The 70,772-nt window shown below is 51.2% G+C and overlaps 1 protein-coding gene across 5 annotated transcripts; it reads left to right on the top strand.

The window, feature by feature from the left end:
• Window positions 1–26,371: 26,371 nt before the first annotated feature.
• Window positions 26,372–69,586, top strand: CMKLR1 (chemerin chemokine-like receptor 1). Of its 5 annotated transcripts, XM_061141677.1 has the most exons (3): window positions 26,372–26,674; window positions 26,963–27,018; window positions 64,932–69,586. In XM_061141677.1, the coding sequence occupies exon 3, from the start codon at window positions 64,935–64,937 to the stop codon at window positions 66,021–66,023; it is 1,089 nt and encodes a 362-aa protein (XP_060997660.1). In that variant the 5' UTR covers window positions 26,372–26,674; window positions 26,963–27,018; window positions 64,932–64,934; the 3' UTR covers window positions 66,024–69,586. The 5 variants fall into 5 exon arrangements, with proteins under 5 accessions (XP_060997660.1, XP_060997657.1, XP_060997661.1 ...); XM_061141674.1 differs by lacking the exon at window positions 26,963–27,018 and having other exon boundaries at window positions 26,375–26,674; XM_061141678.1 differs by lacking the exons at window positions 26,372–26,674; window positions 26,963–27,018 and adding an exon at window positions 33,521–33,669.
• Window positions 69,587–70,772: the final 1,186 nt, after the last annotated feature.

Genomic DNA, 70,772 nt, shown 5'->3' with positions numbered 1-70,772 from the left:
CAGGCTCCTCTGTCCGTGGGATTTCCCAGGCAAGAATACCGGAGTGGGTTGCCATTTCCTCCTCCAGGGGATCTTCCTGACCCAGGGATTGAACCCATGTCTCCTGCGTCTCCCGCTTGGCAGGTAGATTCTTTACCACAAGTGCCGCCCGGGAAGCCCTCACAGCTCAGCAGACATTAGTTATCATCAAGGTCTCCAGACTTGCACTGTCCAAGATGGCAGCCCCCAGCCACAGGCAGCTAATTTAAATGAATTAAAATCCAATAAAACGCAGAAGTTACATCCTCATCACATTAACCACAGTTCAAGTGCTCAATAGCCCGGGTTTTGGAGAGCACGGGTGTAGGAGGTCTCCATCACTGCAAAGTTCTCTTAGGTGGAGCTGCTTCAGAGGATGCATGAGAAACTCACAAGAGTGGTTACAGCTGGGCGGGTGGGTAGGGGGTGAACCCGGAGATGGTGGGGAGACAGGTGGGAGGCTTTCCTCTTTTGCACAGTTGGGGCTCCTGTTTTATCATGAGTACTTATTACTGAGCCAAACACAAAAGCAAAACACAATGCATTAAGCGAACATTTAAAAGAGGAGAAACTGAGGCTCAGAGAAGACCCAGGAGAAGCGCTGGAAAGAGGAAGGTCAGAGGCTGGAAGCTCCCGTCTGTCCACGAACTTGAGTCTTCGACCACCAGGCAGTTGGAATGCGGATTCTAAGGGAAGTGGGGAAGTCCCAGAGGCAGGCGATGTTTCCAAGGGTCCAGCCCTGGAGACTCCCAGGACCTGCTTCCTTCATTTAGTCCTGACCAGGGACCACCCTGCAACGTCCCTCAGAAAGATGTTAGGATTGTGGAGCCCACATTACAGGGACTGTGGAAGATCTCTGGTGTCAGGGTGCGCTGGTTCAAGTCTAGGCTCCTCCACTAAATTGCTGAGACCTTGCGCCTTGGTTTTCTCAGCTGTGAAATGGGGCACAGTCACTGTTCCATGCTCATAGGGCTGTTGCCAAGATGAAGGGCTTGGCTCACAGAAAGTCCACAATATGGGCTGAGTTAATTATTATTGGGCTTCCCTGGTGGCTCAGTGGTGAAGAATCCACCTGCCAATTCAGGAGCCACAGGAGACGCAGGTTCAATCCTTGGGTTGGGAAGATCCCCTGGAGAAGGAATTGGCAACCCACTCCAGTATTCTTGATGGACAGAGGTGCCTGGCTGGGCTACAGTTTGTGGGGTCACAGAGAGTCGGACATGACTTAGCAACTGAACAATTACTATTTTATTAAGCTTTTCAAGCTGGCCTCTGAAGAAGGAAGACAGGAAGGGGGAGCCATTGGTGGGCCCCCTGAAGCACCTCCTCTTCCCATGTCCCTGGGAAGGGCAAACGGAGGAGGGAGGAGGCAGCCTGAAATCCTCTCAGTTACCAAGCGTGCCCATTCCCTGGCGTGTTCCCCACAGCCTTGCAAAGTGTGGACAGAGAAATACTAACTTCTGACAACACAGGGTATGGCGGAAGACATGCATGGCCTTGAGGAGTATTTACGGGCTGTCCCACGGGTGTTTCCAGGTTTCCCCAACAGTCCCAAGGTGAAGCAGCTATTTCCAATCTGCCATTAATCTTGCAAATAAACACCTGAAGTGGCCACAGCTGGGAGTTTCCTATTAATTAATTGTGGCTTCAGAACTGAGTTCAGAGCCCATTAGGCAGGGCCCCTGCAGGTGGCGGGTGCTATGTGCCGCCTGCCATGGTCCTGGCTTACCGGTGGGTGATGCTCAGGGCTCCCTGCCAGCTTCATACAGGACTTGTATGAAGCCCAAGGGGAGGAAGAAGGGGCTGCAAGGCTGCAGAACAGTGCAGCTTCATGGAGTGATCTTGGGGTATGAGAGAACATGACGTTTGGGAGAGAGGGTTAGAGTCCAGGCCCCCTCCTCCTCTCTTGTCAGAACTTGATCACTGCCCTCTCTGCATCTGATTCTTCATCTTTAAAATGGAGAGGATACCAGTGCTTAGTAGGGCTTCACTGGTGGCCCAGATGGTAAAGAATCTGCCTGCAATGCAGGAGACCCACGTTTGACCCCTGGGTTGGGAAGATCCCCTGGAGAAGGAAATGACAACCCACTCCAGTAATCTCGCCTGGAGAATCCCCATGGACAGAGCAGCCTGGCGGGCTACAGTCCATGGGTCACAAAAGAGTTGAACATGACTTAGCGACTGAACTACCACAACCAGTGCTTAGTACTGAAGGTTACTCTGAGCATCACATGAGTGCTTCCATTATTGTGAGCGGCATTTACTCTGACCTAGGATGTGACTACTGGGTTCTAGAAGAATCTTTTCTTCAAATCCCAATCCCATCTGCTATAGGATGGCTCCATGCTCTCTCAAAAATATATATTCCAACACTGGCGAGAGAGGATGAGATGGTTGGATGGCATCATTGACTCAGTGGACATGAGTTTGAGCAAATCTGGGGAGAGAGTGGAGGACAGAGGAGCCTAGCACGTTACAGTCCATGGGGTTGCAAAGAGTCAGACACAACTGAGCTATTGAACAACAAGCATGCTGAGCTGTGATCCATCGCTGACAGCCCAGGGTAAGTACAGCACTGAAGAGCAGGGTTGTTTGGGGGTAGGGATGGCAGAAACTAGGAGGCACTGGGAACTTGGGGTGGGGTGTCGGGGGAGAGGACCCTCTGACATGTGTAACAGGTTTTACAGCTTCTATAGGACGCACACTGGTTGGCTAATCTGCTCACGTCCCAACTCAAGAAGGCCAACGGGCATCTGTTGATGTCTCGTTGCTACCGTTCCAGCCGTCACTCTGGGTACATCATCACTTCTCCCTCCACATCTCAGGATATTTGCTCAGTGTCTCTTCTTGCAAATGTCCTCTTCATGTCTCAGAGCCTTCTCCAAAGCACTATGATGTGACACCCTCATTTGTTCAACCAACTGACGAACCAACCAACCATCTCATCAATCATCTTATCAATGAACTGACCATCTAACTGTGAAACCAACCACACAACCCAGATAATAGAACCACCAACCATCATCCAATTAGCCAACTGATCAGTGAGCAAGTCAACCAGCCAACCAACTACTCAACCATTCAATGAGCAATGAATGAATCATCCAATCCCACAAACCAACCAACCGAATGACTACTAACCAACAAATCAAGCAAAATTTACTAGTTTTGGGCAAATCCTCAAAACAAGACTGGCCCAGGGCAAGAGCTATCTGCCTCCTGTTTGGGCTTTCAGCAACCCTCCTGTTAAGGAACCTCAAATTTGCATTACCTCCCTGGGTAACCCAGGACCAGACATTATCCCTTCTGAGGCTGACTACAGTTTGGCCATCTGGGTTCCTGGGGGCACAGGCTTCCATGCAAGGGCCCTGGGGCTCCCTTGGGAGGCAAGAGGTAGCCATGTAGGCAGGGACTAGGATTGTCATCTCTGCTTTCACCTTTAATCTGTTTTGTGCATTGGGACTTTGTGTAAGACTTTATATGAAAAAGTCTTTTGTGTTTTAAAAACCATTTTTAAATGTTTAAAAACCATTGCATTGGTTTTCAGCTCTAAGGGGGCTGTTCTGTTGTGGTTGTAGGGAAGGCTCGAAGGAGACCCTAGGCTCCAGACCTAGGTTTCCAGGAAGAACTTGTGGGTTACCAGTGATTTCCTTAGTTGGTTGGAAAGCACAGAGGCAGCCCTCTGTATCTCTCCAGGACGTGGGACTGCCAAGTTTGGGGACACGGCAGCTGGGAACCTGATGTACTTAGAAGCATTCAGTGACCACATAGCAGTGAATTGCTGAGTATAAACAACCACTAAATGCATCTCCTCACTTGTTCCCAAGCACAGCTGCTTACCATGATCCAACAGGCTGTTGCAGTTTCCAAACAGCCGAGGCAGGGTGTGTGGGACGGAGGTCCTCGGACTCGGCACCCATAGGAGCAGACTCCAAAGCATCTGATCCCAGTCAGCAGCTGCCCTTCTGCCTGGTCTCGAGTTGCCCCTGCGGGAGGGACGCAGAGCCAGGGCGTGCAGAAGACAGTGTGCATCACAACGGCCCGTGGACCAGTCTCCAGAGGCCCCGAGTGGGCTGTGCAGTTGGGACTCCCCAGGAGCTCCAACTAACCCCCCATAAAGTGAAAAAGCAGCCAAAGACTTCCCAGGGCTCCCACTGGGGCAGAGAAAGCCTGGCATCAAGGGCTCAGGCGTTGGGTTGAATCCCAACTTGCTGCGAAAGCCCGGACAGGTCACTTTGTCTTTCTGAGCCTCTGTTTTTCCTCTTCTGTGTAAAATGGGGCCGGTCAGAGGTTACCACTGAGAGGCCACAACGAAGATTGAAGTTCCCGAGTGTTGCACCTAAGACCCAGCACAGTCAAATAAAAAGTAGGATGCCTCTTCGTTTCCCAGGATCCTCACTTTCCAGACGAACCAGCTGGCTGAGCAGGGGGACTCTGACAGGGGCCGGGCTTGTAATTCAGGTTTCTAAGTCCATGTCTCTTTCCATAACCCCACGTTGGGCTGCATGCTGCAGGCCCACGAGCCTTGTAGTTGTCTAGCCTCGAGACCGAAGAAAGAGCCCGGAGACAATGACAGGGACATCCATGGTCCATTGGACAGGAGACCTTACACGTCTGAAGCCAGGTCTTGGAGCAACACACCACTGTACGCAGCAGGCGGTGATCGCTACAGCGTGACCATCTTCATCACTGGGGGGTGGGGGGAAGGACGCCACCGCTTATGGGGGGGAGCTGACGTCAGCTCGGTTACCAGGGCAACCAGCCGCTCTGACACATGCTCCTCACAGTCCCTCAGGTTAATGACCATCTAGAGGGCAGGTGTTTCCTATTAGTAAACTAGTAGGTGGAGCCTTTCAGGGCTGAGGATTAGAACCAGCACTAGCAGGAGCAGGGGGCAGGCACAGGTTGGGGGACCAGAGATGGTACAGGTGAAGCAGGGGCTGGTTGAGTAGGGGAGGCACAGAGAACAGGAGAACAACCACTTTGAATGGCCTGACCATACACCCTGGGTTGTTTTTTTTCTCCCTCTGGATGTTTATTTTCCAGGTAAAATAGGGTCAGTTGTGACTGGGAAAGCTTGGGTCTGTTATTCATTCGCTTAAATGCACCCAACTCTTTGTGACTCCATGGACTGCAGCAAGCCAGGCTTCCCTGTCCTTTACTATCTCCCAGAGCTTGCTCAAATTCACGTCCATTGAGTCGGTGATGCCATCCCACCATCTCATCCTCTGTCGTCCCCTTCTCCTCCTGCTTTCGATCTTTCCCAGCATCAGGGTCTTTTTGAGTGAGTCCGATCTTTGCATCAGATGGCCAAAGTACTGGAGCTTCAACATCAGCATCAGTCCTTCCAATGAATATTTAGGGTTGATTTTCTTGTAGTCCAAGGGACTCATAAGAGTCTTCTCTAGTACCACAGTTTGAAAGCATCAGTCTGGTTCTGTCCAAACACCCAGGGATGACTCCGGGGGCCTCTTGATCCACTCAGCACACTCCCTGACTTCATAGCAATGCCTCCCACCCCAGCAGGGTGCAGGTTGAGATCTTTCCTGGGTTCATCAAACATCCCCAGCTCATCTGCCCACTGATCCGAGGGGCTATCATTTATCCCAGAGCATCACCGGGAGTTTCTGATTTATTGGTGATGGGTCAGCTGTGTTCTTTAGGCAGTTTATGGTCGTGCTATTAAATTTTCAGAGATTAAGAGTATGATGGGGAAGATAAATGTAGTGATTCTGGGGATCCTGGGAGACCAGTTCCTAGGAGAGGCCCGCACACCCCTTCATGCTCACGTCACGAGTCTCTTTCTGCTGCTTTCATGATGAAAGGCATCCTGTGAGGAGGAGATTTGCTCCCAGAACAGAAGGAGGTCCATTCCTGGAGTTACAGGGTAGTCTTATGCTAGAATCATGAATATTTGAATCGGAGAATCACAGACGGTTAGAGCAAGATGAGCTCTTAAAACCATGTAGTCCAGCCCTCTCATTTTACTGATGAAGAAGCTGAGGTCCCGGGTGGGGAAGTGACCTAGCCAGGAGCATTCAACCAGAAGGCTGTATCCTGACTCTATTTTTCCAGTCCTCCTTTTGTGGTGCCAGGATGCTCTTCCTCTAGAGATGGGGATTAGTTGCACAGTGGAGGAAAAGGGGATCTCACATCTTCATCAGCACCCCCACCACCTTACAGAAAAAGAAGCTGAGGTTCAGAGAAGATAATCTGACCTCCTGAGCATTAATTTCACTGAGACCCTTCGGTTTTGCATGACTTCCCTAGCACCTACCTCCATGCTTAGAATAAAACAGGTGCCGTAAATACTTGTTGAATGAGTGTGTGAGTGAATGAATAAATGAGTGAATGTTTATCAGCAGATCTGGAACTAGAACTAAAAAAAAAAAAAAAAAAGCCTGCATTTGGTGCTGGGGAGGGTGTGGAGAAAAAGAAACCCTCCTACACTGTTGGTGGAACACATGTTGGTGTAGTCACTGTGGAAAACCGTATGGAGCTTCCTGAGAAAACTAAAACTAGAATTACCATGTGATCCAGCAATCCCACTCCTGGGCATATATGCAGACAACATTCCAATTCAAAAAGATACATGCACCCCTATGTCCATAGCTGCACTATGCACAATAGCTGAGACATGAAAACAGCCTAAATGCCCATCGACAAATGAATGGATAGAGAAGATGTGTTACATGTGTGAAATGGAATACTACTCGGCCATAAAAAGAGGGAAATTATACCGTTTGCAGCAACATGGATGCCATGAGAGATCATCACACTAAGTGAAGCAAATCAGAAAGAGAAAGACAAATAACAAATGGTACAACTCACACGTGGAATCTAAAACATGATGCAGGGAATTCCCTGGTGGTCCAGCGCTTAGGACTCGGCACTTTCACTGCTGAGGCCCGGATTCACTCCCTGGTTGGGAAACTAAGATCCCAAAGGCCAAACAGGGTGGTCAGAAATAATAATAAAATAAAACATGATACAAATGAACCTGTCTGTGAAACAGAATCATGGACACAGAGAACAGACTGATGGTTGCCAAGAGGAGGGGAGCTGGCTGAGGGCTGGAGTGGGAGGTTGGGGTTAGCAGATACACGCTTTTATATAGAGAATGGATAAACAACAAGGTCCTACTGTATAGTGCAGAGAACTGTAGTCAGTACCCTATGATAAACCATAATGGAAGAGAATATATAAAAAGGAACGTGTGTATGTGTAACTGAATCACTTTGCTATACAGCAGTAATTAAGACAACGCTGTAAATCAAGTATACTTCAATTAAATCAAAAAAAGAAAAGCCCGTATTTGGGCTCAGTGGCCAATTTCAGCAACGGCAGCTGCATGGCTTGGGAGCCTGTCCTGATTTGTGCATCTCCCATATGGTAATGAGCAGCAGGTGGGAGACTGGAATTCCCACAGGTGGAAACTGCCTCCCAGACAGTGGAAATTTCCATCTAAGGGCTTCACATGTCCCAAGAGAAATTCAAACGGGGTTCAAACCCCCACAATGCTTAGCTTTGTGCAGATAACCCCTTCTCTCCCCTTTTAGGTAAACGCCCCTGCCAGAGAAGTACTCTGAAGGCTCCAAATGCTGACACAGACTCCTAGAGATAGACCTGGAAGTTGAAGATGTAGCCCAGGAGGGAGGCAGAGCCTTATTGCTGGCATAGGGTGGAAAGGCTGGAGACAGATTAGAAGCAAGAACCTGTGGAGTCAGGGGAGGATGGGGCTCCTTCTCTCTCTTTTTTTTTCGATTGTGCCCTGCAGCATGCAGGAGCTGAGTTCCCCAACCAGTAATCGAACCCACGCCCTCTGTATTGGGAGTCTTAACCACTGGACCTCCAGGGAAGTCCCTGGAGGCTCCTTCTCATTATAGACCATGCCTGGGTGATTTCAACCCATTACCTGGGGGAGGACCCTGCCCCAGCAGAAGCTACAAACCAGTTCTCGAAATAGGAACACAAAATCTGTTGAAATGACAGCATTGGATTCTAATAGATCCAATTCCCTGAGACTTTGTTCAATGAAACAGACATTTTCTGAGCACCCACTATGTGCTGCGCTCTGCCCAAGGGTCTTCGGGATTTAGGCTGGGGAGGGGGGTTGCCTACAGTAAAGAGAAAAGATTCTAGAGCCAGACTGTCCACGTCTGAGTCCCGGCTCTGCCTCTCACTAGCTGAGTGACTTGAGTGAGTCACTTAATGGAACCTTGGTTTCCTTATCTGTAAAGTAGAGGCTTCTCTGGTTGCTCAGTGGTAAAGAGTCCGCCTGCAACGAAGGGGACTTGGTTTCAACCCGTGGGTTGGAAAGACCTCCTGGAGGAGGAAATGGCAACCCACTCCAGTCTTCTTGCTTGTTGAATCCCTTGGAGAGAAGAGCCTGGCTACAGTCCATGGTTTCTCAGAGAGTCGGACATGACTGAGCGACTAAACAACCACAACAGAAGTGGGAGTAATAGCCATTCCCACCTCACAGGGCAGTGGTGAGGACTAAATGCAGTGATACACGTAAAGCACTTGGCATGGGGTCAGCACATAGTATGTGCTCAGTTAGTACTGGTGCTAAGACATTCATGGAGCGATACCGACGGGGCTGGGGGGGCCAGAACTCTTTATTTACAAGGGCATTCAGTCCCTGCTCACAGGACCTTACTTCCCCTCAAAGTCTCTCCCAGCGATTTCTAGGGGGCTTCAGGAGTACTTCCCTTGGCATTCTAGAAACTGTCCACTCGCATTCTCCTGCTCTGAGCCCTGTATGGACGTCCCCAGCGACAGGCCATTTAATTTCCCAGGTCCTTCCTCCAGTCCACTCTCTCAGAGGTTACACGCACATCCTTACACGTTACAGTATGCACATCCTTTGTGGTTCCCAAGGCATATTTGGATGGACGGCACAATGTTTCAAAACAATTTGAGCCGACTTCTATAAGCCAGGAGATTTCCCCTTGAAACAAAATGTATTTTCAGATATTTGATATTTTCAAAAACAAAATGAAACCCTAGCACATCGTCTGGAAATCGGTCTGCATTTCTGGTTGGCAGTGAAACTGAGTAGCTGCCCACCTATTTGGGGGGGGCGGGGGGGGAGCAGAGACAGAGTGTCCATTTGTCTCTAGTCCCCAAGGCTGCCTCTGCTAACACCACCCCCAAGTCCACCAGTTCTTGCGGCCAGGCTGGCCTCAGCAAGCATTCCTGTCCCCTGATCCATTCCTTTCTGGCCCTGCTGAATGGATCAGGGCTGAGCCCACCACCCTCTCTCCATGAATTCACTGCCCTGGGGGTCAGCTCCGAAGACCTCTTGCTCAGGCTTTCCTGGCAGTCCAGTGGCTAAAACTCTGAGCTTCCAATGCAGGGGGCACCAGTTGGATCTCTGGTCAGGGATCTAAGATCCTGAGTGCCGTGAGGCAAGACCAAAAAAAAAAAAAAAAAAACAAACACGTGACTCCTGCTTTGGAGCCATAGCAATGCAGGGAAAGAAAACAAAAAAGACCCCTCGTTCCAACTTCTACCCCATACCTTGCCCTTGGAGTACTGACTGCAAAACAGGCACAATTGATTTGCCAAGGATGGGATTAATTAGAAATGAAGGCATGCAACAGGAGAGCCTCCGAGGCTGTTTTGATCTCTGAAGCCCCTTGAATTTCTCTGCCTTTGTTCTGGCCCCAGATGGGGGACTCCACAGACAGGGAGGCGCTGCTGCCATGCAGATGGTTTAGTCTTTATGACAACTGTCCACTCATCACCCCGTGTCCATCAGCTTCCCTTCTCTTTCTTCCTGAGATCTCCCCCACACTCCCGGGGTGTGTGTGGGGTGGTGCTTGGAGGCCGTCATGGAGTTTTGGGGTCTGGGGGACATAGATCCACACCTGGCAGGTGGTGAAGGGGCATTTTGTTCCTTCCCTGCAGTTTGTTCTCACCTCCAGATGATGCCCAGGACTGTCCATGGTGGAGAAACGGTGGGGAGAAGCTGAGGGCTGAGAGGTTTCCTTCAGAACCTTGCCACCCACCTCTGGTTCTCAGTCCTGCAGTGACACAAGGGAGCGCTTTGGAAAGGCAGGCTCTTGGGCCCCAGCCCAGATGTGCTGCATAAGAATGAGTTTTAATCAAATCCCCCAGGCAGCTCATGTGACGAGAGCACCTTTCATCTTTACCTAGGCTCTGGGCTTCCCTAGTGTTTCTTTATATATTTATGTATACATATTCAATCTTCCCAACCCAGGGATCAAACCTGCATCTCCTGTATTGCAGGCATATTCTTTACCGCTGAGCCACCAGGGCAGCACCCCACCAGGGGGTGGGGGGGTCAGCTCCAAAGACCTCTTGCTCAGGCTTTCCACTTGCTTAGGCTTGTCCACTCACATTCTCCTGCTCTGAGTCCCACGTGGACATCCCCAGGCCGTTTAATTTCCCAGGTGATTCCTCCAGCGGTAAAGAATATGTCTGCAATACAGGACCTGCAGGAGATGCAGGTTTGATCCCTGGGTCGGGAACATCCCCTGGAGAAGGCAATGGCAACCAACTCCAGTATTCTTGCCTGGAGAATCCCATGCACAGAGGCGCCTGGAGGGTTGCAGTTCATCGGGTTGCAGAGTTGGACATGACTGAAGCAACTTGGCACACACGCACGCATATATATACTTTATGTATTTGCTTTTGGCTGAGCTGGGTCTTTGTTTTCTCCAGTTGCAGGGAGCAGGGGCTACTCTTCCTTGCAGGGCATGAGCTTCTCACTGCAGTGACCTCTCTTGGTGCAGAGCACGGGCTCTAGGGCACCCAGGCTTTGGTAGTCATGACATGTGGACTCAATAGCTGCTGTCCCTGGGCTCCAGAGCACAGGCTCGGTAGTCGTGGAGCACAGGTTTAGTTGCTCCATGGCATGTGGGATCTTCCTGGACCGAGGATCGAACCTGTGTCTCCTGCATTGGCAGGTAAAGATTCTTTACCACTGAGCCATAAGGGAAGCCCGTTATTGATTCTTAAATGATCCGATTCCAATCACCTTCCACCCTGCCCATCGCCTGGCCTGTAGTAGGTGCTCAGTAAATTTCTCTAGGTTTGAATCCTCCATAGGACTGGGTTCCCTCAGTGGTTCTCAGCCTTCGCCACATATTGGACTCCTCTGGGGAGCTTCCCAGGTAGCATAGTGGTGAAGAACCCATCTGCCAATGCAGGAGAAGTAAGAGATGCAGGTTCAATCCCTGGGTCAGAAGATCCCCTGAAGGTGGAAATGGCAACTCGCTCCAGTATTCTTGCCTGGAAAATCCCATGGACAGAGGAGCCTGGTGGGCTACAGTCCAGAGGGTCACAAAGAGTCGGACAGGATTAAGCATGCATGCATGTACACGCAGGGGAGATTTAAACTTTACTGGTCACGAGACAGCCCCCCCCCCCCACCCCCCCCCCCCCCACCCGCCCAGGGAGTCTAATTTAACCGACTGGGCATAACTTGATTGTGCCTGGGTGTCTCCTGGGCTTGCACACTTGAAAACTTCCCAGAGTTCCAAGTGCAGCCCTGACTGAGATCCACTATGTTGGTGCCTACGATAAGTTCTCCGTGGTCAAAATCACTCTTTCAAATCCCACAGGGAGGCTGGCATCGGAGACCCTCTCAGCATCTCTCAGTTTTTCCTCAGTGTTGGGGTTGGATAGCCGTTTCCCCACTGAAGAACAGATACCCTTGCTGGCTTGCATTTAGGCTCGAGACACGAAACACGTTATCTTTGAATCCAAGGATCACACTTTGGTGGCGGCACTGGGGTGAGATACTCACTTTGGGAGGGGTGTGTGGGCATGAAAGCTCATTCGTGTACATGGACATACCTGCCCTTTCACCCCTCTCTCCTCCCACCTCTTTTAATTTCTGTTCCTGCTTTAGATTGCAACTTGATGGTCACTTCCTCCAGGAAACCTTCCCTGACCACCTATAGGATAGGCAAGTTCCTTCTGTTACTTGCTTTCGAAGGATAGAGCTCTCTTCTGAGCCCATTTGGCAATTAGGCACTCCGGCAGGTGAGGCTGTGCTTCACGTCTGTCGCCCCCTCCTGGACGGGAGGCTTGCTGCAGTCCTTGGTATTTCCATGGCACATCGCAGAGGCTGGGTAACCACTGCAATGGATGGTTGAATGAATGAGTGAGTGAATGAATAAATGCAATTCCACATACACAGACGGTTGAGGAGCCACAGCCAGGGGAAGGGTTCTTCCTTTCTATACAGCTTCTATGAAGACAGGGTTTATCCAATTACCATGAGGTATTCGGTCAAACCTGTGGTGTGCAGTGATGCATAGCTGTGTTTCTTAGGTCTATAATTTTCCAATAATTAGACTTTCAGGCACATAGGTCTAGTGGTTTGAATATGATTCACTTATATCTCTGTTGCTACAGAAACTGCATACGTAAGCCCTCAAAAAACCTGCTTTAATCGTGTTGGGCTACTGTGAATGTGTGCTATTTAGGTAACTTGCAATATACTTTCAGGACAATATAATTACATGGCTGGGTTATTTTTAATTTCATGGGGCAGTGTTTCTCAAGCCTCAATCGTTTCAATGCCACATTTTTTTATTTTTGCCCTGGTTGTATACCACCTCTATGGTGTCGTGAATTTAATATTTTTCTTTAAATTTACTCATTTAAAAGTGTGATTAAAGGTACCCATTTAAGAAAATCAGTAAATGTAGCTCAAAAGGAAAATTTATATGAGCACAGTAAACAGAAAACCAGTTATCACGTTCCTCAAATGGAAGGTAAGCATAAAATATATCCAACCCTCTGATAAACAATAAAACAGTTATTACATGTTAACTGGATACTGTTGCCTGCAGGCTCTGAGCCTGAAGTCTGCTCTTTCTTTGTTATGGAAGGAAATTAGCAAGTTTGGGAGAAGATGTTAAAGACAGGTGGACAGCATCAGATGGACATTTTCTCCTGGGTGTAATTAGAAGGGTTGAAAGAGAAATGGAAAGAATAATTTTCTCATGTTGTGATTCCACACATATTTAGCATCTCATTCAAATTATAGGGTATTGTCTTATCATGTAGATTCATTTGTACAAATTCATAGCTTGCTCTTATGAAGTCAATAGCTTCAGCATCAAGTTTGTCATAACTGATTTTTGTTTTGCTCCAGGTCTTTCTTATAACCTTACCAAGGTTGAGATTGGGTGGATCTCAAGGTGTTTTTGTTCTGCCTGAACAGTAAAGTTAAGAACCACTGACAGATACAGAGACCAGACTTGTGGTTGCTAAGTCTGGGGGGGGGGCAGGGTGGAGAAGTGATGATGATGAGCTGGGATTAGCAGATGCAAACTATTATGTATAGAATGGATAAACAACAAGGTCCTACCATATAGCAGAGGGAACTACATTCAACATCCTGCGATAAACCATAATGGAAAGGAATATTAAAAGTGTATACATGTGCATAACGAAATCACTTCGCTGTACAGCAGAATTTAACATGACATTGTAAATCAAATATACTTCAATTTTAAAAAAAGAACCACTGGTAAATCACAAGTACCTTGGAGGTGTAACTGACCACGGTTGGAACCTTACCACTTGTTTGCTCTGTGACCGTCAGCAAAGCACTTCACTACTCTGGGCCTCAGTTTTCTTAGCTGTGAAATGTGAATGATGGTATCAGCCTCTAAGTGTTGGTGTGAAAGCTTATAACACAGTACTGTGTGTGAACCCCCCTCTGGAGCAGGAGAGGGGTCTGTCACTGGTAGTTATGGTTGATCCCGTGTGCCCCGAGAGAGCAGGATAGTACCTATTTTATTCACAGGCACAGCACCAACGCCTGGCACCTGGCTGATGATCAGGAAATAGCCTCACACTTGACCAGATTCAGAGGTGCAGAGGATGGAGATGCAATGCTCTGGAAAGCCTTCTTCCATTAGACAAGTGTCACTCAACGTGGAGATTGCCTTGGCAGGGCAGAATGGCCCTTGAGATTCCTGGGGCAGGGGCTGTGCTAGGCAGTCAATAGGAAGAACTTCCACCTGTTTGTTACAAGGACAGTGCAAAGAAAATAAATACTTCAGATGTGTGACCACAGAATCACAAATCATGGGGACTAGGACCCAGGGGCCTCATTTTACAGAGGGGGAAACTGAGGCCTGGAGAAAGATGATGACTTGTTTGACTGAGGTCATCCAGCCTGTTGGAAGCAGGGCACATCTGCCTCCTGAGGTCCACCCAGCCCAGAGCTCTGTCCCTGACTCCTGTCTTGTCCTTAAGCTGTTGCCACGTAGCGATGAGCTTGCTTGTCTGCATTCCCGGAACTTTGCAAAGCCTCTGGTCTCTTTGCTCCTCTGGGAGGAAACCCACATTCTCCACTGGCACCTGCAGAAAGCAAGGCATGCTGGGAGTCTCCACAAGTGCACGTGTCATTCTGCTTGGCCCAGCTGTGGTCCAGGGGTGTCAGTGAGCTCCCATCAGAGAAATGGCTGGGCCAAGTTGTCTCCAGAAAAACACTGCCTGTTGTCTTCCTGCCAGGGTCTTATTGTTGGACTTAAAAAATGTTTATTCTTTAATATTATGCAACATCTACTGTGAATATGGAAAAGGAAAAAAGATGTCAGGAAGCTAAAGAAGGTTGCAATTCCACGACCCAGAGATAACCACTGCTAATATGTTGGCTTTGCTGACAAAGATCCACATAGTCAAAGCTATGGTTTTTCCAGGAGTCATGTATGGATGTGAGAGTTGGACCAGAAAGAAGGCTGAGCACCGAAGAACTGACGCTTTTGAATTGTGCTGGAGAAGACTCTGAAGAGTCCCTTGGACAGCAAGGAGATCAAACCAGTCCATCCTAAAGGAAATCAACCCTGAATATTCATTGGAAGGGCTGATGCTGAAGCTGAAGCTCCAATATTTGGCCATCAGATGTGAAGAACTGACTCATTGGAAAAGACCCTGATACTGGGAAAGATTGAAGGCAGGAGGAGAAGGGGATGACAGAGGATGAGATGGAGGGATGGCATCACCGACTTAATGGACATGAGTTTGAGCAAACTCTGGGAGTTGGTGATGGACCTGGGAAGCTGGGAATGCTGCAGTCCATGGGATCGCAAAGAGTTCGACACGACTTAGTGACTGATCAACAATGCACAGAGCTTTATATCTGCTTTATTCCACTTATCATTATGTTATGACCATTTTCATATGTTACTACATATTTTTTCTTCCTTCCTAGAGCATCAATTTTATTCATGAATGTGGAGAAAATAAGTTTTATATTAAAATTAACATGGCCATATTTTGAAGTGGAAGGCAAAATGTGCTGGAATTTGGTAACTAAGCCATGAGGCTTTGTGGCTTAACCTCTACTCTAGACCCTCAGAGCTATGCATTCACTCTTCTTTGCCATTTGGTGGGTAGGTCTGAGAAGTATCAGTCTACTATTTCGAGAGTGTTTTTATATAATATTCACCAAGCATCATTTACCTAATAAATATTTACATATTATATAAAAATATATACTTAATCTATACTTACATGTATTTATATTATGTATTTATATGCAATATACTCAATATGCCCTGGTGGCTCAGACAGGAAAGAATCTGCCTGCAGTGTAGAAGACCAAAGTTTGATCCCTGTGTTGGGAAGATCCCCTGGAAGGGATTGGCTACCCACTCCAGTATTCTTGCCTGGAGAATTCCAATGGACAGAGGAGCCTGGCAGGCTATAGTCCACGGGGGTCACAAAGAGTCAGACATGACTGAACAACTAACCCTTTCACTACTTTTTCAATACATATAAAATAGTTTTGTTGAGATATAATTCATATACCACACAATTCACCCGAAGTGTTTATTTCCATGATTTTTTCAGTGTGTTCACAAAATTTTGCAGCTATTATTAGAGTCAATTCTAGAACATATTTGTTGCCTCAAAAGGAGGTATACTATGCATTTGCTTTCATTTTCCATTTTACTCCAGTTCCTGACAACCAGTAGTCTACTTTCTGTCTCTAGGTTTGCCTTTTCTTGATATTTCATATCAATGGAATCATTCACTGTGTGGCCCTTCATGTCTGGCTTTCACTCAGCATAATGCTCAATGTTCATGCTCATTGTAGCAGGTACCAGTACTTCATTTTCTTTTTATGGCTGAGTGATTGCTCATTGTATGGAGAGACCACATTTTGTTTATTCTACTTTTTGGATGACAAGTGCTGCTGTGAACATTTGTGTCTAAATTTTTGTGTGGACATAACATTTTCATTTCTCTTGGATGCATACCTAGCAGTGGAATTGCCGGCTCCTATGGCAACCCTGGAAAATCCTATGGACAGAGGAGCCTGGTAGGCTGCGGTCCATGGGGTCACTAAGTGTTGGACATGACTGAGCAACTTCACTTTCACTTTTCACTTTCACGAATTGGAGAAGGAAATGGCAACCCACTCCAGTGTTCTTGCCTGGAGAATCCCAGGGATGGGGGAGCCTGGCGGGCTGCCATCTATGGGGCCGCACAGAGTCGGACACGACTGAAGTGACTTAGCAGCAGCAGCGGCTCGGTGACCCTGTTTCTCCTTTTTAGGACCTGAAGAATATTTTCCCAAAGCAGTTGCATCATTTTATGTTCCCATCAGCAGGGTGTGAAGGTTCCTTTTTCTCCACACCCTCTGCAACACTTATTAACAGTCACCTTAGTGGGTGTGAAGTGGTATTTCACTGTGGTTTTGGTTTGTATTTCCCTGATGACTAATGATGTTGATCATCTTCATCTGTGCTTGCTGGCCATTTCTATGCCTTCTTTGGAGACATGTCTATTTAAATCACTTGGCCATCTTTAAATTAGGTGATTTTTCCTTTTATACTGAGTTATAAAAGTTCTTTTAATATTCTATATACAAGTCTCTTATCAGATACATGATTTGCAAATATTTTCTTCCATTCTGTAGGCTGTCTTCACTTTCTTGATGCTATCCTTTGAAGAACAAAAAATTTTTATGAAGCTTTGAGAATATTTTCAAGACATGATTTTATTTGATTTAATGTTTCATATGAGTATGCTACAATTTGTTTAACTAACACTGACTTTTAAAGTCTTGCATTGCTGGTGTCCATGTCCATCAGGTTGGTGATGCCATCCAACCATCTCATCCTCTCTTGTCTATTCTCTTTGAAGGCAGGAGGAGAAGGGCGCAACAGAGGATGAGATGGTTGGATGGCATCACCAACTCAATGGACATGAGTTTGAGCAAGCTCTGGGAGTTGGTGATGGACTGACAGGGAAGCCTGGCATGCTGTAGTTCATGGGGTCACAAAGAGTCAGACACGACTGAGCGACTGAACTGAACTGAACACTGACTGCTGAAGTCTTGCATTGTTTTCTGTTTCTTCGCCATTCTTAATCACGTTTAGCTGTATGTGTCTGGAAAATGAGTCTCCGAGGACAATGATGATGCCCTTCTTAGGACAAAGCCCTGGAAGGGCAACTACTCTGCCTAAGATTAAGAATGCTTATACGCCACTTACCAGATTGCTTTCCAAAAATGTCCTGGACCCATGTACCTGTCTCTGCTCACCACTCATCCTTGTGGTACATATAAGTGCCCAATCAATGCATCCTCTGGTAATATTATTTACAAAGTAAACTTCTTTAGTGAATTAAATGAATTTTAAGATGTGTGTTTTTTTAGCTGGTCTGAGGGAAAAAAATGTTGAGGTTGATCAGAGGCAAGTAAGAAATGGCTAATTAGATTCCCAGACTGTCTTTCAAGAGATGCAGTTCCATTACTTTCATAGTGCAGACCACACCTGTCTGGGAAGAGAAAGCATCTTCTTTGTGAAGTTCTTTGGGAAGCCCGCTTCAGTGCTGGGAGCAAGGAATGGCGGCTCTGAGAACACTTTGCTGGCCAGCAGTGGGCACCCTTCATTGTCACTCATTGCACATTCTTCTTTGCATCATTATTAATGTACTTCTCCCTTCCTAGAGACAGAAAAAGAATCCATTCAAGTTATTCCCAAGTTCCAGTTTGGTGGGGTTTGACCATCCAGGAAATCGGATTATCAGGCAGTTTGGCAGCCTGTGGTTTTAAACAGTCTTTCAATGATTGATTCATCCAGCAAACATTTCCAGAGCACCTGTTGTGCAAAGCTATCATACTAGACATTAGGGACAGAGCTATGCATCAGACTTGTGATCTCATGTTTATAACCATTCGAAGTTCTGGAACTCTCTCAAAAATCTGATGAAAATGTTGGACCCCGCCCCCCTAAAAAAACCCAGGCACCCACACATAGGATGTTATGTGTTAATGGCCTCCTCAGAGACCATCAGTGGATTTCCTGGCAGGGGTGGGGGGGCGCCGGGCATGGAGCCCAAATTCAGAGTCATAGTCATATTCCAGTAAATGAGAGAAAAAATGATGCCTTGTCATGTCTGTGTCATTATCATTACGTGACACCTTGAAGCCTGAGTCCCGATCCAGGCTCTCCCCCCTCACGCAGCAGGATTTGGTAGACTTTGCCGTCTGAACACGGGTTCCTGGGTGCTACGCTGGGGCTGTCTGAGGTGCTGCAGTTAAGCAGAAAGTTAGACAGACATGGTCCTGGGTTTCACGGAGCCTGCAAGCTGGGGAGCAACTTCTGTCCTCACCTGACCTGGGCGACCCTGGGGATGTTTGCGGAGCCCCAGCAGGGCATTTGTCCTCCGGCTGTCACCGATAGCGCGTCAGGAAGAAACAAGAGAGACAGAGCTGAGGACAGGACGTGCCTGTGGCGGTCGTGTCAGGATGTTTGGACGTCATGACGTCTGATGGCCTCCAGTCAAGGCAGGGACTGCCGACTGCTGAGTCCAGCCTGGTCCTTTTAGGTGATATCAGAGCCCGTTTAGGGTTTTGGAACCACCTTGCCTCAAACAGTGGAAATCGAAGCCTTTTATCTGTGGGCATGAAATGAAGTCAAGAAGCATGGCCAGCAAGATCCTCCAGATCGGGAAGGTCTGCCAACCCCTTTGTGTGCGGTCTTCTGTACCACACCACCACACCACCTGGGTCCTGTTAAACCGATGAGGAATGGCAGGTCTTCCTGCCTGCCTCCCAAAGGAGTGAAGGCAATCGGATGTGGGAAGTCATCTTTCGGGGGTGAACAAGTCACAGGTTTCCTTTGCTGAATTCCAGATGAGCTCTTGGGCCCTGTTTCTTTCACCCCAACCTCACACAAAAGGAACACAGAACAATTCTGAAGCAGGAGGCAGGCAACCGCTTCAGAACAGGCAATAGAGCAACACAGAGAGAAACCTCAGTCACGAAGCCTTGGTGTCCCGCTGTCCTAGGCTGGGACTATCTGAGACAGGCGGACCCGGGAAAATAAAGGAGGGTGTTGACTTAGACCTGGGCCAGTTCCTCAAATGCTCATGGTCCTGTGATTGTGTTCTTCTCACGGGTCGCAGGCTTTGAGCAACCAATGAAAGTTACGGACCCTCTCTCCGTACGTTATTACCGTGAATAACTTGATGAGGTTTTTGGACCACGGAAACCCAGCCATGGGTTGCTAGGTGATTCCTGGAAAGCAAATCTTACGTACAGTCCACTGAGGGAGATGAAATGTACACATATGGTAATTATTGCTATTAAAGAAGGGAAGAATGATACGAATCAGGCAAACTTTTTCTGAAAGGGTGGGATAGTAAATATTGTAGGCTTTGTGAGCCATTCAGTATCTTGCTGCAACTGCTCAGCTCTGTGGTTGTAGCATTAAAGCGGCCAGAGATGATTTGTAAATAAATGGGCAGGGGTGTGTTCTAATAAAACTTTATTTACAAAAATAGGCAGTGGCCATATTTGGCTATGGGTTATAGTTTTCTGACTTCCGATAATAATGACAGCCAGTGTTTAGGAACACTCACCATAAGCCAAAATCTGAGTATGCTTTATTATATTATTGTTGTTGTTCAGTTGCTCACGCGTGTCCGACCCAGCGACCCCACGGACTGCAGCACATCAAGCTTTCCTGTCCTTCACCATCTCCTGCAGTTTGCTCAAAGTCATGCCCATTGAATCAGTGATGCCATCCAACCATCTCTTCCTCTGCCACCCCCTTCTCCTCCTGCCCTCAATCTCTCCCAGCATCAATAATAGAATAAATTATGGGGCTATTATTATCCCTATTTTACAGATGAGAAATCAGTGTTGTAAGTTGCCCAAGGTCTTGGCTGATAATTGATGGAGCTAGATTCTGATTTTATTGCTTTGTTCCTAAGATATGGTCACAAATTTTTTTTATGAAGGATAAGAAGAAGGAGATGATGTTAATAGTAGTAATAATAATAATAAAAATTTACTGAGAGTCTGCTATGTGTCTGCTATGCTAACTTTATTTGGGTTAAGGTAAGTTATCTCTACCACAACTCTCTGTTACTATTATTACCTCTGAGAGGGAACTGAGCCACAGAGAGGTCAAACCACTTGCTTTAGGTCGCACAGCTCGTAAGTGGTAGGGCAGGATCCAAATTCAGGCTATGTTCTCAATCTTCTGTTGCTGTCTCAAAGCCCTCAGCCTGCAGGAATACCCTCTTTCTCACCTGCAAGGATGTGGGCTCTGACCAATTAGGAGGCAGCCCTGAGTCAAGGCTCTGGGTCCCACCGCTCCCCCCCCACCTCCCCCCACTAGCCTGTTGCTACCACTTTAGTTCTTGGATCAGAGGTGTTCCTTGGAGAGGGTCCAGGGTAGCTGGGTTTTCCCAACTGGCCAGGAAATATTTTGATATTTACAGAACCAGCTCAGTCATCCAGCTGTGTTCCTACAAGGTGAGCTGTCTGAAGATGCCTGCCTCAGTGTGGCTATGTGGATGCTCACAGAGCAGGAAGCCCGAGTGGTGAGCAGCAACGTTAGGGGCATCTGGGTGCCCGGAGGTCGTGCCAGCTGAAGGGGACCTGCGGCCTGGGGCTCTGAGCATCCCCAGGACCCTCACCCCTCCTTTAGAGGCAGCGGACTGAGTTCTGGGCTTGTCTCTGAGTCAGAGGCCTCTGCAGGAAAATAAACTTTCTGTCCTAAGAGGAGGAGGGAACAACTCACTTTTTAAAAATAGGAGAGGCAGCCCCGTTGCTATGACGAATTTCTCATGTTTCTCCATGTTTTTAAAAAATTTTTATTTTTTTTTATGACCCACATAAAAAGGTACATACAGCCTTCCTGTCAAATTACATGAAAAAATCTTCATCTTATGCCCAGTTCGGGTAAGACTCAAGGGGCTATGGGCCAAGAGAGCTTGTGTTAAGGCCTTTGAAGGTTCTTGGATCTCTGACATTTTGGGGACCCACCCCACATCACTGCAAACCTCAACATGTCCCTACAGATGCCATTATACATATGTGTTTTTAATAAAAAAAAATACCTGAAAAGGTATTTAAAAAGTAATTCATATATATGGGGCTTAGGAAGAATAAATTATTTTTTGTGTTCTTGTGATCTGTGCTTTTCTATTTCTAAACACAAGTGTGGTTGAATAGCAGTTGACTCACCAATGTATTATAGACATTGAATCAGACACATTAATTTTGAATTTGCAGTTGTTTTTTGATGTTCTGGGGTCGATCTACTTGTGAGTTCAGGTTTCAGATATCTCTGTAGGCCCTTGCCAAGTTTGTAGATCTCAGGTTCTGGGCTTCTAGTGTGGGACCACGGAGGTAGGCACCAGAAGTAACTCCGAGGCCTCAGTTTCCCCATATGCAAAATGGGCATGTTTCAGGAAAAGAAGTGCAGAGAGATAGAGGGAGAGAATAAGAAAGCAAATTGGGCAAAATATAAATAATTGGAGACCCTGGGTGAAGGTATTAGGGAGTTCTAACTTTCCCGCATTTTAAAATGATATCTTGAGCATATATTCAGAACACACAAAAACTGTAGCCCCAAAACAACATGCACCCCAATGTTCACTACAGTGCTGTATACAATAACTAAGACAAGGGCGCAACCTGTCCATCGACAGATGAGTGGATGAAGAAGCTGTGGTATGTTTAGACAATGGGATATTACTCAGCAAGAAAAAGAAGGGAACAATGCCATCTGCAGCCACAGGGATGGACCGAGAGAGTGTCATGGTGAGTGAAGGCAGTCAGGAAGAGATAGACAGACACTCTATGATAGCACTTATATACTGAATCTAAAATGTGACACAAATGAACTTCTCTACGAAACAGAAACAGATCCACAAACAGAGAGAACAGACCTGTGGTTACCAAGGGTGAGAGGGCTGGGGGAGAGATGGGTTGGGAGTTTGTGATTAGCACGTGCAAACTATTGTGCAGAGAATGAATAAGCAGGTCCCACTGTATAACACAGGGAACCATGTTTAATATCCTGCACTAAGCCGTAGTGAAAAGGAATATATATATATCTTACTGAATCACTGTCGTATGGCAGAAATTAACACAACTTACTTCAATAGAATAAAGGGGACTTCCCTAGTGGTCCAGTGGCTAGACTCTGTTTTCCTAATGCAGAGGGCCTGGGTTTGATCCCTGGTCAGGGAACTAAATCCCACCTGCCTCAACTAAAGAGTTCACATACGGCAACAAAGACTATAGATCCTGCGTGCTGCAATTAAGACTTGGCGCAGCCAAATAAATAAATACACAAATTTTTAAAATGAAATAAAAAGAGAGAGAGAGGAAGCCTAATCTGCCATCTTGTAACAACAGTTTCTGTGGGAATAAACAATGTGTCTTTGCAGGCCGTGAAGGGTATCACGTCTCTCAGGTACTGGTATTCCTATATCAGGCCTTGGATTTCAGAATCCTGTTTAAAAAAAAAAAAAAGCAAAAGTTAAAAAACTCACCAAAAGCCTTTTCACTCCAAGGAAGGAAAACTTTTCTGCCATGTTCAGAATGGTGGCCCAAGACTATAGCTTCTGACGGGGGCGGGGGCAGCTCGACTCTGCCTGCTTCTCATCAGAGGGGTGGGCTGTGAGCCCCGACCTCACCTCGAGCCTGAGGCCTGGCCGGTTGGGAGCCGGTCCTCTCCCAGCCTCCCCGATGCGGCTCCCTGCTGATAACGCCTGAAGCTCATTAAAGCTTGGCCGGGAGGCCTGGGGCCTGGGGCTGTGCCTGTAGTAGCAGCGCCCGAGGGAGGAGGAAGAGGCACTGTCCCTAAACCCGTCCAGAGGCCAGGTTCTCCCAGCTCCTCTTCCAGGCTCCCCCCAGCCCCGCCCCAGTGGGCTCCGCCGTCCTGGAAGGCTGCTTCCTCCCCCCTCCTCCTCCCACCCTCCTCCACTCGCTCCCCTTTCTTCCTCTCCCCTCACCCCCTCCTCCCTCCTCCAGCCTCCGCCGGTGAGCAAACGGGCTCAGAGGTGAAGGGACTTGCCCACACAGCTCCCAGTGGTGGAGACAGGGATTTCGTCATATCGGGCTAAGTCGCTTCAGTCATGTCCGACTCTGCGCGACCCCGTGGACTGTAGCCCGCCAGGCTCCTCTGTCTCTGGGATTCTCCAGGCAAGAGTACTGGAGTGGGTGGCCATGCCCTCCTCGAGGGGAATTTTTCCCCACCCAGGGATCGAACCTGCGTCTCTTACCTCTCCTGCATTGGCAGGCGGGTTCTTTACCACTAGCGCCACGTGGGAAGCCCATCATCAAATTGGGTCTGTCTAATCCCAAGGCCTCTGTTCTTAACCACAATTCTGTGAACGGAGAAGGTGACAAGTCCTGGGAGCCAGATTGTATTCTTATTGGAAATGTTTGAGTCAGTGGTTTTTAAACTGGAGCCAGCCTCAGTATCCCCCAGTGGCTTGTTAAGAGCCTGCATTTCGAACAAGTTCCCAGATAAGGCTGCTGCTGCTGGTCCGAAATCCACGCTTTGAGAACCATTGGTCTCAGTGACAAAGCTTTAGGTGGTGGTGTACAGGGTCCCCCTCATGTGGTGGAAACGTCCTCTCCTTTGGACCAGGGGCTGCTGCTCTGCTGCTAACTGGTGGGTGACCTCGGGCCAGTGCTTTGCTGTCTCTGGATCCAGGGTCCCCCATCTGTACAGTAAAGATTTGGATGAGCAAGGCTGGTAGAGGGTGGAGGAGAGAGGTTTGGAGTCAGGCTGGGTCTGACTTCTGACTCTAAAAAGCTGTGTGACCTTGGGCAAGTGACTTAACCTCTCTGTGCTTCCAATTATTATCTGTGACGTGAAATCATTAAACCAGATAGTTTCTAAGTGTAAATATCACTGAATTAAGGGCTGAGGATGGTGGGGAGAGAAGATGAGGTTCTCAGCCTGGTCAGATGGTGAAGGACATTCTTCCCTACCTGCACAATTTTGGAGGCCTGAGAAGAGGCAGGTGTCCCTTCCTCCCTCCCTCTCCCCCACTTGCTCCCTCCCCCTTCCTTCTTTTTTCTCTCCCGTCTGTCTTTCTTTCCTATGCCTCCTCCTGCCCTTTTACTCTCTGTTATCTTTTCTTCCCCCTCCCCTCTTTCTCTTTACCTTTGTTCACAGGTTATTTTCAGCATCAGCTTGAATTAGACAGTCAATCATGTCTCTGTTGGTGTGACCTGGGCGCCCTTGGCATAAGGACTTCCCCTCTGTGGGCCTAGAATCCTTATCTGTAAAATCGGTGCATGTCACCCCCTGCAGCGTTGTTGGAGGTTCACGACAGCCTGGAGACAGCACCCGGCACAGGGCAATGAACACCCTGCATTCATCAGTTAGTCACTGATGAACCAGCTGGCCCTTCAGTGAGTTCTTTAGCTTGGAGGCTAAGGGTGGGGCTCTGGAGCTGAGTGACCTGGCTGGAAGCCCAGCTTTACCACCTACTAGCTGTGTGGCCTTGGGCAAGTGACTTAACCTCTCTGTGTCCCAATTTTCTCATCAGAAAATGGGGGCAGAAATAGTGCTCACTTCGGTCCTTCATGAGGTTTAAGTACCAAGTGCCTAGCACGCTGCCTGGCTGTCAGCTATTTTGATTGTTCACGGCTGACGGTGACGTGGCAGGGCACCGTGCTAAGTGCTGGGAATAGAACAGAGGGTGAAACACAGACCCGTCCCCAAGAAGGTCCCTATGCAAGTGACAGACATACCCTCACAAGCTAGAACAACACTGCATCAGTGCTGTCCTGGGGGGAGCCCAGAGCAGCCTCCCAAGGGGCAGGAAGTCTTCCAGGAGGTGGCCCCAAGCTGAGACATGAAGAGGGAGCAGGCGACTCAATAATAAACATGTTCATAGGAATTTTGTATAATAAAGTAATTGGACAAGTGTGCAATGATGTGTTTACTATAGTCAAAAAGTTGAAAACAACCTAATCACCCAGCTCCAAATACTGTAATGGTTGAATAAACTATGGTACATTGAATGACTGGAATCATTAGCAGCTGTTAAAATATGGTAAGGTAAATATACATAAACACAAATATATATAATCATTAAATGCAAAAGCAGGTTGCAATATGGTACATAGAGCTTGACTGAGTCACTTTATATTTATATTAAAAAAAATATGTGTGCGTGTTCAAACCAACATGTTAAAGATACTTCTCTCTGGGGAGCTGGGTTTAGGATGAAAATAGAATTTATATTTAAACAACATGAGGTCTGAATGTAGTTAAAGGTTTGATGTCATTTGTTAGCTTTCTAGAAATGATACATGAATCTACATTCAATGATAGATCAGGGTTTTGCTTCCTAGTAACTTTTACTAAAGGACTTCCCCTGGTGGCTCAGTGGTAAAGAATCCGCCTGCTGAGGCAGGAGATGCTGGTTTGATCCCTGGGTCAGGAAGATCCGCTGGAGGAGGAAATGGTAACCGGCTCCGGTATTCTTGCCTGGAAAATTCCAAGGACAGAGGAGCCTGGCGAGCTACAAGTCCATGGGGTCGCAAACAGTCGGACCCAACTTAGCAAATCAACGATGACAACATTTGCTAAAATCCAGTATTACAGGACATTTAAGTTTTTGTTCATTAGATACTGCAAAAAACCTCATCGCTATTTTAGTTTACCAAGGAAAAAAAAAAAGGAAGCAGAAGGTCGTGAGGCCACAGATAGGGGCAGGAAGCAGGAAGGGCATCCAGGTGGAAGGAACCGCACGCACAAAGGCCTGGGGGGTGACCGGCGGTGGGACGTCAGGCAGCCACGCTCGTGCGTAGTCTGTCTGGAGCTCCGGAGGCTCTTGCTGGGAGCAGACGCGCTTCCCACAACTGCCCCGGGGCCTGCATGTGCTCCTGCTTTGTGCTCAGACGGTGGGCACCGCTCCCAGCTCCCAGAGGGGCGGGTCGTCCCGGGCAGACCTCGCCACCGCCACCGGCCGCCGCCCGCCGGCTAGCCACAGGCAGCCTCCCCAGAAGGCCCCCACTCGGCGCAGCTGGCCGCCCCCGCCCTCGGTCAGCCCCGTTTCCTGCCCCTCCCTCTCTCCTCCCTCCAGCTGTTTCTCTGGCAGAGTCCTGTCCCATTCAGCCCCCAGTGAGCAAAGAGGGCAGGACAGACCGGGGGTCTCCCTGGGAGCCTCCAGGGGACGAGGATGTTCCGGGAGTGCCGCGCTCTGGGGACTCTGGGGGGCCCATGAATGAGGGGGTGAACTGCTTTCTTGGGCAAACTGCCCCAGGCAAAGAACAGTGTGACTTCGAGAAAGAAGTCGGGGAACACGGGTCTCCTGCACAACCTCCAGTGACCTGAAGTCACGGAACCCTGGGACGACCTGGGCGAGACCAGCCACAAAGGTATCACGCTTGGCTCTGACATTGATTGCCCAGAGGGGTCGGTTTGGGAGGGTGGGGGGGCATGGGAAACAGTAATAGAGAAGTTCTTTGGCTCTTGGTAAGATGTAGTTTTTGTCAAAATGGAAATAGCTCTATTATGATTTTCAGATTTCCAAAGTAATGCATGCCAATTGGAAAAGCCCAGCGAGGTCACCATAGTTATAAAAAGCAGCGAACTCTGTGTTTCTCTTGTGTTAATGCTCAGGACAACCCCACAAGGGAGGTACTTTCATTGTCCACATCTTACAGGTGAAGAAACTGAGAATCCTACTGGGGGAGGCACAAGCTCAGCGCTGTGGACTCAGGTAGTGGGGTGCGGAGCTGAAAGTCTGTGTAACCCACCTTCTTAGCTGCTGGAATGTCCCATCGCTCAGCTACAGAGAAGAAAGAGAGGTTCTTAACCCAGAGGTGAACCTTCAGGTGCCTCTCTGTATCACTCACTGACTCACTGACCAACCTGTGATGCTTGTGGAGTGCCTACAATGTACCAGCCACATAGGAGCATCTAAATGTGGACACACACTCCCTTTTCTGACATCTTGTGTGGTACCCTGTAGTGAAAGTGTTAGTCACCCAGTCCTACTCTTTGAGACCCCCTGGATCGTAGCCCCCCAGGCTCCTCTGTCCAAGGAATTCTCCAGGCAAGAATACTGGAGTGGGTAGCCATTCCTTTCTCCAGGGGGTCTTCCCAACCCAGGGATCCAACCTGGGTCTCTTGCATTACAGGCAGATTCTTTATAGTCTGCGCCACCAGGGAAGCCCATGTTTGGTACCCTATCTTGTCCTTAACCACGGATCATGAACCTTCATCTGTATTATCTATGTTCCTCCAATATGCATTTTAAAGGCTGCACGGAGAAGACAGCTTGGGATTTATTAATCATCCCTCCATGTGGTTGCTTCCTTTTTTTTTTTTTCTTCATTATTATAAACAGAGCTGCAGTGGCCACTCCTAGTACATCATCTTTGCCTGTGTGTCCTATGGACAACTTTCCCAAGGTGAAATTGCTGGCTCAAAGGTTTGTGTGCTTTTCAGGCTTTCGAGGCTTTTGGCCACATTGCCCTAGAAGGTTGTGCTGGCTTGCACTCCCCTGGCGCAATATCGGGGTGTGATATTCTCACAGCCTTATCTACACTGGTTGTCACCTGTCTCCTAAAATTTCCCTGATGGGAAGGGTGAGAATAGCATCTGGCTGCTTGAGTTTGCATTTCTTCATTCATGCTGAATATCCTCTACAATCTTATTGTTCACTTTTGTGACTATCCTGTTCAAGTCCATTCCCATTTTTTTTTTCTCTTGCTGGCATGTTTGTCTTTTTTCTTATTGATGTTTAGGAGTTCTTTGTATATGAAGGATACGAATCCTTTGCCTGTACTATCTATTGAAAATATTCCAGTTCCCCACTCTGCTTTCAGATGAGCACGTTTTAAGTAGGTGAACCATTTGGACCAGCGTTTGGCAAAATTACAGGCAAATAGCACATCATTATACTCAAGTACCTGCTACTTGATGTCAGTCTGATCACTCAGACCCATGTAGTTCAGAGAGGCCAGAGAACAAGTGGCCAAGTGTCGGGTCTGCCTTCTCTCTCTGTTCAAGTGCCTGGCCCCCAGCTTCCTTTTTGCCACCCCTGACCTCCTCTTCAAGATCAACGTTCCCTGTGGTTCTTGCTGTTGATTTAGACTGAGTTGAATTAGACTCAGGACTTCTCCAAGGGCCATCCTGGGACCATGAGCATCAGTTTTTTTGAGTTAGAATCCCTGAGGATGGGGTGTGGGAGTCTGCATTTTGAACCAGCACTCCCTGACAATCTTGAGAACCACTGAGCTGGAATCCTTCAACATCCCCTTTGTCCAGGTTTCTGGGTTCTTTGCTGCCCACTGAGCTTCTTTTTTTCCTTCCTAAGCAAGTATCTATGCACTTCTGCGAGTCTACATGTCCTGTGTCAGCAGTTAAAGCCAGGAGGCAATGGTGGAGAAGAAGCGAAACTCAGTCTCATACCACAGAAAGTCAGATCACATTAGCAGTCATCCAGCCTGTGGACTTTGACATTATTTTAAGCCACAGAACGCTTTCCTCCGATGAAAATACATGGAGAAGTGCACTTTAAAGATAGATAAAAGTGATGTTATTCTAGTGGAGGACTCCAGACAGCGGCTCACTGAACCTCCCAATCACTGCTGAAGGGCCTTTAGGAACCCTCATGGCTCTGGGGGGCAGATTGAAAACTAGAAAATCTACTTCAGATTGTTAAAACACCAACGTTTTTAACCTTTGTTGAATTTGCTACGTGACCTTAGGCAAGGTATGCCCATTCTCTGGCCCTAAGCATCTTATTTGAAAATAAGGAGGTTAAATGTTGTATTAGTCAGGGTCGCAGCTGCAGTAACAAATAGACCCAACATGTACAATGGCTCAAACCAAACAGACGTTTGTTATAAGTCAGGTATTTGTGAGTGGAGCCTGGTCCTCTTCCCCACAGTGATTCAGCGAGCCATCGCGTTGGTTACTATCCCTTAGACATCATCACTGAGGAAAGAGAGCATGGGGGAGGGATGTTTGCCTCTTAACTATTTTCTGCCACCCATGAGAATTGGTCTTGGAGCTGATCGAGTTGCAAAGGAGGCTGTGAAGTGTAGCTTGTGGCTAACGTGGCTCTTTCCCACTTACGGCTGTGTACCGTGGAAGGGAGAAAGAGTTTTTGTGGACGGCTCGCTGTCTCCCCCACAAATACGGTGACCTCTTGGGTCCCTTCCAGTCTCTGGTTCTAAATTCTGAATTTTTGTTAGTTGATCTTAGAGTTAACACAGTGATGTTGGGCCCACAAATACTTTCCTATCCTCAAGATAATCCCCGTCAAATAAACCGAGTAAATGTCCACATTCCAGGCCCCTAAACATGGACTTTCCTGGAACATGGGCAACTGCCATTCTTTTTCACTCCTGGAAAAAGGAAACAAAAATAACAATGTTATTGAGCTAAGCACTTTTACGGAACCAAAGGTTTTTGTATCCACTATCCCATTAAATCTCTCTACAACCCTCATGGAGAAGCTTCATGATTAGCATTCTCATTTATTTTATTTTTACTTATTTTTTTGTGTGTCATTTGTGCTTATGTTTTTATATTTTTATTAAAAAAATTTTTTTGGCCACGCTGCATGGCTTTGGGGATCTTAGTTCCCCAACCAGGGATCGAGCTTGTGCCCCCAGCAGTGAAGTACAGAGTCTTAACCACCCGACCGCCAGGGAAGTCACAGCATGTTTTTTTTTTCACATGAAGAAAGTGAGGCTCAGGAGGTGAAGGGACTTGCCCAAGGTCACAAGGCTCAGAAGAAAAAGAACTGGGATTTGAACTCAGAAAATCTCACTCCTGTCCTAGGGTCCAGCCTCACACTGGAGGGCATGTGTACAAGGCTGAGTGTGTGTGAGTGCGTGTGTGTGATAAGGGTCAGGGTTTTCCTTGGGCTGTATTTCCCCAGGGTGCGGTATCAGAAGGTGGAAGTGCAGGAATCTTGGTCCAAATCCCCAGAATGGGCCAAGCTTGCTTATTAGAAGGCAGCTGGGTGGGTGTCTTGGGCCAAGGAAGCCCAGCACGACTAAGTACTACAGTCACCAGCCAGAAAAGGGGGTGGCACGTGAGCACACAGCCTGAGGCCGTCTGTGGGTCCTAGATGTCACTGAGGCCTTGACCTGGCCGGGCACATAGTAGGTGCTTGTGGATGATTTCCTGTGAATAAACTCCAGGAGTTGGTGATGGACAGGGAAGCCTGGTAGGCTGCAGTCCACGGGGTCGCAAAGAGCCAGACACGACTGAGCGACTGAACTGAACGGAACGGAACTGAAAACCCACGGGGAGTAAAAGCTTAACCTGTGGGAGAACTCAAGATGGGTCAGGCTCAGTCCCTGTTCCGAAGGTCTTGGGGGAGGGAAGGCAGGCTGGTCACAGAGACTTTTCTTCAGTCACTCAGGCAACATTTATGAGCTCCTGCTCTGTATCTGACACTCCCCAAGGCACGTCCTGCCCTCGTGGGACTTTGGAGGGACCGGGGGTCGTAGTTACGTTTGTCCCCATATTAGATCTGAGGAAAGTAAGGCCCCGATGGGTTGAGTGACACCCCCAAGGTCCCTTGGTGAGATGAGGGACCTGGGGTTGGTCTGGCCCCCAGGCAAGGATTCCCTGTGTGGCCCTGGCTGAGGTCTTGGGCCTGGGGTGCAGGTTGGCGGTCACTTTGTGCTGCTTCTGGGCCCCAGGACAAGGCGTTTTTCAGGCAACATTAGGAGACAGTTTAATTTACTCCTCTTTTGGAACCTCTGTATTTTTGCCACGTTGGCACAAGCATGATAGAGAGAGTAGAATTTCTTGCCCCGCTGGAAGCCAGAGGCCTTGTTAGTTCTGTTGCTGCTGTCAGATTGGCATGGACTCTGCAGCCTCCCGCACTAGAATTCAGATCTGTCTCTGCCTTTTAACCTCCTGCCTCCTCTGTGCCCTTATGTCTAAGGGAGGGGATACTCTCAGGGCTGTTGGGGGTTAAATACATACGGATACACAGGAGCACTTGCTGGTGAATTTCGCTGGTGGCTCAGATGGTAAAGAATCTGCCTGCAATGTAGGAGACCCCGGTTTGATGCCTGGGTCGGGAAGATCCCCTGGAGAAGGAAATGGCTACCCATTCCAGTATTCTTGCCTGGAGAATCCCCATGGACAGAGGAGCCTGGTGGGCAACAATCTATGGGGTCCCAAAGAGTTGGACATGACTGAGCAACTAACGCGCTTTCAGACAGGAGCACAGCACGTGGCTAGCTTGATGAAGGCACTTCTAATTTTATTCTTGGGGAAGTGGGTATTGACATTCGCCTTTGAATGTCAGGGTTGATGTGGGCATCTTGTGCCCTGTGATTCCAGGTTGCCAGCGCAGGAAAGGTCATTTTGGCTAGACTCCAGCCTTTGTGCCTTGCCCCATGGGCTCTGGTGGGTGGGAAGGGGAGTGCTCCACCCCCCATAGACACTCTGGCAATCTTGGAAGTGTCAGCAGCTGAGTCAGCAGGGGGGGTCAGCTGCTCTTCGGGCACACGTCAGAATCGGTTCTGCTTTTCTTGGGGTACATGTCTCGGATCCTCTGATCTTAGCCCTGGGCTCCCGCTGAGGGCAGCTCTTGTGCAAGGAGGTGGGTGGGTAGGGTGATTGGTGCAAGAAACAGCAGCAAGCACACTCAGTTTTAACTTCCGGGGGTCAAGGGTCAGAGAGACTTGAGGGCTGGTGGGGTGCGGCCAGGTAGACCCGGGTTCTGCTCCTGGGAGCCAGTTACCTCCGTGAGCTGGGGCAAGTCACATGACCTCTCTGAGTCTCAGTTTCCTTTTGTCTCAGAATTTTTTTAAAAGATTTTTTTTGATGTGGACAATTTTTAAAGTCTGTGTGGAATTTGTGACAATGTTGCTTCTGCTTTACATTTTGTTTTTTTGGCTCCAAGGCATGTGAGACCTTAGTTTCCTAGTCAGGGAGTGAACCTGCAACCCCTGCATTAGAAGACAAAGTCTTAACCACTGGACCACCAGAGAACTCCCCATCTGAGTCGTTGAGAGAACATCTGCCATGCTCAGTTAGTGATCTGGGGTGGTGTTTCGGGACAGGGGACATTCAAAACATGCCCATCCCTTGTTAGTGGAATTTGTTCAAACATTTGTCAGAATCTATGATTTCCTGGGTGTGGAATGAATGAAGAGCTCAGATAGTCAGTGTATGAGCCTGCTGCTGCTATAACAACCACTGCAGACTTTGTGGCTTAAAACAATGTACATTTATGATCTCAGCTTTCTGGAGCTCAGAAGTCTCAAATGAGTTTCACCCAGACCTTTGCAACCTAGAGCTTATTGCTAAAGTCACTCCCATCAGTGCCCGCCTGGTGCATTCACTGTGAAAACTTCCGCAGGAGCAAAGAGGGCATAGCTTTGATTGGGGAAATCAGGAAACAGTGTCTGGTGATGGGAGCTTATATTTTGATATGGTTCCAAGGATGAGTTGGCTTTGGTGCCTGGAGGAAAAATTGGCCAGAAATAAAAGATATGTCTGGCTGGGAGAGCGGCATGAGCAGAGGTTTGGAGGTTTGACGTGTGTGGGGTATCGGGTGCAGCGGATGGAAGCAGGGAGTGGCCGGAGGCAGTCTGGATGTTCTGAAGGGCCTCAGAGGTCCCATCCAACTTTCTGGGTGGTCCAGTATGCCCCATTTCACTGGAACAGCATCTTATTGTCCCCTGACCTTGTGGTCCTCCCCAAACTCGGCGCTTAAACTCAAACATTTGGACCATCGAAGATTCCAGATGATCCCAAGATAATTGAGTTTGAAATTCCAACTTGGCAGAAGGGTATGTTGGTTTGTGGATTTATCTCCTGGATTGTTTGGCCCAGAAACCAGTTCAGAGGGAAGAGTATTTCTCTTAATTGGTGACTTTCTGGACTAGATGTTGGGTCTCCTCTCCTAAGGTGCCCAGGACTTGCTGACAGCTCTAGGCATCGAGCTTGGAACAAACAAGGTGCTTCCTTCAGGGTTAAAGAGAGCTGATTGAGGATGACAGCTGTGGCTGGCATGGGATGTGTTTCCTGGGGGAGAGGGCCACTGCCCGCTGGTGCCAGATGAACCAGGCTGGGCATTGAAGGGTCTGCTGCGTCCCCATTGCCAGCGGTAGAGCTGACTGACGTCAAGAGCAGGTCTTCTGGGAGTGTGGGCAATTTTCAATCTCTTTTATGACAGATGCGACTCACTGGGAGCCTCTTCAACTGTCAGGGATTTGGGCCTGGAAGAAAAAGGACGTCCCTTGATTGAGAAAAGAGCGGCCACCCAGAGTAGAAGCAGGACTCCACCAGCTCATGGACCTGTCCTGAAACCTGCTCTGGCCCTCACTGGCTGTGAGACCTCAGAAAGGACACTTAACTTCTCTGAGCCTCAGTTTCCACCACTGTAAATTGGGGGTGATAAAAGGACTTTCCTCATGGTGGGGGTGGGGGGCGGGCATTGGATGGTTTATGTTAGATGCTGAGTGGCACAGAGTTGGGGCTGAAAATCACATGTGGCCTGTACATGAGGGGCCTGGCTCAGATGTCGGGGAGGGGGGAGCCATGGGAACTGGAAGTCCTGAGCCAGGAGAGGCTAGAAATGCCAGGGATGGAGGGTGCTGGGGTCAGAGATTCACCCCGGCTTCCCCCACTTGCTCGTGTGGCCTGAAGAGGAGACCTCAGATCACCGCCCCTCTTTTCCTGGGGGGCAGTGGGGTCTGACCGGCTTACATGGGCCTTTCTTTCTCTGTGTTTCCTTATCTTCTGTGAAAAATCCCAGACATGAAGGGAAATCAGAAACAGGGTTCTGGGGAAGGGCAGGGCGGCTTCCCAGAGGCTGACTGGGCCACGCCCTCTATCTCGCCATCACTGACTCCTGGTGGGCCTGGGATCCATCAGCCTGGGGCCTGGGGTCTCCTCTCTGTCGCTGGGCTGGCCTCTGCTCCATGCATCCCGTCTGCTCCATATTCTTGGCCTCTCCCAGTTCTGGCAGCTCACATTTTCCAGGGGGCTGGGAAGCCAGCAGCACCCCAAAGTTCCTCCTTCTAGGAGCTATTTAAAAACAAGTTTATTTACTTATCTTTGGCTATGCTGCGCCTTCACTCCTGCGGGCTTTTCTCTAGCCGTGGTGAGTGGGGGTTACTCTCTCGCGGTGGTGTGTGGGCTGCTCACTGTGGCGGCTTCAGGTGCGAGGGTTTCTGTAGTTACGGCACGTGGGCTCGTGACATGGTCCTCGGCATGTGCGATCTTCCCAGACCAGGGATCGAACCGGTGTCTCCTGCATTGGTGGTCAGATTCTTTACCACTGAGCCACCAGGGAAGCCCTCCAAAAGCTTTATGTGTTGTTTCCACTGCCTGAAGGGATTGGTCGTTTTCACTCGCGGAGGCTTGGCTGGACTTTTGCCCAATCCTGCTTCCTGCTGCCAAGATCCTCTTTGGGGACCAGTCATTCCTCTCTTGGTATCACGTGGACTCATCACAAAAGTGGGAGATGGGACAAAGGGCCCCATCTTACAGCCAAGGAAACTGAGGTCCAGAGGGACTGTGGGTCTCACCCCTCCCTTCCATTCCCTAATTCGCAGCCGCCCTCTCTGCTTTGGGAACACCTGCCAACCCTCAGTGAAAGTGAAAGTTGCTCAGTCGTGTCCGACTCTTTGCGATCCCATGGACAGTAGCCCAGCAGGCTCCTCTATCCGTAGGATTCTCCAGGCAAGAATACTGGAGTGGGTAGCTGTTCCCTTCTCCAGGGCATCTTCCCAACCCCGGGATCGAACCCAGGTCTCCCACATTGCAGGCAGATTCTTTAGTGCCAGTGAGGGTTGCACTGGTTGCACAACAAGCCAGTGAAACCCTCGGTGGCCCCGGCTTTTTGTCCTTCAGTGGGGCTCACAGAGTATCGACTCAGTTTGGCGTTAGGCAGACCCGGGTTCAAATCCCGAGTCCCTTGAGGACCAGCTGGATGACCTCGGGTCGGCTCCTGTCTCTCACCAGTAAACAAGACTGACGGCAGGTTCTTCCCTGAGTCACGGGGTGAGAACGAACGAAAGGAGACAATCCATGTAAAGGGCTTAGCAGTGGGCCCCACACTTGGTGCATCCCTGTGAAGACTTGTGGGGTACCTGGCGGGTCCTCCATAAATACTTTCTGAAATGAGATTGAATTTTTTAATCACCCTCTTCTGCTCCAATCCCGTCTGTTAGCAGCTGTTTGGTTTTTTGTTTTTTGTTTTTCCTGTAAAGGATGAGGCTCAGTTAGAGACCGATCAGAGAGGTTAATTGGCTTTCTAAGGCCACACAGCTCATAACGAAGGGAATTAGGCTGCTGATGCCTCAACCTACGTTGGCCTAGACACCGCAAGAGCTCTTCCTGTCCGCCTTATCCTCTGTCCAGAGCCCACCTGCCCTCCTCCTCTTTCCACTGATATCACACTCTCCCTACACCGATTAGGGTTAGCTCACATTTATCTTCCCCGGTGGCTCAGCGGTAGAGAATCTGCCTTCAATGCAGGAGCTGCAGGAGACTTGGGTTTGATCACCTGGGTCGGGAAGATCATGGCAATCCACTCCAGTATTCTTGCCTGGAGTACCCCCATGTACAGAGAAGCCTGGTGGGCTACAGTCCATGGGGTCGCAAAGAGTCGGACACGGCTGAAGCAACTTAGCAGGCATAAGTCTTCCATAGCTCGATCAAAACATTAATGAATCTGATGCCCCATTCCTCAGAAGCCTGTTCTCATCTAGACATTCCACTGAAAACCAAAGGGATCCACTCCTTCACCTTGAGGCATCAGCAGCTGATGACAGTTCTCTGGAGAGGGGTTGGTGAGCCTGGGGCCTCCAGCCAGCATGGAGCACCCTCGATAGTGAACCCCAGGCTCTGTGCACACAGGTGAAGGGAAGGGGACACTCTGGTCAGGGATGCTCCAGGAGGTTAGAAAGGGGCAGCCTCCCCGGCCTCAAGGACCCGAGGACAGGCAGTGACTGAGTCAGTCCCATAGACTTCCTCACTCCTCCACTGGGACCTCTCTGTTCCTCCCTTTCCTTGTAGGATTGCAGTGACTTTTATTTTTTTAAATGTGACAAAGCTGCGTATCAGCAGAGCTGAGAGACCGAGCGTGCCTGGGAGGCCATGGGGGTAAGTGTTGCAATCTTGGCAACCCCTCGTCTACGCTGCCTGCTGGCCTGCGGCTTTCTGTCAGAGCCTGCGGGCTGCTGTGGTTAAAGCGTGGTCAAGGCTGCGTCCTGTGACGTGGGTGAGGAGCCTGGGGTCCTGTCCCCTTCTGCTGAGCTGGTAAAACTGTCCTCTGACTCGGGGAGCCTTCCTTCTGTGTGTGTGTTGGAGCCGGTGCCGGGAGACCAAGGGGAGAAGCCTGTCTCGTCCAGGTGTGTTTGGAGAGGCAGGATGGCATGGGAGTTGGGGCTTCTGGAATCCGACTGCTTGGCTTCAAATTTCTCGTCTTCTAGCTATGCAGCCTCGTTTTCCTCATCTGTGAAATGGGGGTGATGCTGCCTTGCAGGCCCTGTAGCGGGAGAGTTGGGGGAACATGAGCTTCCCAGGTAGTGCTGGGGATAAAGGATCTGCCTGCCAATGCAGGAGATGCAAGCAACCTGGGTTCGATCCCTGGGTGAGGAAGATCCCTTGGAGGAGGGAATGGCAAACCACTCCAGTATTCTTGCCTGGAGAATCCCCATGGACAGAGGAGCCTGGTGGGCCACAGTCCATGAGGTCTCACAGAGTCAGACACAACTGAGCGTCTAACACTTTGCAGGAACATGGATCTAGGGGAGGGAATATTTTAATTTTTAATTTTTATTATTTTGGTACTGGCTGCCACTGGTTGTTTAAAGGAAAGAACCTGGGGGTTGGGGAAGTTGGACACGTGAGGGACATGCTTAGCTTGGAGCCCAGAGTTCGGTATATGCGTGGCATTTGCGACTTGGTCACTAGCTGTCCGTGTCCCCGGGGCAAATTTAGTGACAAGTTAAGCCCCTTTCTGCTTTCTTGCTGTGGGGCTTTGGCAGGTTGCTGCGCCTTGCTGAGAGCTGTGTTCTAGAAAATTGGGGCTCTGTCAGCTCCATCCCTGGTGGTTGCATGGATGTAGGGGTGACCTCAGAGGTAGCCCTGGCCCCCAGGGTAGCGAGCAGTTCTGGAAGCACTTGAAAGGCCTCTCTGGGTGTCATCCTTGTCCCCTGGGGTGGGGGTGGAGGTGGTGGTGACCGGCTGGTTTCTCCCCTAGGATGTCATATGGAAAGGTTGGGGGCACCCCCAGACATTCAAGTTCCTTAGGAGGTTTGGAAGCGTATGGGGTGCAGAGCAAGGCCACTGTGGGGAGCCGAGCTGAAGGCTGGCTGCCTGGTCCCTGCCTTTTTCCTTCCTTCTTTCTTCAGTGGCCCGTGCTCTGAGCCAGCCGACATCTTCCAGAACTTGAGTGGATGGATCTTTGGGCAAAACCAAGCACTTCCCGTCCCTGGCAAAAGGGTCCTCAAAGCCAGATGCCGGCTGCATCCTGGGTGGTTCTCCGCTCTGGGAGCTGGCTGTGGTCAGAGGAAGTGTGCCCCAGCTGACCAAGAAACATGCCCTGGGCACCCACCCTGCACCCAGCATGCCATGGCCTCTTATTAACCGTCTGCAGGGAATGAACACAGGAGCCCCATGCGCAGCGGGCCACTCCTGAATACTTCGGGGACCTTCACTTGAAGCCCCCTCTTTCCCTTAGGGAAAACCAATCCTCACTAGAGTTATTCCGAGGTCGTGTGCCTTGTTTTTAAAACACACAGAATTATTTTGAGGCTGTTAAATGGACTTCCTTGGTAGCTCAGACGGTAAAGAATCTGCTTGCAGTGCGGGAGACCCAGGTTCGATTGCTGGGTCGGGAAGATGCTCTGGAGGAGGAAATGGCAACCCACTCCTGTATTCTTGCCTGGGAAAATCCCATGGACAGAGGAGCCTGACAGGCTACAGACCATGGGGTTGTAAAGAGTCAGACATGACTGAGCGACTTCACTCACTTCACACTGTTTAAAAAAAAAAAAAAAAGCATGGGAATGTTGTGTTCAGCACCATAATATTCCTGGCCATTTAAAGACCAGAATTGTGTCCTTTGGAAAACTTTGGTCCAGCCCCACAGAGAGGCCCCATCGCTATGGCTCATATGGAGAAACCTGGGGTAGGGAATGCCTGGGTCGTCAGGTCTGAGGGGGGCTCTCATAGACTATTCCCTTGCCTTTCCATTGTGTAGGTGAGGAAGTAAAGGCACAGAGCGGTTAAGTGACTTGCCCAAGGTCACATAGCTGGTAAGGGCAGAGCCAGAGTTTGGACCCAGAGGGCTTTAACTGCAGAGCTTGCAATCCCAGAAGAGGAAACTGAGGCCCAAATGTGATGTCAGACAGAGAGGCCTGGTGTCCAGTCCATTTCTCCAGCCATGCTGGCTCCTGAGGTTGGCCCGGCAGTGTCTGAGCCCTGCGTCCTCTTTGCTGGATCAGAGGGCACCTTCCAGCTCAGGGTCCTTTGAAAGATCCGTGGGCTCACGGCTCAGAGAGGGGAAGAGGATTGTGCAGATTCTCTGAAATTTAGGAGCGGAGTTGAGCCTGGAACCCAGACCTCTTATCTCTTCTCGGTTTCCATCGGGGGGAAGATTCAAGGTTTAGACAGAGAACATGGAGCTGTGATGCAGGTCCCAGCTTCCTTGGGTGTCAGATGATGGCGCTGACAACCCCAGCCTACTGGAACCGGTTATCTGGCCCTGTTTTACAAACCAGCCTGCAGAGAAATGAAAAGAGAAAACAGACAACAGAGTGAGTTTTTCTCATAGAGTAAAGTTTTTACATCTTATAAAGGTGAGGCCCCGTCTCATCGATTTTTATCGGTCTTAGGTACCGTTTGTTTCCTGAAATGGTGAGGATAGTTAAGGACTTTTTCAGTTTCCCTCGCCCTTGCCGGGCCAACATGGAAAACTGGCAACTCTGGGACAGTCTCAGAAGCATTTGGGAAATGTAACTGGATCAGGAGATCCCACAGTTTGGAGTTCGCTTGAGCTGAGATGGCCTCTCGGGCTCCTTCAAGGTGAGGCTGAGGTGGGGACACCCAGAAAGGATGGAGAAACTGGGCGTGGAGGTGAAGGCTCCGGCTGCCAGAACCAGAGCTGGACTGCAGAGGGAAGGAGGTACCTGGCCTGCCGTGGGTGCCCGATGAGGGCAACAGGACGCGATGGTTGCCATGTGAGGGGCTCCATTCGTGACTCAGAGTCTGGGCTGCAGGAGAGGAGAGAGAGAATTAGGGGAGAGAAGATGACAGGGGAGATGCTGGTCATGGACCAGAAGAACGCAAGAGAGGGAGGAGAAGCAGAACCCGGAGAGCGGGGCCAGGAGCCTGATACGGCTGGGAGCGCGGGGGGCTAAGTGCAGAGGAGCTGAGGGGCTCTCCAGAGCCTCTTTTGAAGGGGGGATACACAGGAGAGAACAAATAAAACACAGCGACTTGTCTTGGCTTCTGAGCTAGGTATATTTTTTATTTTTTTTTTAACTTTTTATTTTGTATTGGGGTATAGCTGATTAACAAACAATGTCATGCCAGTTTCAGGTGAAAGGCAAGGGCCTCAGCCACTTAAACATGTATCCCACTCTCACCCAAACTCCCCTCCCATCCAGGCAGCTGTGAAACGTTGGGCAGAGTCCCCTGTGCCCCCCAGTAGGTCCTTGTTGGTTTAGATGTCTATCTTGGGTGGAAGCGCCCCAGAAGCAGAGCCCGAGGCGAAGGTTCGGTGAATGGGGGGTGTCCAGGACGGGTCTCAGGCGGGGCTGGGACCTGGGGAAGCGGAGGGAGGCAGGGTCACGCCGGTCCAGGTTGGCGCTCATCATGACTGCACATTCTGACATTTTGCTCATCATGCAGGTTACGTATTAGTTTTTATTTTAAAATATTGGCACAAAAGTATTATTTATCGTGATGAGTGAGCTTGGCGAGGCATACCCTTGCATTTGTATTCAAAGATCTGTCAGGGGGAGGAGCTCAGCAAGAATGTGGTCTCAGGTAGAAACCAGCCTCAGCCTGATCCCAACAGAGGGCCTTGGAGCCTGAATGGTACCCCACGGCAGTGAGGGAGGAGCAGCTCACTGCTTGGTTGAGGGCATTTCTCGGGAGAAGGGGACAGCTGTGAGCTGTGATATTTAGCACTCTCTGCAGCAGTGAGCTGGGTGCCCGCCTCTACCCCATAAAGGTGATCTGGACTTACACCATCAACACCTATTATAATATTCTTTGTGGTTCTTTGAGAGGTGGCAGTGAAATTTTGAATTAATTATAAGTGCTTACGGCTATCAGCTTGTTTCTTTGAATACGACTAAGATAGAGCTTCCGGGCCCGCTTCTATTCCTGTTGTAGAATGGATGAATGAATGAATGCTTTGCAGCAAGGAGGGTGTCCGGCTGGAAGGGAGGGGAGCAGGATGGTCAGTGGAGCTAGTGAGCGTGTGGCCCCACCTGAGGGGTGGGCTCATTTCAAGTTGTCGGTTCATTTCCTTGGAAGGTGGGAGCTGGGGAGAGGAAGGCCAAGTGGGGTAAGGAGCTGTGATTCTAGCCGTGGAAAGAGGAGCAGAGGGAGGAGGAATCTGGTTTTGGGTTTCTTAGGAGGGGAGGTTACTTCCTAGCTGCTTGCCTGATACCTGGCAGATAGTATGTACGCATTGAGGTTTCCTGAATTATACATTTTATACATTATACATATTGTGCATTTCCTGAATGCATAAATGAGAAATATGCAATCTGTCATCAGTGTGAAAGAAGCTCTGAGAGGAGGTTTTGTAGAGTCACACTCTCTGATGACTGTACCACATTCATGTCTGGGGCAAGCTACACCATCATAAAAATTGTAATCACACTTGACAACTATAACAATAGAAATAGTGATGGATAATTTACTGAGAACTTAACGTGGACCAGGCATTGTCTGGGTGTTTTATATTCCTTCTCTTATTTAGTTTTAATACCAACTTTGAGGAGTATGGAACAATTTCTGTTCCATTTTATAGATCTAGAAACCAAGGCACAGAGAATTTAAGTGACAAAGAAGTCTCACAGGTCGTAAGTGGCAGAACTGGGATGGTCTGGCTCTAGGACCTGCCCACTTCCCTATCACTTGTTGACCATGGCTTTGGGACAAAATTCTGGCTCCTCTGTTTTCTAGCTGTGTGATGTTGGGCAAGTTGCTTGACCCCTCTGAGCTTCAGTTTCTGCACTTGTGAGGTGAGAGTAGCATCAGGGCTCTTGGGAGGCTGGAGCAAAGTGAGGGATGGGAAGGATCCTGAGGGCTGACGGTGGTGGTTCTCATGACTCAGCATCACGGCAGTTTCAAGGGTCCCCACTTGTGGCTACAAGCTGCGGGGGCCCTTGGAAACATACGCAGTAAGTCCTTGCCAGGGTTCTTGGCAGGAGGGTGAGGAGCAGGGAGGAGGGAGACAAAGCCTCCTCTGTCAGCCCCTTGGGGCCCGCCCCAAGTTGGGAAGATGTGAATGCCACAAGGAGAGAGATGAGGGGTGCCTGGGCGTGGGGTGGGCACCCTGTTGCCTGCCAAGATTTGTTCTTCATGAGAAATGGGTGGAAAATTACTTTGGATCCTTTCCTGAGAGGCTGGGAAGGCAAGGGCCAGTTCACGGAGGGGAGAGGTTCCTCCACACTCCAGGCATGTGATCCTGGATTTATTTTAGAACAGAATGAAATCTGAAAACATCTTCAAGTTGGCAGCTGCTGGGGGCTGTCCAGGTTGCCAAACCAGCTCCACAAAATGGCTTTCTGTGGGTTTAGGCCCCAGGCTCTGAGCTCGGGGTCAACACCAGAAATCTGCTGGCTGGCCCATCATGACCCTGTTGCCTGTGTAGCCTGATTCCTCCAGCCTAAGTGCCTTCTTCTCTGGGAACCTGCAGGGTCTAGCTCTACCCTTCGGTGCTTTTGAGGGGCCCTCGGGGCTAAATCCGTCTCCCTCACTCTGCAGATAGTTTCATACACCGCAGAACTCTTTTCTGATCCCAGTCTACATGGGATCTACATTTTTTTTTTTTTTTTGGATAGATTAAAGCACAGAACAGCCAGTGAAAAGGGAGGGCTTAAAACTTGCTTGCTCATCATAAAAGGATTTCAGAACCCCAGACACTATAAGTGAGGAATAACATACACACACACACACACACAATGATCTTTGATAATTATTGTAACACATACATGATGATGAACTCTAACATTAAAAGATTGGAAACAAGCCAAGTGCCCAGCGTTAGGAGACTGGTTAAGTAAATGATGGCAAATCCAATGATGAAATGCTATGCAGCCATGAAGAAGGATGGGTACTCTTTACATACTGATAGAAAATCATCTCCAAGGTACATTTCTGGTTAAAAAAGACAAGATGCCAAATAGTGTGTGTAATAGACCAACCTTAGTGCAAAACAGGTAAGAACTTAGGATATATATTTGTTTTTGTTTAAAGATACTCTGAATGGGCTCAGATGGTAAAGAATCTGCCTGCAATGCAGGAGAACAGGTTCAGTCACTGGATCGGGAAGATCCCCTGGAGAAGGGAATGGCAACCCATTCCAATATTCTTGCCTGGAGAATCCCATGGACAGAGAAGCCTGGCAGGCTATAGTCTATGGGGTCGCAAAGAGTTGGACACGACTGAGCGACTAACATGCACACACACACACACACACGCACACCATCTGAAAGGAAACGTAAGACACCAATAATAGGATTTGGGTGCTGTGGGGACTGGGTGGATGGTGGTAGGTAAGGAATGAGGATTTGCATTCTTACCTTTTTATAATGTTAGATAATTTTGAATGTCATCAATTAGATGGAGTTATGTTGCCTAGTCAAAACTTTCTATTAGAAAAGCCAAATTAGAATTGTGCATGGATGCCCATTAGGCTAATAGCAAGTGCTATTATGAAGTAGGGTTATAAACACTAATGTCCGTGGATTTCTTGTAATATTGTACATTAGCTCCTCTGCCTGACTCCAGCTTCCTCGATGTCGCAAGGGGAAGGGTCCTTCCGGTCCACTTGAATGTGGCCTGAGAGGGTCCTGTTCGAGGCTTATGTAGGATCCACCCCTCCCTCCAGCATCACAGCATCCTGGTAGCTGAGACGTGCTCCTGGTGGTCACTCATGGCCATGGGTGGTCCTGCCAGTGTCTCACAGTACACTGGCCATCTCATTCCAAGAGACTCCTTGAATGCCTGACCCCTCGATGAAGTGTTTGCAGAAGAGAAATGTGTCCTCATGGGCTGATAGCCAATGGACACAGAGTTCCTCTGCAGAAAGTAATGGCTGAAAACCTGTGCTCTTAGTGGTTGCGGGTGTCCTTGCCAGCGTCCTGTTTCTACAGATCAGGGTAACAGACAGGCAAGCCCAGGCAGTGCACGTCATGATACCCCAGGCCTGTCCCCGGCTGGTGAAGAGCATGGTTGGGTTTAGTCTTTGTCACAGAAAAGAATGTCCCGCTGGGCTTCCCTGGTGGCTCAGATGGTAAAGAATCTGCCTTCAGTGAGGGAGACCAGGGTTCGATCCCTGGGTCGGGAAGATCCCCTGGAAAAGGGAATGGCAACCCACTCCAGTATTCTTGTCTGGAGAATCCCATGGATGGAGGAGCCTGGTGGGCTACAGTCCATAGGGTTGCAAAGAGTCAGACACGGCTGACCAACTAACACACTGCCGCAGCTAAAAGTATCAAAATATCAGAGAAATGGCATCAGGGAGAATGCCTCAAGGGCCCCACAGTTCGGGCCCTTCCCCAGACATTCTAGAAATTTCTTCCCATGAGGCCGGCAGTGCATAACCCTGGGTGTCTAGACGAAAGCAAATAGTCACTGCTTTCCTGGCACGTCTGGGGAAAGCGGCTCCTGCTAACAGCCTTTGGGGACAGAGCTGCCAGCCTACAGGAAGGGGCGCTGCATTCAGGCAGCCGATTTGGAAGCTTCGCGCAGCCGGAACCTCAAGGTGGCATCTACCATCAGGTCTTCACCGAGGATGCTGACCTGTGTGCATCCTGCCTTATCCTCTGGACGAAGTTCCTTCTGCTCCTGGTCCCCGAAGGTTTTGCCTTCCCCCAACGTGGGTTTGTTTTAAGCTAAGGGGCACGTGACTCCTGTAACTGATTTTGCTTTTCCAGGCTAGGAATCTGGTGCGTCTGCTGTGTGGCCCACCCAGACTAAGTATTTAGGACATTACTTATCGTCTGCATTTTTCCCCTCAGCCCTGGCTCTGTTCTCTGTCTCCACCCACATTTCCCTTCCTCCTTTCACTCTCACTCTTAATTCATGTTCCTTTGGATACGTAAGCCTCTGTGGAGCTTCACCCCCCGACCCCCAACCCTTCTGGACCAAGTGCATAAGCCGGGACACAAGCAAACACATTATTTGAGGGAAAAAAAAAAAAAAAAAAAGCCTGCAAGTCAAAGCAGCCTGTGGAGCACCCCCTCTCTCTGGGCCCGGGGGAAACAGCCATTCCAGTTGGTAGGAGTCAGCAGGTAAGGGGTTAAGAATGGTCCAGAGGAAGTGCTGGTCAAGGTTAAACTGAGGAAGTGGCCACTGCCAGGGGAAGGAGGTGGCTGGCTTATCCTGTGACTCCAGGGGGCTGAGCCAGGCTTGGGAATGTGGTAGGTTGCTAGAGTTCAGTTTAGTAAAAAAAAGGAAGAGCTTTCTAATGACTTGGTGGGTTTTTCTAGAAGCTCTGATGTGGGGGTTGGGGAGGGGAGAGAGAGAGGGGACCTTCTCTGGAAAGTAGCAGAACCCAGGGAGAGATTTTTTTTGATGCTGTTGACTTGGTTCTGAGTGATGAACTCAAGGGCCCAGGCGACACCCGAGGGAAGGTCCTAAGTGGAGGGTCCCCCATGTCAAGGTAAAAGCGAGTCTCAGAAACCAAGTGACTTCCCAGGAGGGCTCTGCTTCTGGCGTTTTTCTAAGCTCCACCAGGCACCAGTTTTCGCCCACGCTTCTCTCTATAGCATCCCCACACCTCGCATGGTGCCTGGCAAAGATCTGTGAAATTTAATCGAATGAAAACCTAAAACAAAGCTTGTTTGCTTTTCTTCTTCCTCTTCTTTTTTTAATGATGGCAGAGCCAGAATACAAACTCAATGTTATCTGACTCCAGAAGTAGTCACTTTCTTTAATATCACAGACACATGGTTTGATTGTTGGAGCCAGGATTTTTATATAGGTAGGGCCACCTACCCGTCCTGATTTGCCTGGACTGTTCTGGTTTTAGCACCACAAGTCCTGTTTCTCAGGACACCCTCAAACTGGGATGACTGGTCAACCTATATACCCTGTACGTGTGATCTCATGAAAGCTTTACATTGGCCCACTCTGCAGATGAACAAACTGAGCCATGACCCAAGATCTCAGGGGCCCAGTTGGCCCTGGCCTTGCTGCAGCTATGTAAGGCTTAAGTTCTCCTCGGCTCTGGGCCCGCTGTCCTTTGTAACGTGGGGGTGGCACCCCTTCATGCTCTAGCCTCTCCGGCAATGGCTTATAGGATTCTGGAATTTCCTCTGGACTTCAGCTGTCTGTTTTTTCCCGTTGAGAGTGGGAAGCAGTTTTCCCAGGGAGACCCTTTCTGGGTTAAGGTTGAGTTTCTCCTTGGGAAGAGGTGACGGCATAGTGACAGGGTCAGAGTCAGGGGCAGCCTGTCCTTCCTCCTCTCCTTCCCTCCCCACCCCCTTCCTCGAGCCTGGGAACAGGGTGGAATCGAGTATGTTACGTTCTTCACTGACACCAGCCCTTCCGTCAGCTGGCTGGGCTGGAGCCAGGTCATTCCAAGGGGCCAGAGCCTGCCTGAGTGCCCCAGGGGCCCTGTGGCGGCTGCTGGCAGCCTGGGCGGCTTGGGGCTCCAGGATCTCGCAGGGGTCCTCCCTGCTGGACAGGCTTCTGCAGCCCCCACCTGCCCTGGAGCATGGTGGGTGGCAACTGCATCTGGCTAGACGTGGCTGGGTAGGGTCCCTGAGGGCTCTTTCTGGTGGGGTTGTGGATATGTGAGACGCTGCTGCCCTGCCTGCCCTGTGCATGGGGTGGGGGGTGGTGGTGGGGGGAGTCAGTAGGTGCAAGAACAAAGAGCCTGGCACACAGCGGAGCCCCCAGCCACCAAGGGCTGCCAGAGTCACAGTGATTGAAGATGTGGGCATCAGAATAGCCCAGGATCCAATCTCACCTCTGCCTCTTCCTAAGTGTGAGATCTTGGGTGGGTGGCATTCCTTTTCTGTGCCTCAGTTTCCACATCTGCCAAATGGGAACGAAAATGCCCACCTTGAAGGTTTGCTCTGAGTAGAGGTACTGGGTATGCAGTTGGCGCCTGACAAGTAAGGGTTAATGTTATCACCACCCCCTACCCCAGCCTCTGGGTGGTTTTGGCTCCTCCCACCCCAGGACATCACCCAAGGATGCCAGAAAGACAGACCCAAGAGAGGAATGGATGCATGGGCCTGGCAGCCCACCCAGGGTGCTTGGAAGCGCTGTGATAAGGACAGGGGAGCATCTTAAACAGCTGTGTGGATTGCAGCTGGAGTGCCCTGGAGCACAGGCTCTGCAGGCCCGCAGATCCAAGTTCAAGTCCTGCCTCCACTGGGGCTGCCTGGTGACCCTGATCTGGTTCCTTTTCAGAGCCTGAGTTTCAGCACCTGCTGAGTGAGGATAATAAGCATTCCCCGCCTGGGTGGATGATGGGGAGATAAGGAAGGCCGAGTGTCCAGCCAGCACCGGGTACCTGTCAGCACCATCATTCCCTGTCTTCTCACCTCTTTGCCGGCTGCTCTTGTGTAGAGGGGGTAGTGAGGCTGGGAGGAGCGAGAGGACAAGAGAAGGGCACCCTCAGCAGAGGGACTAGCAAGAGCAAGCGCCCGGAGGCCTTGAACACCACGCTTGGGGCGCTGGGCTCCTGGGCCATAAGGAGAGGTTGTCTTGGAAGGATGTGGGTGCTGAGTTCCCCCAGAGGTCCCTCTCAGCTTCCCATGAACCCTGTCCTGGGTGGGTGTGTGCAGGTCATCGACCTCCCTCTGGCTGCCCAAGGGGAACAGAATCCTGTGCTCACAGCCAGGGGCCCTCCCTTCCTCTCTCGGCAGCTTATCTCCACCTGGCCTCCTGATCTGGACTGCCTTTTCCCCTTGACCTCCCCTCCCTGGAGCCTGGGAATGTCAGGATCATACACGTGCCCCCCATGTACACGCTTCTGGCCTTGTTTTCATCAGTAGTGAGATAACAAGAGCCAGGATCAATGCTAAGCACCCTCCATAAGTCTAGTTATTTAATCCCAAAGTAGTGCTGTGCAAGGAGGCAATATTTCCCCCCACTTTGCAGATGGGGAAACTGAGGCACGGGGCAAGTAAAATCCTCCCCTGGCCCCCAGCTAAGATTAAACCCAGGCACCCTGACTCCTGAGCTGGGCACTCAGCCCCTCCACCATTTGGCCGCCATGAGAGCTTGAGTTTGGTGGGCTGGTTGTCTGGACTGACCGGAGAGGGAAAATGCTTGCCTAAAATCACACAGCAAACCAGGGACAGGATGGGAGATTCTGTCAGTTTGAGCTCTAAGCTACACACTCTGCATACTCCTCAGGTTTACTGGAGTGGAAGATGGGGCAGTGGGGTCAAGTTTCATCCTTCAGAGGTCCCATTAACCATTCTCACCCTTGCCTCTCTCCACACCCACAACCTAACCCGGAGCCAGCCTGAGTCAGTGAATGATGGGGCAGGGGGTGGGGGGTGGGGGGGAGGGGTGTTGGCCCCCAGGCCATTATTATTTTTACTGAAGTTAATTGTGGGGGAGTTAAAAATCGAACTCCAGTGATGGACTTCAAGACCCAGGAGCAGGGTTTCCCAGACTCCGGTTTTGGGTAGAGGATGCCTTTCTGAATCCAAAAATTAGACCCCAGAGGCTGTCCTTTTGTCTGCATCCATGCTACTGAACTTACTGCCTCCCGCTGGCATCCCAGCATCAGCATACCTTGTATGCTGTGATTGCCCCTTGGCATTGCCCAAGGATGGGGAATCAGTGTTGCCATGGTGACCAGACTTCATCTGTGGCATCAGGGATTCTGGGGGCAGGGGTTGGGTCTCAGCCCCTGGGACTGCCCAGTGTGACCTGGCTTTTCCCATGAAGACTCATCTCAGAGTATCCCGTCCCCACTCCTCTGCTATTCCAAGATTTTTCTTGGAGCATTTGCTGTTGCCATGGAAACGGCTCTTGAGGCAAATGTGTCCATGTGAGCCGAGGAAGAATTCCTCAAGAAAATGGGGAGATTGCCATACTCCCCGACTCTGTGACGGGGGCCCTTGATTTCTGGAGTCTCCAAAGACTGCTGCTTCTGGGTAGACCTGGAGCTGGAGGAGGATTTGCAGTCAGCTCATCAGGCCCCTTGCTAGCCTCTTGCCTCCAGTCTCTCCTCTTCCAAGGCAGTCCCCATATCAGTCATGTGGGTTAGAGCTGAGGTTGTTTTAGAAAAATGGATACCCTTCTGCTTAAAATCCACCCATGCCCCCTATTACCCACGGGATACATTTGGTGACTTGCAGGTCTTATAATCTGAACCCTTCTTTTCTCAGCCATATCTCCTGCCCTCCCTGCAAAATCCCCGCCCCCTCCTCCCCCGCCCCGCTCTCTCTAACCTCACGTTACCCAGCCTCTGGACCTCTGTGCAGTTTCCTCTGTGAAGGTGCCTTGTCCCCCCACCACTCCCTTAAGAAAAGGCTTCACACCCTCCAAGGCTCAACTAAAATGGTACCTCCTCCAAGAAGCCTCCCCTGCTTCCTCTGGTCACCTCCCCGTTGCTTTGTACAGAACCAGGGCCACAGACTCAGCCAGCAACAGGGTCAGGCAGGAGGCATGATTGACTAACTTTGGAACATTCTCCGCTTCCACAAAGAATCCACGCTGTCCCATGAAAGCTGAAAGTGAGAATGACTTGGTTCGTCTTTCTCTCACCAGATTGCTCTTGTTTCAACAACAGAGCCCGGGCAGGCTCTGTGATGAATTGCAGCTGATTCATTGCCCCAAGGAAACTATAGGGAAGTTGCCAAGAACCCCATCCGGTCTGTGAGGTAGGCCCAGTAGGGCTAGTTTGCTGCAAGACTGGATTTTAGGTGACATCTGAGCACGTGTTCCTGCACCTACCTCCCCTACTGTGGAGCATAGACTCCCATAGCCTCCAATAAGGTGTGTGACTCTGAGAAGGTATTCACTAGCTGCCGTTTGAATGGATGCTTGAATGAATGGAGCCATGCTGTTTTCTGAACCTGTGAAACCTGCTTCTGCCTCAGGGCCTTTGCACTGGCCCTTCCCACTGTCTGAAGAGCTCTCCCATCAGACAGTGATATGTCTTCCTCTCCCTGTATTCAAGTCTGCTCAAAGGTAATCTCTATCAGAGGCCTTCTCTGAACACTCTGCCTAAAGTAGCATCCGCCCCCATCTCTATGCCCCACTCCTCTTTATATTTTAGTTCACAGCATGTGTCACCACCTGTTATATTCACTTCATTTTCCCAGCATTTACATAGTGCTTCCAACAAATCAGACAAGCTTCTGAACATGACCAGTGTAAACTCATTTAATCCCTGGAACAACCCTGTGAGGGAAGAGCTATCACCCCCATTTTTCAGATGAGGAAACCGAGGCACAGAGAGGTGTGGTGACTTGCCCACAGTTGCACAGCTGGCGAGTGTCAGGGCAGCGATTCAAACCCAGGCAGTCTGACTCCAGACTTTTAGTCTCCTTTATTACAATCCACACCTTTGAGAATGCCAGCCCCTCCAGGGAAGCAGCGTGTCTGTTTTGTTCCCTGCTGTAGCCCCTGGACCTGGCACACAATAGGCGTTTAATAAATATATCTTGAAAGGATGGAGGAAGGAAGAAAGGAAGATCAGAGAATTGGAGGGAAGAATCTTTGGCCTTGCGAGCTTTCCGTTAGCCCAACATCAAGGCCATCTTGTCGGAAGTTTCTCAGCCTCCCGGAGGGTTTGAGTCAGCCTGTCTGGAAGGGACCCCACCCCGCCTTCCCTCCCCCTCCCTCCCTCTCCAATCGGGCTTCTGTTTTCTGACCTCTCCCAGACAGAGGTGCCAAACCGCACTCCTGGAACCCCTGGGCCCATGCTGCGCACACTTCCTTCTGTGACTGGGCCAGTGGAGGAGAACATTCCAGGCCAGAGGCAGGAAGTCTCCGGAACAAGGTGGCCTGGAGCAAACGAGGCCTTTGGGCAGCCAGCGAGGAGCCCGGGAGGGGCTGCTGTCGGCCAGATGTGCTGGGGCCTCGGGGCTGCTCGGGGGACAAGCAGATGGGACATGGGAGCAGGCCAGGAGCAGGTCCAGGACCGGACGCTGCAGCCTCCAGGCATCTCCAGTTTACCCAACATTTCCTGACATTCCTGGTGGCTCAGATGGCAAAGAATCTGCCTGCAAGGCAGGAAACCCGGGTTCGATCCCTGGGTTGGGAAGATCCCCTGGAGGAGGGCATGGCAACCCACTCCAGTATTCTTGCCTGGAGAATCCCCATGGGCAGAGGAGCCTGGCGGGCTACAGTCCATGAGGTCGCAGAGTCAGACACGACTGAGCGACTGACACTTTCCCCGACCTGTGAGCCTGCCTCCAGGGTTCCAGAGAAGGCCATGCCCTGCCAAATTCCCTTTGAACTCTAAAATAGTGGACCCCACCGAGAGAGTGGGGATGTGTTTTCCAGTTTCATCACTGTGAGGTAAATCCTCTTTCCTATAAAATTAATAACTACCAACATTAATAGTGTTGGCAACCATGATCAGGGCAGGCAGGATGCCAAGCACTTCACCAGCCTGGTTTTATCGAATCCTCGCCACTCCCAGAGAAAGAGGCTGTGGATGAGGGGCCTGAGACTCAGAGAGGTGAAGCTATGTGTTCAAGGTTACACAGCCTCTAAGTATTGGAGCTGGAGCTGAAACCTAGTTCTAAGTGACACAGAACGCAATTCCAGGGACAACCAGGAGAAGAGAATCCTGAAGTCCAGCCTGGAGATCCTGATTATACCACGCTGAAGCTGAAGCTCCAATACTTTGGCCAGCTGATGCGAAGAGCCGACTCGTTAGAAAAGACCCTTATGCGGGGAAAGACTGAGGGCAGGAGGAGAAGGGGGCGACAGAGGACGAGATGGTCGTACGGTATCACTGACTCAATGGACATGAGTTTGAGCAAGCTCCAGGGGATGGTGAAGGACAGGGAAGCCTGGTGTGCTGCAGTCGATGGGGTTGCAGAGGGTCAGTCGCTCAGACACCACTGAGCGACTGAGCAACAACAATTGCTCACTTGCTGGGTAACTTTGAGAAAGACCATGAAACTTGTTTGAATCTCGGTGTTCTCATCTGCTAAATGGGCATTAAGGGGAATCAGCATCATTTGATACCCTACGGGAGGCTGGCTGTTTGGCTACATGCTTCATATGGGTCATTACCCTTCATCTTCATGGTCTTTAGGTCCCAGGTTGGAAATGAGAGGTTGGGGGTCTGGAGAATGGGCCACACAGCCCGGGCCATCTCCTTGTTATCCTTAACTCCCTGTGTCGACAGAGGTGGGACAAAGCTTGTTTTAACCAAGGAACTGCACTCCCGCTGAGAAATGCTTTTCAGAGGCTCTGGTGGAGGATGTGGGTATGCCGGGAAGGGAGACGGCCCGAGAGGGGGAGGGCACGGCAGTAGCCACGGTCTCCTCATCCGGCCCTAGGCGGCATCTGGTCTGGGTGGAGAAGCCTGGGAGCAACCGCTGGCTGGCTCCCAGCCCTCCTCGGCTTCCAGACCATCCGGGCTGTTTCGAGCTCCATGGGTTTCCTGGAAAACACAGCTCTTTCCTTTGGTTCCGAATCTGGATATTCAGCCTGGCTTTCTCCCCTCCACGGAACAGCGAGGCTGCTGGCTCTCACAGACGTGTCACCATCTGATTTCTCTACACAAACATTTGCTGAGCACCTGCTATGTGCCAGGTACCACATTCACATCATCATTTCATTTCACAGTAACCTTAGGAAGGAAGTGGTAATATCAGCCCCGTTTTACTGATGAGGACGCTGAGACTCGAGGAGGGGGATGTGTCCATGGTCACTGAACGAGGAAGGGCCTTTAAACCTGGTCCGTCAGACTCCCAGGTATCGGCTCTTAGCCCCTGTGCAGCTGGGAAGGGGGTGGGGGGATAGTCTGAGACCACATCATCAGAGTCAGCAAGAACTCCAGACTCGAGGTCTTGATGGCGTGGATGCTTGTAACTTCACCTTGAACTTCTAGCCCAGAGATCTTAGATTTGCAAGGGGGTCTCCAGAGACTGCTTCATCCAGCCCCTTGGATTTTCAGAAAAGGAAATTTTTATCGGGAACCCTACTATAGCTCAGAGAGGTAAAGCCACTTGTCTGAGGTCACACAGCATGGACCCAAGCCATGCTGTCTTTTTACTGGCATAAGGCTGGGCACAGACCCTTGGCCCGTTCAACTACGGCATATTTTAAAGCTGCAAGAGAGCCTTTGACGCCATCAACTCCAACCTCTTTGTTTCATAGTTGGGGGAACCAAGGCACCAAGGGTCAGGGATTTATCTAAAGACATTTGCCAAGTAGATCTTGTAAGGTATAATAGAGAGAGCCCTGGGGTTTAAATCTGGGTTCAAATCCTACCTCTGCCTCTTGCTAGCCACGTGACCTTGAGTAAGACTCTTAACCTCTCTGGCCTCAGCTTCCGCAGCTCTAAAATGGCCATAATAATAACCTCCATCCCCCTGGGTTTGTGTGAGATGATACACGTAAGGTGCTTCTCAATGTCCTGGTACACATAGTAGCAGTGTTAATTGCTCAGTTGTGTCCGACTCTTTGTGATCCCACGAACTTTAGTCCACCAGCCTCCTCTATCCATGGGATTCTCCAGGCAAGAATACTGGAGTGGATTGCCATTCGCTTCTCCAGAGGATCTTCCTGACCCAGGATCGAACCCAGGTCTCCTGCATTGTAGGCAGATTCTTTACCATCTGAGCTGCAGGGAAGATTCACACATAGTAGGTGCTCAATAAAATATTGATACTTTGGTGACTATTATGAATAATATTTAACCCTGGCATTCGAGGGTCCAAAGCTCTTTACCAGCATGTCCAGCTGGTTCTCTGGGGTGACTTTCAGGGGCCTGGTGAGGTTTTTGGATCAGCAGAGAGTCAGAGAGGGACGGGCAGCAAAGAAGGACTGTGGGAGCAGACGAGGCTGACTCCCAGCTTCCTTGCCCTTCTCCACAGTAGGTGGGGGCGCTGTTGATGGGGACAGGTCCTTCGCCTGCCTCCTTCCACGTGTCTCAAGGTATCCGGAGAAGAAGTCTTGCTCTGGAGCTGTAGTAGATGCAGGACCAAAGGTGGCCTGTGCTGGCCTGGATTTACCAGGGACAGGGGCAGGAACTACGACGACTCACAGGGCACCCAGGAGCCAGCCACTCAGTGTCTGGGCTCCAAGCCCATGCTGTGAGCAGGACACCAAGGGTATTGCCAGGGCCAGCTCCTGGCTCGGGGAGACGGCGACCACCACTGGCAGCTTCCTCCGACCACATCCTGCTCGGTTCACATAAACACCCCCTTGCCTGCTGCCTACCAGATACGCTGTGTACACAGCTTGGGGATTATTTGCATGAATGGACTCAAGGCTTCAGGGGATTAAGTGAATGGGGTGCCGGGCCTCCCAGTCCAGGGGTTTACAAACACGGGAGAAAGCTTGTGTATAGGCCACCTCCAGGGGCTGGAGCAGTGTTTACAGGGGAGAGACCCAGGCTATTTCCCCAACAGCTTTGGATGGAAGCTGAGTGTCCGGGAGGACACGCTGTGTTTGTTCACGGGACCCATGCTTGGGGCCAGAGTGGCTTTTTGGCCTGGAAGGAGAGAAATACATCCCCGCACTCTTGCTGGGGGGCCTTGTGTGACTGAAATAGCTGTTAGGTCTGCAGAAAAAAATAGGGCTTCCCAGGTGGCGCTAGCGCTAAAGAATCCGCTTGCCAATGCAGGAGACCCAAGAGACGCAGGTTTGATCCCTCGGTGGGTGGGGAAGACCCCCTGGAGGAAGGAAATGGCAACCAGTTCAGTATTCATGCCTGGGAACTCTCACGGACAGAGGAGAGAGGCGGATGATGGTCCATGGAGTGGCAAAAAGTTGGACACGACTTAGCGACTAAACAGCAACGACAAAGAACAAGTGGGAGCCGCCAAGGGCTTTTAAGCGGGGGAGAGCTGTGATATAGTTTGCATTTTGAGATGATCTCTCCGGCTACGTGGTAGAAAACGAAGTCAGAGTGAAAGCGGCATGCTGGTTAGGGGGTCTCTAGTAGTCACCCAGGTGGGCAGAGATGATGGGCGGATTTGTGAGCCGTTTAGGAAACAGACATGGGGATGGCTTGAGGGAGACGTGTTGAGAATCTGGACTCTGGGTCAGAGTCTCAGGGGGAAATGGATGACCCACTCCAACGGGGTCTTTTTTAATGGGGACTTTAAAAAAATTATTTGTTTGACTTAATTGTATCATACAACATCTTTGTTGTGGCACATGGACCCTCTAGTTGTGGCACATGGGCTCAGTAGTTGTGACGAGCGAGCTTAGTCGCTCCTCACCATGTGGATCTTAATTCCCTGGCCAGGGATCAAACCCGCATCCGCTGTATTTCAAGGCAGATTCTTCACTGCTGGACCACAAGGGAAGTCCTTCACATGGGGTCTTGATGAGCATTTTGCTGTCCACCCTTTCTAAGTCCTTCCTAGCCTAAATGTTCATCAGAGGCATAAAGGATGGGCAGGACTTCAGGTCTGAGAATACGAGGAGACCCCCCTGCCCTTTAAGCCAGGGGGTTGGGGAGGGACTGGTTACTGGGACCCAGACTGTATAGTCAGCACTGACTGAGGGAGACCCTGCAGGGAGGCCGCTGGGACCGTAGACACCTGACCTGCCCTCTTCCTGTCCTGTAGCCCCTGCCAGGCCTTCATGGATAAACCCAACTAGAGGTCAGAGGGCACAGAGTCGAGTGATGGTGTTTCTACAGCTCAGCCTGGGGGCACAGAGCAGGGGGCAGGGATCAGGGGGATAGGGCACCCTGGGGAGAAGGGATGGGGCATTCCAACAAGGGGGACGCTGTGTGGTGGAGTGGACATTTGCAGGGTCTCCTGCTTCTGTGCTCTCAGCAGCCGACGGAGGTTTCCTGGGGCCTCTGGCCTCTGGGTAAGTGGACTGCCCACGTCCAAGGGCATAAGCTTTTGCCTTGCACATTGCTTTTGCCCACCGCTGCAGAGTGTGCCCATCCAAACACGGCCCCATCCGAACCCAAAGAAAATGGGGCCGCCTATTAGTGGGCCAGCTCCTTCCATCTCGCTGCAGTGACTCAGCCAGAGCTCCCGTGTGTGGGCGTGGGACCGGGGAGGGAATTTTCCCCCGACACAGGGCTAATTCTGTCCGGGCGCTGGCAGCCAGTCCTGCGGCTGGAACGGCCACGGCCGCTGTGTGGTTTCCCCGTTCCTGCGTCTCTCAGAGCTGCGGATCCAGGGATGGGAACCCCGAGGTATCTCCAAGAGCCATCTGTGGGGGGCTGGGAGACCCCCTCGCTCTGCCCTGGAGGATGAGGCCAGCCAGGCGACTGTGGCAGCAGGCCAAGATAACAGGACCAAAGTCGGCGGGCCCGGCCTGGGTGGTGGGGGGCGGATACTGCCAAGAAGAGGCATTTGTGATGGGAGAGTCGTGCCTGCAAGGTCCCAGTATGGTTCAAACCTGCTCGCTGAGGCTGTGATCTTGGGCAAGTAGAAAGAGCCAAGGTTGGGGGGTCAGAGAGTCCTTGGTTCAAACCCTGGGATGATGCATCAAGGCTGTGTGAACCTGGGAGAGTCACTTCACCTCTCTGAGCGAGGCTTCATTCGCAAATCTAGGCCTTCATTTGCAAATCTATGCCGCAAGGGAGGACGGATGTGGAGCTGCCTAAGATGTGCGAGGGGCCAGGCAGACTTCTAGGCTCTGGGATACATCACACACGACAGGCTGTGGCCCTCTTCTTTGAGGCTTGGGGAGGGTCAGCTCCTCTCCTGGACCTCCGTTTTCCCAGCTACAAAACAGGATGCCTCTGGGGGCCCTCTCAGCTCCTAAGAGCCTTTGGGAGGCTGAGAAGGCTGGAGGGGAGGCCTCCAGGGCCGCCCAGCCCAGACTGTGGGGGTGGGCCATGGGGGAGGTGGGAGAGGGGACAGAAGCCAGGCCAAACGTGGAGGGAAGAGTTTCCAGTTTCCCCGCCCCGGGCTCCCACGCCCACGGGCCCTGATCAAGCCCCTGCATTCGGCCTGGGGCCGGGGGGCCGCCGGAGGAAGCTTAAACCGGGCTGGAGAGGCAGCAGTGGGAGGCAGCAGGCTGGGAGAGGGGCAGCCGTCGGTTTAGGTGTTCGTTTAGGTGTTCTCGGCACACAGGTGAGCGGTGAGCGATGCTAGCAGGTGAGGGGTGGCTGGGCCTCTGGGGGGGACCGGTGGAGGGAGGATGCGGGGAGAGGGAGGGGACAGTCTCCCTGTCTAGAAGGCAGGGAGACTGCTCTGAGAAGCGAGAGGCAGGGGGAGGGAGCCACAGAGACGGGGACGGACAGACTCGGAAAAGCACCAGGCGAGGCCGAAGGAGCGAGACCAAGATGGGGTGACTGAGAAGCCAGCAGGGAGACCCAGACTTGGACAGAAAGGGAGCGAGCCCCTTGCAGACTCTAGCAGGAGATGCAGAAGGCCACACCTGCTGCCCGAACGCCTCTCAGCCCTGCTGTCCCCTGAGCCCAGGGCATACAGGCCAGCAGGTGGCAGCTGGAGGAGCTGGGGGGATTCCTAAGGACCAGGGTTCAACTCCCTGCACCACCACTAACCGGGTGTGTGACTGCAGGCAAGTCCCCCTTCGCCCACTGGTGCCTGGCCTCGGGCGTCCCCTCGGTAAATCTGGACAGGTGACAGTGACCTTGCAGGCTTGGGGGTTGGGGGGGGTGGGGGTTCCAGGTGAGAAGAGCTGTGCCCACAGCACCCCAGCCTCCTCTCCAGGGCCAGGGAGCAGCAGATTCCACAGGTCCCCGAAGGATGGCTGGATGAATGAGCCCCGCCTCCAAAGGGCTTTTCCTACGGCACCTGGGACGTGCGCCCTGGGACGGGATGTGACGTGCTCCCATTAGGGCCGTTACCTAGAGGCAGAGGGGCTCGGAGGACAGCCCCAGGGACCTGGAGCCTCATCTTGCTCCATGTGCAAAATGCACACCCTGATTCTGTGGGGGTGCTTGAGAGATCCTATCAGGGCAACCACCAGAGGATTCTGGAATGTTCCGAGGAGGCGAGGCAGTGGACAAAGAAAGAGAGTGAGGGTTGGAAGATCAGCAGGCTCGGAGCTTCCTCGCGAGGAATTGGACCTACCTTGCTGAGCTGAGCCAGCTGTGTGACCTTGGGCACCTTACTTAACCTCTCTGGGCCAGTTTCCTCATCTGTAACGGTGCTTAGAACCATGTCTGGAATTTGGTGAGGACTCGACACGTGTTTGTTTAAGAGAAACGAAGCCAGGAACATCTGCCTGAGGTTTATGCTCTCTGTGGCGGGAAGAACTAGATACTGCCTAACACCCTGCCCCCTCACCCCACCACAGACAATTCCCCAGCAAGGGTCTGGCCTGGCCGGTGGGGAGGGCAGGCCCACACATGCAGGATCTTCTGCCTGGGCCGTCCAGTCCCCGGCAGGAGGAATTGGGCCTCGGCCACCTCACAGCCAGCTCGGACTGGGCTGATGCAATTCCTCTCGTGGGCTGGTCCGGGTTCATTCCTGGCCTGCTGGAGGCGGCTGGCACGGAGGGGCTCTTAAGGCCCCAGGCAGGGTCAGAGCCGCTTGCTGGGCCGCTCCTGCCAGTGTGGCTTCGTGAGGGATTCAGTGACCCAGGCGCGGGCTGCTCGATGCCCCAGGCAGGGATCTGGGGTGCTTTGCCTGTTTGTGTTTTCCTGGGCCTCAGGAGGGGAGGGAAGTCTGACATAAAGGCACCCCTCCACCCCACCCTCTCTGGTCTCCGGAAACCCCCGCACTTGTCTAATGTTCCCTCATTTCCTTTATCCCCAGTTCCCTCTTGCTGTGCCTTCCCATGGAGGCACTCAGATCTGTTCAGAGTGTATCTTGTTATTCAGCCCTGTTCTTTGTGTGTTACCGTGCGGCTGCTTTTTTCACTATGCGTGTTTTCAGTGTACTTACGCACCCTCTGGGTAGGTGGCTTTGAGACGCAGGGCGTTCCTTTGCTGTATGCACACTTGCTAATCTGCGGCCTCTAGCAGCTGCCTAGCTCTGTGCCCTAGCTCTGTGGCTTTCGCACGTCGCCTCTCCAACAGCAGATGGACGTCAGCCGCCCCCAGCTTCCAGCCATCAGCAGACGCCTGTGTGCGCTGTCCAGACCCCTGGATCCCTGAGTGTCACAGCGCACAAGGCTCTTGCTTCCTGACGGCCTGCACCTGTGGCTCTGTCAGCGGACTGCCCTCAGAGGGCAGGCAGCGCCTGGGACGGTGCCCCTCCCAGCACAGGATGGAGGGATATAAATAGCTTCCTGGAATTCGACCTCCATTGTTTCCTGACCCCGCCCTGAACCAAGGCCACCTTCCTTGGGCCTCTGCCTGGCGCTGCCCCCTTGACTGACCTCCTCCCTTTCCCAATCTTACTTCTCCAGTCCCTTACTGGGGTTTCCTGGAACACTTCCTTAATAATCACGTTTGCAGGAAGGCTGATGTGAGGTTTGCTCCTGGAGAAGCCAAGATAAGGCATGCCTGCCCCACCCCCACCCCCCAATCCCGCACACGGGCATCCCGAAGCATGATTCTTCCTGGGGCTGGGAGGCACACAGGGGCTCAGGGTACCCGCAGCGTGGCCTGAAGCCTTTGCCAGCCCGAGGTCTCCATCCCAGCTTTCCAGTCCCCTCCGTGGTTCTCATTTCACCTCCTTGATCATCGGTTTGTCTAATGCCTGCTGTAAGTTTTCCCCCCTGTACATTATCTGTTTAGATCCTTAGCCCATTTTTTCTGCCGGGGTTGCAGTCTTTCTGGATTTGCAGGAAGATGCTCTCTGTACATTCTAGGTGGCAGTCCCAGTGCAGAGGAAGCGAACTGGAAGAACAGCGGATAGCAAGGTGAAGTTCTAACAGTCAAGGACAGCTGTGCAGGTGTTGTGGGCTGGAATTGCATCGCCTCCCCTAAGTTCCTAAGTTGCTGTCCTAACCCCCAGTACTTTGGGAGCATGACTGTATTTGGAGATAGGGCTTAAAAATGTTTATTTTTTTAAAAATTTATTTTCCATTGGAGTATAATTACTTTACAACGTTGTGTTAATTTCTGCTGTACAGAGAGGTGAATCTGCTGCGTGTGTACATACATCCCCTGCTCTGGAGGCCCCCTCTTGCCCCTCTGGGTCACCACAGAGCGCTGAGCCGAGCTCCCGTGCTACATAGCAGCTTGCCGTGAGCCATTTTACACCCGGTAGTGTATGGATGTCTGTCTTGCTCTCCCAGTCCATCCCACTCTCTTCTTCTCCGTCTGTGTCCACAGGTCCGGTCTCTATAGGAAACAAGGCTTTTAAAGTGGTGATTAGCATAAAGTGAGGTCACTGGGGTGTGGGGGCTTAATCCAACCTGCCTGATGCCCTTCTGTGAAGAGATGATTAGGACGCCGACACACACACAGGGGGAGACTGTGAGGACATCGCAATATCCTGAGGACCCGCATGGTGCCCACCTTCTTCCCCGACCCGGACACAGAGCTGAATCGGACCAGTCCTCACCCTCGGGTAGCTCGCAGTCTGGTCAGGTGTGTTGTTTTGTTATTCAGTCGCTAAGTCGTGTCCGACTCTTTGCGACCCCGTGGACTGCAGCAGGCCAGGCTTCGCCGTCCTTCGCTATCTCTTGGAGTTAGCTCAAATTCACATCCATTGAGTCAGTGAGGCCATCCAAGCATCTCATCCTCTGTTGCCCCCTTCTCTTGCCCTCAATCTTCCCCAGCATCAGGGTCTTTCCAATGAGTTGGCTCTTTGCATCAGGTGGCCAAAGTATTGGAGCTTCAGTTTCAGCATCAGTCTTTCCCATGAATATTCAGGGTTGATTTCCTTGAGGATGGACTGGTTTGATCTCCTTGCAGTCCAAGGGACTCTCAAAAGTCTTCTCTAACACCACAGTTCAAAAGCATCAGTTCTTCAGCGCTCAGCTTCCTTTATGGTCCAACTCTCGCATCCATACATGACCACTGGAAAAACCATAGCCTTGACCAGATGGACCTTTGTGGGCAAAGTGATATCTCTGCTTTTTAACATGCTGTGTGTAAAAGCCAGTAATAATCATGTAAATACCATGGGCCTCGGAGTAGGGAGCGGGTGCCCTGGGAGCGGGAGCGGAGGGTGTGTTAGTGTCCGAGGGCTGTTGTAGCGGAGTACTGCAGACTGGGTGGCTTAAAACGACCGAAATGCATGTTCACTTGTGCCACCAGAGGCCAGAGGTCTGCAGGCGAGCTGTCGCAGGCTGGGCTTCCTCGGAAGGCTCTGGGGAGGGTCCCTTCTGTGTCCTCCAGTTCTGGGGCTCTGGGCATCCCTCAGCTCCTGGTCGCATCCCTCCAGTCTCTGCCTGTCTCTTCACGTGGCTTCTCTGTTCCCATGTCAAATCTCCTTCTGTCATCTCCTCTTACGGGGACACTTGTCTTTGGGGTTAGAGCCCAGCTTCTCCCAAGGTGATCTCATCTTGGGATCCTTACGTCAATTATATCAGCAAAGACCCTTTTTCCAAATAAGGTCACATTCACAGGTTCTGGTAGACCTATTTTTTTTTTTTTTTAGGGAAGACTTAACCCACTACAGGGGGTGGGGGTTGTCGTGGCAGTCTGGAAAAGAATTTCCAGACACAGAGCATTTCATCAGGGAGTGAGTTTACTAAGAACAAAGAGCAGAGATAACGTGGGTGCTGTGAGCACAGCAGGCTGACCTCCCGACAGATCAGGAGAGCTGACCGTGAGAACAGCGGGCCGGCTCAAGTGAGAGCCGAGCTTTTGGTGGGTTAGTAGCCAATTTTTATAGCCTCAAGACAAAGGAAGTTCCTGCTGGAAGGGTGGCATTAGGTTATTGCTTAGGGTGCCATAGGGTGAGTGCAGGGGTGGGCGTTTTTGCCTAATACGGGGTCAGGAAATCTGCTGGTGATGATCAGGGGGGCCTCTGGCAACAGTTACAAAGAGGACTCAGTCAGCTTCAGAGGTGACCTTGGTTCTGGGCTCCTCTTCTCTGGCCTTGGTGCAAGGTCTTGTGCTGGTGGTCTTGGGATGGGCACACCACGAGGATGGGGGGGACGCCAAGAGGAACCTTCCTGGAGAGAGGAGCCTGGGTTCAGGGCTGAGTCTGAAGTTGTAGAGGAAATTTAAGAGAGTGATTTTGATTTTTGGCAGGTGCCACGTAGCAAATATTTTGGTCAAAAAGGTTTTAGGGGATTCCCTCGTGGTCCAGTGGTTAGGACTCTGCGCGCCTAATGCCAAGGGCCCAGGTTTGATCCCTGGTTAGGGAACTAAGATCCTGCAAGTTGCGGTACAACCAAAAAAAGAAGGTTTTGGTTGCTTCACTTGGGGACGCTTTGTCTCGTCACAAAACAGAGCTCTCAGACCTCCCAGGGCCTTGACTCCTACTTCGGTGTCCTGGATCTTTCCCTGTCATCCTCGCCGAGCCTGGGACAAGCTGGTGGGCCTTAACTCATCCTCCCAGTGGTTTTGAGAAGTCGGTAGGGCGGGGGTTTCTATCAGTCCCATTTTGCAGATGGCACAACTAAGGCTCAGAGATGGGGAGGTGACTTGCTCGGGTGACATAGGGAGTCTCCCCCACCACCCCACCATCTCCTCCCTGGTCCCCAAAGGGCACAAGTCGGAGATCACAGGGGAATCTCGGAGCGGAGCCAGGACAGCTCGTCTGTCCCCTGGGCTCTTGGGGAGCTGAGGGCAGAAAGAGGGATGGTCTGGCCAGACTCACCTGCCCGCCTGGACTGTGATAGACAACGTCAGCTTTGGCAAACGATTCCCAGCTGTGCCCTAGACCTCAGATCATCCTGAAGACTGGGAACATAGGTTCCTTGAGGAGCCAAGAAAGGACGGCAAAGAGGAGGTGTCCGGGAGGGTGGAGCTGGGGTCCCTGGGGCAGCAGCAAGGGTGTGAACAGACACAGGAAGGAGCGCCCACTTCCTGGAAACAAGGCGGTGAGGAGCAGGCTGAGTCAGAGCAGCCTGGGTGTGAGGGCGCGTGTGCGTGCTCAGTCCCTTCATAGTGTCCGGCTCCTTGTGACCCCACGGACTAGCCCTCCAGGCTGCTCTGTCGGTGGAATTCTCCAGGCAAGGGTACTGGAGTGGGTTAGGGCTCCTTATATGCCACTGTGCCCTGCAACAGCCTTACAAGGGTAACGGTAGTTTGCAGGTAAGAAAACTGAGGTTCAGAGAGGTGAAGCAACTTGCCCAAGGCCACACAGCTGGGAAATCTGACTCCAGAGCCTGACTTCCAAGGATCCCGAGTGAAAAGTTTCTTCGGTTCCCCCTGCTTCCCTGAGGAATTCAGAGTCCCAATCCCATTTCTCTGAGCTCTCCAAGCCTTTGCTTTAAACCCTGAGAGCCCAGACTGTCATCACGTTCTTGATCCTCCCACGGAGCTGTCCACCCTGTCCACCCTTTGCCTTCAAGGCCCCCACAAGCAGCTACCAGTGGGAAATCACCCCTGGGATGCTGTATCAGCCCTGGACAGTGATGCTACCCACTGCCTCTGTCAGCGTGCCCTTCAGCGAACGCCTGCCCAGTGAGAAATACTCTGGAGAATCCAGGGTAAGGGAACAACATTGCTCCCTAAGCTGCTTCCTCCTTCTCCATAAATGAACTTCCACCATGTATCACATTTCCCTTTGTGCTGTGGCCACAAGGATGCTCAGAGTCACACCTGCAGGTCAGAGGCCGAAAGCCAATTGACTCTGCTGGTCTGCAGTTTCCACCTTGGTTTGGGTTGGCTCTGATGTCTCCATCTGGTTATACATTTTGTTGGTTATAGTTCCTTGTGATAGATAAATCGGTGCACACATCAACCCAAGCACTTTACCCAGCGTTTTAAAGGTGCAGTGTGTTTTTTGTTTATTGGTGCCTCCCCAACAAATGCAGTAGCGATAATGCTATTACTTCCAAGGTAAAAGTAAGGAAGGGGAAGGTCACACAGTCAGCAGGGCTGACCGGATGTGCTGGGGTGGGGGTTCAGGGGAGACGGGGGTTGGAATGGAGGGTCTAGCTGTTGGTCTGAGTTCTTGAGGCTCCACCACTTCCCAGCTGGGTAACCCCGGGCCCATCTCAGCCTCTCTGAGCCTCCGCTTCCTCCTCTGTAAAGCGGGGTAACAGCAGTACATGTGTGTGCGGCGCTGGGTCCACCCGGACCTCTGGTTCTTAGATCGAGAGCCAACTGCTGCGCCTTGCTCTGCCCTGCAGGTGTTTGCAGCTGTGTGCGGGGGCTGGCCGGCCAGGGAGGCACCCTGGAGAGCTTTGGAGGTCGTAACAGTGAAACGGTGAGGGGCTCTTGTGTCTGAACTCATCTCTTCGAAGGGCAGCAGTGGGAGACCAGGATGAGGCAGGGGCAGTCAGCGCAGCTGTCCCCTGGGTTTTGGGAATCTGGTCAGAGTCAAGTTCAGAGCACCGTGCACCTCTTCATTGTGCTTAGCATCACCGCGATTTTTCCACGATTTGAGGGTTTTTTTTTTTTTTTTGATGAGAGTTTGTCTCCCACTAGACTGTGAAGGAACAGGGAGGGTCCCAGAGAGGCAGCAAAAACATGGTGGTCCAGGAGGTACGCGTCAGCGTCTACCCTGACTCCTGGTCCGCCTCTTCTCAGCTGTATGCCCTTGGGCACGTGACGTAAGCTCTCTGTGTCTCAGTTTCCTCACCTGTAAAATGGGGTTTGTAACCACCTCATTGAGTTGTTATGAGAATGAAAGGACTTTGCCTACATCAACCCTTTAGAATAGTACCTGGTATATAGTAGGTGCCTGTGAGCTGTTTGTCAAATAAATAAAATAGCAAAGCCACCAGCTGGTCTTGCTCATGGCCAGGGAGGACACTGTCGGTCTCACTGGTGGTGATCAACCTCTTAAATCCAGTTACATGTTTTGTTGGTTATAGTCCCTTGTGATAGATGAATCGGTACACACATCAACCCAGACACTTCACCCAGTGTTTTCAAGGTGTAGTGGTTTTTTTTTGTTGTTGTTCGTTCCTCTCTGGCTACAAACGCCAGTAGCTCTTTTTGTTTTTAATTTTGGCTGTGCTGGGTCTTCGTTGCTGTGTGGGCTTGTCTCTAGTTGTGGCGAATGGGAGCTACTCTCTCTTTTGGTGCACAGGCTTCTCATCGTGGTGGCTTCTCACAGGCTCTAGGGTGCACGGGCTTCAGTAATTAGGACTTGCAGGCTCAGAAGTGGCAGCTCTCGGGTTCTGGAGCACAGGCCCAACAGTTGTGGTATACAGGCTTTGTTGCTCCTCTGCATGTGGGATCTTCCCTGATCAGGGATCGAACCCACGTCTCCGGCATTGGCAGGCAGGTTCATTACCACTGAGCCACCAGGAAAGCCCTTTAAAGCCAGTTCTAACCAAAGTTCCCCTCGCGCCCCCTGTCTCCCCTGGCAGAGAATGGAGACTGAGGATTACAACACCTCCTACGAGGACTACCCCGATGACTTGGACCCCATCGTGGTTTTGGAGGAGTTATCTCCCCTGGAAGGTAGAGTGGTCAGGATCTTTCTGGTGGTGATCTACAGCATTATCTGTCTCCTCGGGATCCTGGGCAATGGCTTGGTGATCATCATCATCACCTGCAAGATGAAGAGGACGGTGAACACCATCTGGTTCCTCAACCTGGCCGTGGCCGACTTCCTGTTCAACATCTTCCTCCCCATCCACATCGCCTACGCCGCCCTGGACTACCACTGGGTGTTTGGGACGGCTATGTGCAAGATCAGCAACTTCCTGCTCATCCACAACATGTTCACCAGCGTCTTCCTGCTGACCGTCATCAGCTTCGACCGCTGCGTCTCCGTGCTCCTCCCCGTCTGGTCCCAGAACCACCGCAGCGTCCGGCTCGCTTACACGGCTTGCCTGGTCATCTGGGTCCTGGCTTTCTTCTTGAGTTCCCCATCCCTTGTCTTCCGGGACACGGCCCGCCTGCACGGGAAGATATCCTGCTTTAACAACTTCAGCCTGTCAGCCGCCGGCTCTGCCCCATGGCCCGCTCACCCCCAGGTGGACCCGGTGGGCTCTGGCCGGCACATGGTGGTGACCATCACCCGCTTCCTCTGTGGCTTCCTGGTGCCAGGTCTCATCACCACCGCCTGCTACTTCACCATCGTCTACAAGCTGCAGCGCAGCCGCCTGGCCAAGACCAAGAAGCCCTTCAAGATCATCCTGACCATCATCGTCACCTTCTTCCTCTGCTGGTGCCCCTACCACGCGTTCTACCTCCTGGAGCTCCGTCGCGGCTCCGTGCCTCCCTCCGTCTTCAGCCTGGGCGTGCCCCTGGCCACCGCCATCGCCATCGCCAACAGCTGCATGAACCCCATCCTGTACGTCTTCATGGGTCAGGACTTCAAGAAGTTCAGGGTGGCCCTCTTCTCCCGTCTGGTCAATGCCCTGAGTGAGGACACAGGCCACTCCTCCTACCCCAGCCACAGGAGCTTTACCAAGATGTCATCCATGAATGAGAGGGAGACTGGCATGCTCTGAGCCTCACCTGGAAACCCCCCAGTGGATGCTCCCAACCTTGGAGGCTCAAAGCTACGCCTTCTGGACACCACAACAAGAACCTCTTGGGCAACCCACAGATGCCCACTGTATTTTCCGTGGGGCTGAGCAGTCTTTTTGAGCTGGGAATCCAGGGTTTGGAACGCCTTTCCTCCAGGGGCGTGGTGGACACAGCATGCTGAGGTACTTAGGCTTGGACCAGTATCCTGTGCATCTTCAGAGACTTGCCTTGACCAATGCAAAGCAAAAAAAAGGGAGAGTTTTCTAAAGCACTGGCATGAACTGGGATGGGCATAAGACAGAGGGATTCAGTTACCTACCCGAGCACTTTCCAGGAATGACACAGAGAGTTTGCAAGGTCTGTTCCTGGTGTGAGGAGAGGAGGTCAGAGCCAAGCCACTGTGATGTAGGTCACGCTTTGCCACAGAGCCCTATATTAATAGCTGGCCAGAAATCCTGCTCTTAAGCCATTCTTCGGGTCTAGGGCATGTTGGAATGCACAGACCTTCTCCAGGTCACCTGGGAAGAGAAGGTGACTTAAGAACTCAGAAACTCCTGGGACCACACATTTGACTTTTAGATCAGCTGGAAAGATAGACAACAGGTCCTGAGGGGACCACGGGGCTTTTTAATGGGTTCAAGAGAAGCAGGGCTACAGTGAAGACTTGGGTCTTGTGCGGGAAGGAATGGAGAAAGAAAAGACCTTTCAGAGGGCGTTTGACAGGAAACAGCTCACCCTAGAACCCTCCAGGGCAATGTTGCTTCAGGCCGTAGCTGTGTTGAGGGTGGGGTCATGCTGCCAGCCCCTGGCCCCAAGCCCTGTCCCCACTTTGCATTTGTTACCATGGGGCTGGTTTGAGGTGGGCAGCCCCCTACTCACTCCATCACAGGAATTCCTCCCTCTTTCCTGACCCACTGACTCTGGCTGGAGATGCTCAGAAGAAAACACTCCGGGGCAAGGGGTGGGTGGTGGGTGGGGGTGGGGGGTGGGATCTCTTCTTTCTCTACTTCCTCAGAGCCTTGCTGGAGCCTAGCCCGAAATCAGCTGCTGGAAGCAACCTGGGAGCACCTTGAGGACCAAAGATGCCTCCGAGGGCTCAATCCTTGAGCTCGAAGCAGAATCTGGAACCTGGCTCTTTGGACTGTGCCCCTGAGATACAGGGCCTGGGGGCGGGCCCAGGACTCCTCCTGTGGGCAGTCACACCATCTTTTCTGGGGCTCTGCTGCAGAGTCATCATCTCACTTACAAACGACAAAGGTGATGCTCACAGTGGGAAAGTTACCCAGCGTCACATAGCCAGCCAGGGGGCAGAGTCTCCAGAAAAGAACAGAGCTGTTCTGTCATGGAGAATGCCTCTGCGGAGAATATTCTACACAGTCCTGGTAACCTACATTTATTTAGCACTTCTATGTTAAGCACTTTACATGTGTATCTCATTTATCCCTCACGGCAGCCCCGAGGTAGGTACAATTATCACTTCCCTTTTATGCATGAGGCTTCTGAGGTTCAGAGAGTTTAAGCAACTGGCCCAAGGATGCCCAGCTGGTCTCTGTTAAGAGTCTGGACTTGAACCTATGTCTGTCTGGCTCAAAGAAGGCTGCAGAGGCTTAGGGTTTTGAGCATTCATATATGCATATCCCTCAGCAGATTCATGTTAACATCTTAAGGGCTTTAAAGGCAGCTATGCAAATAGTTTTCAAAACTGATCCAAAGTGTCAGAGAAAATGTACTTGGCTCCCAGCTTCCTTGGCACCCGTTCACACCCACCCACCCTGGCTCCCACCTCCTGTGTCCACACACACCCCTCCCCACCGCCCCCCCCCCCCCCCCCAGCTCTCCAGAGAGGGCGGCAGGGAGGGAGGCCTGAAGGGAGGACCCTTTGGCCTCCGAGTGTCTATATTCCGTTCTCTTCCAAGTTTCTTTGCTGTGAAGCCATTTCTCCAACAAGATGCAATGAACAGATGTAACATCTACACAGCGCTGGGCGAGTTCCTGAGGCCACGGGCTGTTTGGAATCGCACCTCGTTTAGAGACAAACTATTCCTTCACTCTGTTGGGTCATTGCGCTTGTGAAAGGCAGCTCTGAGTTGACCCTACTGGGGCCTCCAGTTGCTTCAAGCAGTCTGAACTTATCTTGAGCGGAGGGAGCTTTCAATATTGCCCAGAGGCCCCTGTCACCCACCCCCCACCCAGCCAACTTCACAGGCAAAGAATCCAGGGCACGAGATGGAGTGAGAGGGGTTCCAGGCCCAAGAGACAGTCACCAGCCACTTGGAGGAGGACCACGCTATTTGCTGGGGCTCAGCTTCTCGTTCCTTCTGGGCTGCGTGCAGGCCAGGCCAGGCTGGGGGAGCCAGGAAATCATTTTGTCTTTGGAAAAGCTGATGAACAGGAGCAAAATGAAAACCATCTGTGTTCCTCCTTGGAGCCAGGCCTCACTCTTTCTGGTTGCCCCACTAGTCTTCCTGTTCTGACCATCAAATGCTCAAGTGCAGCCGTGACAACCTTTTCAGTCTCGTCCCCACAGCTTCTTCTGAGGGTCCCCCCAGGTCACATGTTCAAAGGCCCTGCAGTTCACACAACACATTCACCTGAATTGCTCCACAGGCAGCCAACACGCTGGGTGCCCACGAGAGCCTTCCCTCCGGGGCCAGGACCCGCCAATGGGTCCTGCAGCGCTGCCTCCTATGTGGGGTGGGGTGGGTGGAGGGGGCACGGGGTTGTGGGCAGAGGGACAAAAAGAGAAGATGCTGTTTGAGGGCGGGGGGAGAGGAAGGGGGGAGAGAAGCGCGAAGGAGAACAATGATGAAGAAAAGGGATCTGGCATTTATTAAGCATCTACCCTGTATCCGGCCCAGAATCTCATCAAAACCTCAAAAACAGCCCTGTAAGAAGAGGACCATCAGACACGGGTGGGGGTGCAGAAAGGGAGGTTTGGCCTGTGGCCCCCACTTGTTGAGAGTCACACAGTAGTAAACGGAACTGGGTCTGCTGCCCGAGAGAGTTCCCAGCTTCTTCAGCCCTTGGGAGGATGGAGAGGGAGGGGGAGAGAGAGAGGAGGAAGAGAAACAAGAGGGAGGGTCTCAGAAGGGGAGTTGGACCCAGGTGCTGGCCAAGGGAGGAGTTTGCCTTAAGCTGGACCCCAGGGTCAGCATGGAAAGCAGAGCCCAGGATGGATGGGAGAAGAGAGAATCCAATCATGAGAGCCTCACCGGCTGGTCAGTCTCATCCCCATCCAAGTCCTCCCCGTTTCACAGAAGAGGGAACTGAGCTTGCAAGAGCTGCCCTTGGAGAAATCTGCAAAAGGAGGTGTGCTGGCTTGGCTGGTTGGTCAGTGATATCCCAGCTCCTGGTCCCGGCCTCCCTCTCCATTCCTCCCGGACATGCTTTGGTGCTCTGGCTTTGGAGAACTGCTCCTGGGGCTGGGATCCAGGACAAGGGGAATCGGGAGGCAGCTTCTCCAACCACGAAATAATTCATTAGGGCATTTGCTTGCTTCCTCTCTGAAGACAATGTTTCTCTTGAATAAACAGACTGAAGCAAGCGTGAGGACTCTCATTGCTGGCGGGTCCTGCCCCTTGCCTCCCCCACCCACCTCATGGAACGCCAGCTGAGGCTCAGAGAGGTGAAGTGTGCTGTCCAGAGTCACACGGCTGTGTTGTGGGATGGCAGGAGAACCCCTGCAACTCCCAACCTCCCATTCCCCAAATTTTGAACCACAAGAAATCCGTATCTTAAAGAAATTCCCTCCGCTCATGTAATTTTCCTAGGAACCAAGGATATAAGACAGATAGTGACTTACTCAAGACAACACAGCCAGCCGTGGCAGAAAGGGGACTAAAAGCTGGGACTCCTTGCAAGTCCGTGCATTGGCCCACCCAAGGACAGACACTCTCACCTGCACATTCATCCAGCCATCCTTTCATGCACCCATCCATTTCCTTAACCGTCTATGTGTAAGTCCACCCACTCACCCACTCCACAGGCATCCCTCTAATACCCCTCTTTGCTGGGCCTTGTGGTCAACACTGGGGATTGGGGATGGTCAGGACATACACAATCTCTGTCCTCTTAGCTCATTCATTGGACAATGGTGCCAGCCAATTAAAAAAACATACCCCAAACAGAAAACAATCATAGTAAGTGTCACCCATATATTATAGAGGGAGGTGACCCTGTCCACGGCCAAGAAACTTCCCCAGGGGCGGTACCCGTGTGCTCAGTCATGTCTGACTCTTTTTGACCCCATGGACTGTGATCTGCCAGGCTCCTCTGTGGAATTCTTCAGGCAAGAATACTGGAGTGTGGGTTGCCGTTTCCTCCTCCAGGGGATCTTCCCCACCCAGGGATCAAACCCACATCTCCTGCATTGGCAGGTGGGTTCTTTACTGCTGAGCCCCGGGGGAAGAGACACCTGAGATTTGAAGGATGGGGAGGCGCTGACACAGTGGGGAGGTGCTGGAGAGGGTGCTGCAGGAAGAGGGAATTGCAGTGATGTGGGAGGGAGCAGGGTGCCTTTGGAGGATTGAAACGCGGGTGGGGGATGCAGCCCAGTGAGTACGTGAGCATCGGCCAGGTAGGACGGAGAGGAGGCAGGGCCAGACTGTGGGATGGGGAAGGGGAAGCCATGTGTAAAGGGGTGACTCAGATCCATTAAAAGGATGTCTGGGACCTCCCTGGGGGTCCGGTAGTTAAGACCTGGTGCTTCCAATGCAGGGGCGCGGGTTCCG

Source organism: Dama dama, chromosome 5 (assembly GCF_033118175.1).
Source record: "Dama dama isolate Ldn47 chromosome 5, ASM3311817v1, whole genome shotgun sequence".
NCBI classification, from domain to species: Eukaryota; Metazoa; Chordata; class Mammalia; order Artiodactyla; family Cervidae; genus Dama; species Dama dama.
Note: the sequence above shows the minus strand (reverse complement) of the source record. Positions and strands in the feature narration are given on the sequence as shown.

Coding starts and splice junctions, on each gene's coding strand:
- CMKLR1 (XM_061141677.1), top strand. CDS start 64,935: ATGGAGACTGAGGATTACAACACCTCCTACGAGGACTACCCCGATGAC.